The sequence below is a fragment of the Mauremys reevesii genome, unplaced genomic scaffold (assembly GCF_016161935.1).
Source record: "Mauremys reevesii isolate NIE-2019 unplaced genomic scaffold, ASM1616193v1 Contig17, whole genome shotgun sequence".
NCBI classification, from domain to species: Eukaryota; Metazoa; Chordata; order Testudines; family Geoemydidae; genus Mauremys; species Mauremys reevesii.
This window is the reverse complement of record NW_024100793.1, coordinates 765,676-836,514: the sequence shown is the minus strand read 5'-3', so window position 1 is coordinate 836,514 and position 70,839 is coordinate 765,676. Positions and strand designations below refer to the sequence as shown.

The 70,839-nt window shown below is 45.7% G+C and overlaps 1 protein-coding gene and 6 long non-coding RNA genes across 8 annotated transcripts; all 7 read right to left on the bottom strand.

The window, feature by feature from the left end:
- Positions 1 to 22,042: 22,042 nt before the first annotated feature.
- Positions 22,043 to 31,612, bottom strand: LOC120393229 (maestro heat-like repeat-containing protein family member 2B). Its single transcript, XM_039517798.1, has 6 exons — positions 31,555 to 31,612; positions 30,911 to 31,104; positions 27,727 to 27,864; positions 27,467 to 27,523; positions 24,209 to 24,329; positions 22,043 to 22,156 (listed from the first exon to the last, which is right to left on the bottom strand). Exons 2-6 carry the CDS (start codon positions 30,982 to 30,984, stop codon positions 22,043 to 22,045), a joined length of 504 nt encoding a protein of 167 aa, XP_039373732.1. The 5' UTR covers positions 30,985 to 31,104; positions 31,555 to 31,612.
- A 1,551-nt stretch (positions 31,613 to 33,163) lies between these two features.
- On the bottom strand, positions 33,164 to 36,073 carry LOC120393222. Its single transcript, XR_005591947.1, has 3 exons — positions 36,050 to 36,073; positions 35,095 to 35,247; positions 33,164 to 33,225 (listed from the first exon to the last, which is right to left on the bottom strand). It is a non-coding gene; the product is annotated as an uncharacterized LOC120393222 (long non-coding RNA).
- An 8,596-nt stretch (positions 36,074 to 44,669) lies between these two features.
- Positions 44,670 to 45,871, bottom strand: LOC120393244. Its single transcript, XR_005591964.1, has 3 exons — positions 45,841 to 45,871; positions 45,100 to 45,126; positions 44,670 to 44,775 (listed from the first exon to the last, which is right to left on the bottom strand). It is a non-coding gene; the product is annotated as an uncharacterized LOC120393244 (long non-coding RNA).
- A 62-nt stretch (positions 45,872 to 45,933) lies between these two features.
- On the bottom strand, positions 45,934 to 47,538 carry LOC120393224. The gene is made up of 3 exons (XR_005591948.1): positions 47,476 to 47,538; positions 47,118 to 47,240; positions 45,934 to 45,993 (listed from the first exon to the last, which is right to left on the bottom strand). It is a non-coding gene; the product is annotated as an uncharacterized LOC120393224 (long non-coding RNA).
- Positions 47,539 to 57,257: 9,719 nt separating this feature from the next.
- Positions 57,258 to 61,101, bottom strand: LOC120393250. The gene is made up of 3 exons (XR_005591967.1): positions 60,983 to 61,101; positions 60,308 to 60,451; positions 57,258 to 57,317 (listed from the first exon to the last, which is right to left on the bottom strand). It is a non-coding gene; the product is annotated as an uncharacterized LOC120393250 (long non-coding RNA).
- Positions 61,102 to 61,112: 11 nt separating this feature from the next.
- On the bottom strand, positions 61,113 to 64,148 carry LOC120393253. Of its 2 annotated transcripts, XR_005591970.1 has the most exons (4): positions 64,081 to 64,148; positions 63,038 to 63,200; positions 62,501 to 62,503; positions 61,113 to 61,133 (listed from the first exon to the last, which is right to left on the bottom strand). It is a non-coding gene; the product is annotated as an uncharacterized LOC120393253 (long non-coding RNA). The 2 variants fall into 2 exon arrangements; XR_005591969.1 differs by lacking the exon at positions 61,113 to 61,133 and having other exon boundaries at positions 62,485 to 62,503.
- A 17-nt stretch (positions 64,149 to 64,165) lies between these two features.
- LOC120393252 lies at positions 64,166 to 70,339 on the bottom strand. Its single transcript, XR_005591968.1, has 3 exons — positions 70,202 to 70,339; positions 69,340 to 69,482; positions 64,166 to 64,201 (listed from the first exon to the last, which is right to left on the bottom strand). It is a non-coding gene; the product is annotated as an uncharacterized LOC120393252 (long non-coding RNA).
- Positions 70,340 to 70,839: the final 500 nt, after the last annotated feature.

The following is a 70,839-nucleotide window of genomic DNA, read 5'->3' as shown; positions in this document are numbered from 1 at the left end:
CATGGGCAAACTGGGCCCAACTCACCATAAAAGGCAGCCCCAGGACACCCTTCTTCTACAACACCTTGAAAAGAGGGCTTGGTTTTTCCTGGTGACTTCTTATGGTGGTATCTGTCTGTTACAGCTGCCACCCTGCTGCATTCCTTTTTTGTTTTCCTCTCTGTGTGGCCGCCCCCCCCCGCCCCGGCCATGGGGCTAGCAAGAGTCATAGCCTGGCCCTGCTCAGTGGAATGGCCTTTGCAGACTAACCGGAGCCATTGCTCTGCTCAGGTGGGGGTGGGCCTCTGCCTAATTACTGGAGAAATAATAAAGTTTTTGATTTTGCTGCACCCAAACAAAAAGCAAGAACTGAGTTTTTCTTCGACAATTTGGGGGCTCGTCCGGGATGGCAACGCCCACGGACCCACAGACAACTACTACGGATCATTCCCCTTCGAACCCCATGGCGCCACATGAGAGGTATGAGACCTTTTGAAATCTCTATTGGGGTATCGGAGGAGGACTTTCCGTGAGGACGTCTGTCTCTGTTGGGCTCACGCCATCTGAACTTATTGACTGTGCAGCAGGATCAGATGCAAAGTGGTATTGGGGAGAGGCCCCAATAAGGTTAGTTTATAGCAGTACTGGGAACTGCTGAGTTGGCCAAGGTAATGCATAAGGTAATGCATAGGTAAATGCATTAGAATGCACCGGTGCTGAGGGGTTTTTACTGCCTCAAGAGGGGTTGTCATACCGCCTCATGGTATTGGTCCGGACCAGGTAAAGATGCATCGTGGTTAAAAAAAAAAAAAACAAGGTTAAAAAAGGTTAAAAAAGAGAAAAAGAAAGAAAAAGAGGCCTTGGTGTGTGTGTGTGTACACCAGTGTGAGTGGCTGTTACCGGGCTAGCCCGGTAACTAGTGGATCTTTAGGAGATCCGACCCACGGTGGGCTGACTCAGCCTGGCATAGTCCGGCGAGGAAGCTGCCTGTGTCTAGGGGTGTGTGAACCCATCTTCCCTCCCCTTTCCCTTCCGTGTGGGCTACTGACAGTCTGATCATCTCCTTAGTAGAAAATGGGTAAGGGACTGTCTAAATATTCCACCTCACCCCCTAAGGGGGTGAGCATATTACATGTACGTACATTATGGTCCTAAAACCTGCAGGTATTTAAATGATTGGAATCTGTACATGCGTGAAAAGCCATCTAAATAAAGCCCATTAGAAGGTACCTTCAATCTAGATAAGATCATATATCTCAGTGGAGTTTTAATCACAAAGAAAAACCTCTGACACAGTGTGAGCAATTTGTCTAAGAACGGGTTAATTTGAAATTCGGCTTCACCCAGAGATAGGAGAAGTTGTTTTGTGTTCAAGGTCGAGAATCAGTGCGGACTATGCTAAGTGCAAAGGAAAACTGCTTTCAGCCCCAGCTGCTTGTGGGAAATAGAGACAGGCAAACCAAAGGCAGTACAAGTTACAGAATTGGAATTATATTTGCAAAGCTTAACTTCCCAGTGAGACATGTGTGAGTATTAAAGTGGTTTAAGGCTTGGGGCATTCATGTTTTTCCTGTGTGAGGTGGGAGCATTCCCAATACTCTCCATTGTTGTTTTATTATTTTTAATGAAGCTTTAAAGTTTGATTATGTGCTCTGTCAGTCTGATCACCTGACATGAGGGATAAATTAGTAACAGGAATTTGTCACAGTTTGGTGAGCACTTAATAATGGGGGATCCCTGCAGAATTTACACCATCTATCTGTTTTACCCTTGTTATTTTGTGTTTGCTTTGTTTGGTATTGTTGGTGTTATATGATAAGGATTGTAGGATTAAAGGTGAGCCCTAATAGAATAAGGAAACACTATCTGGTTTTGGTGCACTATCTAGTTTTAGCTCTGTTCTGTTTAACCGGTTACTGTTGGTTTTTCTGCTCTGTTTATTTGGGCGTTGGGTGTGTGAGCGGAACTGAACTTCTCGTTCGTAATTCCTCAGGGTGGAAGCCATGTGTGCGATGAAGCTCTGAGGTTGTATTGAGATAATTCTGTCCCGCCCCCTGTGACGGACAATGTAATAGAAGTGGAAAAATCTGGCTTAGACTGTAATTTTCTCTGCTCTCTGTGTACTTTTCTTTTCTGTTTAAGTGTCAGCAGACAAATGGGTGGGTCTCTGGGTAGACCCCCAAAGGGGTTTGGATTATGTGTTAAGTAAATGGCCTTTACCCAATGGCCATGTATTTTTGCCAGGTGGCAAGCCTTACTAGGGAGGACTTGAGTAGTTTTGGGAGTAAAAATGTTTTAGGGAAAAGACCAGAAGGGTGGGGGCTAGTTGTGAAGCCCACCCTCCTAGCTAAACTGGTAGTGGCACAAGTTGTGCCTAGGATAGGGACGGCTCAGCGAGAAAAAGGATCGGGCCCAGACGGGCAGGCAACAGACAGAGAGATTGGAAAATACGTTGGAAACTTTTGAGGGTGTAGTGGAAAGACGGAGTAAGTGAATATGACCATGAGAATTTCAAATACTCAGAAGGATATTTGGAATGGTGATTTGAATTGGTAAAGTGGCTGTTGGAAGGGAGTTGCTGGAGGGAACAGCGGTTGAGCTTTGTAAAAATGCTAAAGAGAACAGTTTTTTGGTGTCTTTGACATGTTTGTGAATGAATTCAGGCAAATAAATTTATTAGATTGTAATAATTTGGCTGTGACCAATTTTGTTGAATTAGCTGAAAAATGGATATAGTGCTATGTAATTAAAATTGTATTAGGCTCTAACGGCACTGTAAGAGGTGATGTTTTCTGTCAGTGTTTAAAAGCAAGAGTTAACAGTAATAAAAGCAAGCTGGAGAGCATCTGGGTTAATGCAAATTAACTAACTGATAAGGTAGAGGCCGCTGAACCAGGGCTGTCTAAGAAGCACATACGAGAAAATATGGGGTAATTCCTCTGTTTTGCCTAGAATCAACAAGAGTATTTGTATATTTTAAGTATTTAACTGCCCCGAAGGGGTGGACCTCTGTTTTTGTCTTTCAGATAATCAAAGAACATTAATGCCAGCTGCACAGCATTCAACGTACTATGATTTACTGGCAGTCACAATTATGTTGTGTGTTCTATGTTCTGTTTTGTGGTGTTTGTCTCGTGGCCAAAATTGTTGTGTTTAATATTTTCATGAGATGGTCTGATTTGACATCAAGCGAAAATGTTGCATTGCAATGCAGAAACTTGTTTTGTTCAACTTAGAATACAAAGTGTTTGGTTACATCAGAAAAATGTGATATACTAAAGTCTAATACATTTTCTTCAGTAAGAGAAAGACACTACATTGGCCAAATCTTTTAATTGAGAATTGTTGTTAAAATCATACTGACAGTCTTTGGAAGCAAGGACATGAAAGGTTAACCCACTCCCCATATTGTACAAGGGATCCTTCTGGCTACCTCAGACTTTTAGCAAGAGGGCTGGGGATGGTGGAAAGCTATTGGACTAGAGGTTATATTAAGTGAACTTCTCAAAGTGGGTGTGCTTGTCCTGGCTTGTTGTTCCAAAGTTCTGTAATAAGGTTATTTTAGTGAAAGGGTATATGTGGCATACATTGAATAATAAGACTAATGTACTGTATAACAGTAATGTTTATGTGTTCATGGTATAAAAGAAGGTGTATGAGTAAAGGGTAAAAGTTTCCTTTGTATGTTAACGAAAAAAAAGAAAAAAAAACGCCAAGAAGGGAGAAAAAAGAGAATGGCTAACATGCGCTGGCCCCAGTCAAGGACACCACTTGGCTGCCTACCAAGGGAAGGGGGGGGGAATGGTTGCTGCAGTTACACGAGATTGGTGTGCAGCGGCCAGCCCACTCTCCTCCTTGGGGACCTTTTGTAAATATTCAGATTGATTTTATTTAAATGTCTAAATGTTGTGGTTATGAATATGTATTAGTTTTAGTTGATGTATTTACCACTTGGGTTGAAGCTTTTCCCTGCAGGACAGTAGATGTTTTTGCTTACAGATTTTGTACCACGTTTTGGCATCCCTGTGACTATCAACAGTGATCCTGGAACTCATTTTACTGGACAGATTGTAAAGGGGTTATGTCCAACTCACTGCCCTCACCACCCACAGTTGGGACAGTGGAACGCCAGAACGGGACTTACAAAAAATAAACTGGCCAAGATTTGTGCTGAGACACACTTGAAGTGGCCAGATGCCCTTCCTTTGGCACTGATGTGTATGAGAGCCATTCCCAATCGAAAGACTGGACTCAGCCCTCATGCAATTTTGACAGGACGCCCAATGTGACTACCAGCTGCACCCCCACTAACCCCAGCTCAGATGGACATTCATTTGACAGATAACATAATGCTTAAGTATTGTCAGGCACTAATGAAATGTGTTAAGTCTTTTTTATACACAGGTGATGGAAGCACTACCGAAGGATCCTGTGCAACCTTGCCACTCGTTGGGACCAGGAGCCTGGGTCTACATAAAGATCCATCAACGAAGGACTGCCTTGGCTCCACGCTGGAAAGGCCCTTTCCAAGTCCTGCTGACTACCAACACCGCTGTGAAGTGCCAAAGACTGACTGCCTGGACCCAGGATTCTTACTGCGAAAAGACCCCTCCACATCAGAAGAATTTTCCTACTGATGATTACCCTATTCTTTCTTCTAGTTCCACTGTGCTTCTGGACAGCAAAGAAAAAGGACAAGGTGCCATACTGGCAACCTCTCCCTTGTCCACTGACAGACCAACTGTGCCTTTAGACTTTTCAAGAAGAAGCAAAGCCATTACAGGGTGATATGTGCTGGCAACCTCTCCCCTGTAGGATGCTAAACCACAATTGTTTTGGGAAAGAAGAAGACACACTCACTCCACTGACATTGCCAAAGTCCAGGAATTCCTGACTGAAAAGGACATTGAGAACTGACCCTGGTGAAGAAACAAAGAATTACATACTGGCAGGAAGAAATTTGTGGGACCCATGCTTGGGACTGTGGTATTAATTGGATTTTGGGGTTTATTCTACAGGCTGCACCCTGTGTTCTGGATAAATCCTTCAGTATGTATTGCCCTCCCTAATTGGATTTTAAATGACATTGCCCTTATCAGGTTTTCAAATCACTTCTACATACCCAGATTGCTCACAAGGGGCTGCCATTAGATTAGCACAACAAAAGGCCTGGGTTATTTCCTCTGGACAAAAAGGGAATTGAGCAGATCCCTGTGGGCTAGGGCCAATATCTTAAAAGCAAAGAACATGATAAGAAATTGGGCCAACTAGAAAAGGCCACTAGCCTTATTTTTGAAGCTCAGCTATCTTCAGTACAGGCTGGAGTTGGTAAGTTACATGTCATTTCAGCCCTTAGTTCTATGACCCAGAAGTTACTGATAGAGATGGTATTGCAATATCACTGAGGCTGGGAAGGCATTGCAGTGGGATCTAGACTTGGCCCACTGCCCTTACAGACACGTCAGGAGTACCATCTGATCTGTGGTCATGCAGACATACTTGGACACTTTCTGGATGGAAGTGTGGACATTCACAGTACTCCTTCCAAGCATATGGACCGGTTAGGGTGGGTGTGGGCTCCACATACCGAATCCTGCTGGGTCCATGGGGAGGATGCATGTGGAACTGAATTATTTGCCGAGACATCTGGGAAATTAGACCACCTGGTATATCCAACTGATTTCTAGACAGTACCCCTAGAATAACACCTGACATTTTGGATAAGAATAGAGAGTCAATGGACATTTTGGCCGTTAGAACCACCACAGCTCAGTGTATCTATAAACTGAAGCTAGGGGAAGTTGTCACTGTTTATGACAATATTTGTTGAGAGGGTGGAGGTCAGGGAACTACCCTGATGGGACACCCACTTTTTCAAGCTAATGATAGCTGTGTGTACGTTAATGCCACCACTTTACAAGATATACATATTGATCTTACCACTGCTGCAGGCAATTATATCATTTACTGGCCTGCAGATAGAATGCAGATAGAATGTTGCAAGTAGCTCCTAGATTTTAGGTATATTTTGATTGGACTAGGGTAGTGCCTGATCGGTTTCAAAATTTGCTTTCATTGTTACCAAAGGTTCAAAGAATCTCTGAATTGCAAGGGCAAATTCACATGCTTTAGAATATATATTAAGCTGAAAAGAATGCCTTTCATACAGCTTATAGAGTGTTTACTTTATGTACTAGGTATGATGTTTTATGCTTTGTGATCAAAATTGTACAACAGCCCCATTATATTATTCCTATGGGAATGTTATTGTTTGTCGTGTTGTTAGTTAGTTTAGGATTATGTTATTGTTGTTGTTTTTGAAAAAAACATAATTATAGTAATAATACCTTTCATGATCATGCTAATCATGCATTGTCATTACATCCCTTGACAACCCCTCAGGTTGACATATCTGCTGTAGAATCTAAACTCCATGGTTTAATGCGAATTGAGATTTGAAATTGTTTGTTGTACTAGAAGTACAAAAGGGGGGAGTGTGGAAGCAAGGAAAGAATTAATAAGGATTTGAAGGGGATTTTAATGCATGTTAGTCAGTTAGCAAGAGTCAGGCCATACTGTGACCCTTATGACGTGAGATTTGTAGAAGCAAGATAATGTAAGACAGAGTGAACTGTGTGAAAGTATTACGACCTTGCAATGTGCAGTCTTGCTTTTTCTAGTAAGATAGCAGAAAAGCTTATGTATAAACAAAATGTATTTGTTGCTTTTTACTGTCTCCATGATTGTCTAAGCTTGTCTGTAACAAAGGTATAAAGGCTTGATGTAATTGTTTACCAGTTGAGAGACCTGTCCAGGACCCTGTGTCCTATGGCACTCTCTCCCTCCATTGTAATTACTGGAGAAATAATAAAGTATTTGATTTTGCTGCACCCAAACAAAAAGCGAGAACTGAGTTTTTCTTCGACAGGCCTGAATCTCCATGCACTGCTGCCCATGTAACTGCACCGGGAGAGAAAGAGGAGATCAGTCTGCGTGAGCACAGACTTTGGGATGTAGCCCAGTAAGACGTCCCTTTGAATTATGAACCAACAAGTTGCTGTGATGATTGAAGTGGGTAGTGACTGGTGTGTAAAAGTCAAAGGAAACACATACAACCATCTCTCCGCGGATTTCGGGGGCATCTTCTTGGAAGACCCCATCCAGTTTCTGCTTTTCCAGGATCAGGATTTTTCCAGGATTCTATCTCCTGACTGATCGTGCTGGGGGCTCTGCCTGTCTCCAGCACTCAGGACCCTGAGCTACCACCATCATCTGGGAACCCTGACCAGTTCAAGCCTCATGGAGTGGGTGAGATCCATCTCTCTCTCTGTTTTCTTTCCTACCTCAGGTATTAACCTTTAAAATGTAACTGTTATGTTTGTTTAGCCCTCCTGGTGTGGTTATCACTATGATTCAATAAATGACTTTTATGGTTCAGCTGGTTGCTTCTCTCTGAATTTTACTCTTTTTAGCTTCCCCCATTTACTCTGCAGCGACGCTTCTTGTACCTAAGCTAAAGATCCCTGTAGTGCCCCAAAATACTGTGGGGTTTGCTCATCAAGTGGGTTACTACCAGTACAATTGTAATGTGAATGTGTGATAGGGATGTGTTAAACTTGGGGAACATTGGTGGGGGGGGAGCAGCTGAAAGTGTGGCTCAATCCAGCCTATTGAGACCAGGAGCACATAAGGGTACCAGCTTGAAAGTGCTGCTTAACCCAGCCCATTGAGTACAGGAACACATGAGGGGATCAGCTGGAGAGTGCTGATTGACCTGGTCCTCTCAGACTTGCTCTGCTAGTGTGTGTGTGCACATGTTCATCTAGTTCTAGGGCTGGAGGAACCTAGGTCCTGCAGGAGAGCTCCATTGGGAGGGGACTTGCAGAAGGAAGGAGTAGAGCTCCATGTGAACACACAAGTGACTTTCACAACACGTTAATTGAATTACAGAAGCCCCTCCCCCAGAAGAGTAACCCTGATAAATGAGCCTACCCCCACAATAACGGGCACATCTGGGAACAGTGTGCAAAAAGCCCTTTTCCTTCCTCAGGAAAGTTGGATCCCAGATATGTTGGTTAATGCTGCTGGGAGATTGCTTTAGGTGAAAAACTGCCGTAATAATTGATTTTAGACTCTAAGAAGCATGTTATGATTTTCATTTTATATGTAACCAGTTCTGTTTCCATGATCTTGACTCACTACCTCTTAAATCTTAATCTTTGGTAATGAATTTAAGATTATTCCACTATACATATGTCTCAGTGCTGTGAGGTTATAAAGATCTGATCCTGAGCTGTACCAATCAAGCTGTTTAGATTCTGTTCCCTGGTAATTTCTGTGAGTGTCCTGTGACAGTAATCTGATGCTTCTGGGGGACACTTTCAGAGGGACTTCGTGGCCGCGGTGCAACTACTGTTACCATGCAAGGCAGAGCAAGGGCTGGCAGAGCCCTGTGGAGATTGGTAGGCTGGCTAACAGACCGGTGGTGTTATGCTTGACTAGATATCAGCTCCCTGAGAAAATCTTCCTCTCGCCGGATGAGTAACAAGGTGACTCAGAGCCTGGGCACCCCAAGAAAGCTGCACACATACCCCTGTAACCTGCTTTCTCTCCTCCAGGGGCCCCTTTATCTTAGCCAACCCTCAAATATGTTCAAACCATGTTCAAATATGTTAAGGACTGTTATAAAGAGGACCCCGCTCAACTGTTCTCCATGTGCACTGGACGTAGGAGAAGTAGGAATCAGCTTAGTCTGCAGCAAGGGAGACTTAGGTTAGATATTAGGAAAAACTTTCTCACTATAAAGATAGTTAAGTTCTGGAATAGGCTTCAAAGGGAGGTTGTGGAATCTCATTACTGGAGGTTTTTAAGAACCAATTGGACAAAGAGCTGTCAGGGACGGTCTAAGTAGAGTGCTGGATGGGATATTTCTAGGACCCTCCCAGCCCTACATTTCTAGGATTCTCTGAACTGTGGAGTTTAACTGGTGAGCCCCTCCGTGAACTGCCCCATCAGCCTTCACCCAGCTCTAGTCCAATGTGAATTATTAACAAAATGAGCTGGTCCCGATATGGAGACATCACAAGACCAGTGAGCGCAGAAGGACATACCCTGTCAGAGATACCCAATGACAGTCGTTCCCTTGTAGTGCAGTGGGGGAAGCTAGGGAATCCAATGGTTCCTCTCGGCTAAAGTCTTGCAGTTCACAAACAGGGACTTGGCTTAGAAAAGCAGAGATGCCTTCCCTCACACACCATTACACGCACCGAGCCTAAGGCTGTAAGTAAACAGACGCTGTTCACAGATAGCCTTCTGACCCACAAATAGGCTAGACAGGAGGGAGGATAACTCGCCAGAACACAGTCCATCCCACTTACAACCCAGAATTCATCAGCAACATTGAATTCCCAGAAAAACAAAGATGAGAATATGATTAAGAACCAGACCCCAGGCCACTAACTACAGGTAGTAGATCTAGCTTTGTGGGGACTGCGGAAGAGTGGTTAGAGACCCTAGAGAGGCGCTGAGCTGAGGTCTTCGTCCAGCTCCACAGAGAAAGGGCAAGGGAGGAAGCCCCCACATCATGGTTACAGAGGACATTGAGGAAACCCCAATTCTCTGAAAGACGAAATCAGGCCTCTGAGCAATTGAAACAGATACTTCAAACAGTTTAGTAAGAAATATGTACACAGTATATACAAAATCTGGAGCTGGGTTATTTACATATGATCTTGTTTGTGAGATACATGGCCAGCACCTGAAAAAGAAATGTGAAGAGTCATCAGTATTTGTCCAGTGCCCCGTAATACACATAAACAGAGTGGAGATTACTAGGGAATAACAATAGGAGAACATGGACTGGGAATAAGCTGCTGGATACGGTCTAGAAAACAATCACCAAAACAGGAAACACTACAAGATTAGGGGAACCCATATTACTTAATAGAGTCGCTTTTGAATTAGTGGAATGTGTCAATTCAACGTGGTCTCTATTGGTTTCCTTCCAATATTCAACTGTTACAGGAACCTTGTCTCCCCATTGAGAACTATAAGCAATAACACCCCAGACTCCCTCTGCCTTTCGCCCTCCTCTGCTAACTGCTGCCTGGTGAATCCTCGCAAGCCCTGCACCCAAGGGGACAGTAAACTGGAGAATGAGGTGGTGATGGAGACTAGAAACCTGACCATTCAGTGACCTTTTGATAGGAGGTGAAGGATCATAGTAGCTAACTTTGGAGGATGAGTTATATCTGCTGAGCCCCTTCTCTGAGGGGCAGAGCATCCTTCTCTCTCAATAACATCAGTGGGAGTTTGAGAACACTCAGCAACTCATAGGCTTGGGCAAGACAAATACAAAGGCCTTGGGTGGCTAAAGTTAAGCACTAAAATCTGCAGGTAGATGCCTAAATACCCATTATTTCCACCTGCAGAGGTGCTGATTAGGGCACTTAAATCTCTATCAGCTTTGTGGTGTTTCAAATAGATATTTGAAAAGCAAGGGGACTGATGTTTAAAGGCATATTTGGCCTTTGGTTGTCATTAGACAACTTTATGCCAGGTGAGTGGGTTTTCCAAACCCGGATACCTGAACTCAGACTCCTAACACCCACGGGTAGGTGCATCAATAGGGGTGGGGTTAGTTGTAAAGTCACCCTTTTGCTGCCCTATGTTGCAGTGGAGCAGGGCAAAGTAGCCATAAAGCTGCCCTAAGAGGCAGCTAGGAATTCCCCAGCATGTGCAAATCCTAACACCCAGAGAACCAGCATAGAGAGTGTACAGCCAGTGTAGCTGGCTGTATGTCACCAACTCCTAGCTTCCCACTCAAGTATATGGGGTGTGAGCTGGGAACAGAAGATGGCACACACAGTGTGCGTTGTCTACAGCTATCTCCAGTGCAGCAATGGCTGTTACAAGACAGCGTAATTTAGAACAGCCCAGAGTCTAGAGCTCAGGTGTATTTGAGGATCTGGGCCAGTACTTGGCTGTTACTATAGTAATGACCCTGAGCAAGCAGTATAATGTACATGCTTATCAATGAGCTTGTCCAGAGGCTGCATGTCCATCAGAATGACTAGATGTCCTGATGTGTAATAAAAACGCTTTGAGTAATAAAAATCAACCCAGGCTACTTTACAGGGCCTGATCCTTCTCTCACTTACAGCATCTGAGCAGTAGGACAACGCGAATACTGCCCAGGATTATAGTTGTCTCTGTCTTCTTCCAATTTTGGGTAGCGGGAGCGAGGAGTATAAGGGCCCTACTGTCAATCAAAACTTAACCCCACCTCTTGACCCAATAAGCCCTGCCCACTGGTCATCAGAAGCCTCACCGCATGGGGGTATTACTTCTGGGCGTCAAGGCGGACACATGACCGGAAGGAAGGTGTGTCATGTGACCCCTCTAAGAACTCCTTCCACTATACCAATCAGGATAGATTTTGCCCCGATAGGAACGCCCCGAGAGAAGATTTAACCAACCAGGGGGAGTTCCGGGGTTTGTGTGACCCCTCTAAGAACTTCTCCCACTGCCCTCAACCAATCAGGAGGGGCTTCAGCCACTAGAGAGCACCCTGAGAGGAGATTAGACCAATTGGGGGGAATTCTGGGGCTGGGTGACCATCCAGAAGTGGTTCGTGTGACCCCTCTAGGAACTCGTCCCACCACCCTCTACCAGTCGCGATGGGTTTCGGCTGCAGAGGACTGCCCTGAAAGGAGATTTGACCAAAACAGGGCAGGTTCTGGGATGGGGTGACCACCCGGAAGAGGGCTGTGTGACCCCTCTAAGAACTCCTCCCAATGCCCTCTGCCAATCAGAGTGCCGCACCATCACCGCACAAGTCCCAGAGCTGGACAGAGGAGGCGATCTCTTACCAAGACGACATGTTTCAGAAATTGTGGAAAGGCTGAGAGGAAACGTGGACTCCTTTACCACCCCCCTGAGAACTTCAGACTTTGTTTTAGCCCCGCGGACCTTTGGACTTGTGTGGAGAAAGTGCTACAGCAGCAACAGTTCCGAAGAGGATGAGGGAACAGCCAAGGGGATTCCTTTGGCCCAGCCATTGATGGATACGCCAGAACCTGAACCCAAAGCCCAACCATTCATGAGACACACCAATGAGCATGGTGGCCTCTCATTGTCCACCACCCTGGAGGAGGAAGGCGATCATTGCTTGGGGGAGTTACCGGCGGACAAGCTGAATGGAAAAGACATCGCTCAGGTAAATGAATGATTAAGAAGCGACAGTTGATGATGAGGTGTAATGAGGTTAGGAACCTGGGGTTGTGTAAATGTAAAAAACAAGCAGTGAGAACTTACACTTGTTTCTTGTCTGAGACAGCTCGATGATGCCTTTCTAGAGGACCCGGAGGCCCTGGACAACGTTGCATCAAGCAGCAAAGATGAACCGGGCCCGCCTTGTTTTTGCTGAACGCCGCTAAAAATTGTTGAAGAGGACTTCGAGGATGAAGGTTATAAGGAGTTTAAGAGAAGGTTTGGCATGGAACTCGCTGAGCCAGTGCCACATTGTGAGTGTAAAAATTTATGTGGACTATTGTATGCATTGCTATTTATGCTGTTCTTAATAACTGTCTTAGGGAAAAGCTTTTTGAAGATTATGAGGGCTATGTCATAGATGCCCCAGCCCAACGGCACCATGACTGTGTGATTTGGACTTCAACTTTATATGTAAATTTGTCAATTTAAATATGTAAATTTAAAAACCATCTATTGAAAAGGGCTTTGTGACTATCTGCATTTCTGTTAGAAGGTCTCTGGCCCTTAAGTGAGCTAAAAGTTTTAATGGAGCCTCTTGGTTTGTTTTCAAGGAGCTGTATGTCTTTTAAATAAAAAAAAATGGTTTGTGAGAATCTAACTTTTGTGTTTTTGTGTAAAAAAGACCCATTTACAGCAAAAAGCTGAAATGTATGTTGTGGGAGGAGAAAAATCCTAAAAATGTGTTTATAGTGTAACCATTCTGCCCATCAGAGTTGGCAGCAACAAGAGCTGCATTCAGTTGCTAGGAACTCCATTCCAATCACACAATGCAAAACTGGCTCAAGCCCTCAGCCAGTGGGGCACTGAGGCTCCCCTACTACAAGCTAAAATCACCACTTACTGTGTTAAGTAGTAGGGAGGACTCAGTGCTGGTTCACCATTAGCCCAAAGTGAATTCAGCTCTGCAGTCTGTAATCAGACTCTTCATGGAATCAAAATTAGCACTAACATTTCACAGTGGAGACAGGAAGAAGAGATAGAATTAGTGTCTGGGGCTCACCAGGTACAAATACCTCTCCCCAGCCTTTCTCAATTTGCTGAGTTTTGGAACCCACGTCCCCTGCCTAGCGAGTGCTACTTAGTTGATGGCGAGTCCCTCTGCCATAAAAGGCCAAGTACAGGTCCACTGTCCTTAATTCACATAATCAGGATAACAACACTTTATTCTTCCTGCCTCAGTAACAGAGAAACTGGGGATCCCACAGCAGCCAAAGTGACCATTTGGGCTACTGTGGGCTCATGCTAGGCGGGGTGGGTGTGCCTGTGCAAACGAGATCAACCCCTGACGTTCTTTTCCACAACTCACCACCAAATGTCAGGGTAGATCTCATCCTGACTCTGCTTACAACAGTAAAACAAACAGAGATGGTTCAGACATGTGTTTTGAGTACAATAGAGTTGACTCATCCTGTTGAACTGAATGGTTTTAACCACACCCCCACTGAATAGTGAAGGTAACTGTGACTACTTATCGTTGTTGCCATAGGGATAAATTTGATTGGTGTGCACCCATGGTAAGGGAGGTGGGTGGGTGAGTTTTGATTAAGATGAAATGAAATAAAACCTCAGGAATTTGCAGATGCTATTGGACAGTTTAAATATGACTCAGGAGTTGGTTGGATGCTATGGGTCAATTCAAAGCCATTAAAAGTTTAAATTAATATATTTACAACAAACAAACAACCCCCCCCACACACAAGGGTCTAAAACCAAAACTGAAATGTTTCAAGGGGTCACAAACCTTCAACATGCTTTAGAAGAAGCATTTGCTCTAAAGACAATCAAACATTTAAAAGCTCTGGAGGGCTTATTATGGTTGTGATACAACCATTTTATTTCAACCCCCACCCCAAATAATATGCATGAAAGAAATGTTTTAAAAAAACAAGCCCCAAAGAGATGTATTGATATCTGCAAAAGGTCCCCACTTGGGACTGAGGGGGGGACAGTTACATTAAGGATTGGGGATTTACTGTTTAATACTGTAAGAAGGCCCTGCAGAAAAATGGATTTTAACTAAAAGAAAAAAAGTAGCCAAAAGCAGCTCAGTTGTGCAGCCAGCTTAATTCCCCCACCCCAGCTCCCAAAAGGGAATGTTAGGAAGGGGCCTAAAGTCCTTAAGTCTCTAGTATTTCAGAGCTGTAGCCATCAAATCAACCTGCTCGCTACTATTTTGAAGTCCTTTTGAAACAAAGGGTTAGGATGGTATGAAAACCTCAGGTATTTTGGAGACGGTTTTTTTCAACAGAATCTCTTGAATGGCTGCTGGGCTGCAAGAGGAGGTATGCTCCCTATTTTAATCTCTGAAAATATATATTGTATAATATCACTCGTTGGCCGTGCTGTCTTAGTAAATAATGGTGCCTATGTTTATTGCAGTGTGATCTGTTTAGCACGGAATTAGTAACTTTAAATTGCATTTCATCACCAGGCCAAGGTAAAAACCATTTTAACTGTAGTTTTGCTTAATAACGTCAGGTACTACACAGGTTGTATAGGGATTTGGGACTAATACTAACTAACAGTTTTGCTTGTTCTTTAATCCAAAGGCCCAAACACACATTGAGGGGACAGAACAAGCATGTTCCTGCAACACTTTATCCTGTAGTAGAAGGTAACTTTCTGCAATTGGCTATTAAATGCGTGTGGGATTATTGAAAACTATTTTGTTGCAAACTGTATTTTAAACTCTCTCTCTCTCTGTAAAACATAGGTGGGATTTTTTTTAAGTATATGGCTGCAAACTGATGGTAATGGTGTGTTTCAAACTAAGAGGGTGTTGGTTTTTTAGTGTGCAAAATGTGTTTTAACCTGGATTTTAAAAGTTGATTTTAAAAGCCGTTTGGTTTTTATTTTGCAAAATGAGGTGTATTTAAAAAAAAGTTTGTGGGTTTGTTGTTTTAAAATGGTAGAAACAAACTCAAAACTCCTGTTCATTATACAGCCTGAAATGGATTATTTTGTTTTAAAGCTATGACTTTTTAAATAAAATATTCATTAGGGTATTTTTCTATTTTTAAGTTTACAAGACAGTTTCATGTGATTTATTATAATAATAATAATAATAATAATATCATCTGCTCCACAAACCTACCCAATACCAGCAGAGACCCTGACGAACTCTCTCAGTACCTGTTTTCCCCCAACTATAAGGTTCCATCCTGCAAGTTTATCGACGATGAAACAGCATGAGTGTCTTGAAAGGACCCAAAAGACCAGTACTCTGTCTCTGGAAATACCAGTGTTTTCATAGCCTGTTTCACCACTGCTTATGCCCGCATAGAACTATACAAACTGCTAGACAGATTTCAAAAGCAGTGCCTGTACCATGACACTGACTTGGTGATATGTGTGAAACGGGAGGGTGACTGGAATCCTCCTCTGCGGAATTATTTAGGCAAGACACCGCCAGATCAACACATCACCGAGTTTGTGTCAGCAGGACCGAAAACATACAGATAAAAGCTATCGGGAAGAAAGGCCTGCATGAAAGTCAAAAAGTATTACCCTGAACGTAGCAAATTGTGAAAAGATCAACTTGGACAGTTTGAAAGATCTAGTTCTGGACTATTGCATGGGCCTGTGAGAAAACACCTCCAAAAAGATAGAGGTTCAGCAGCCCTCTATCATAAGGAACAAAAATCAGTGGCAAATAAAGACAAAAACCCTTAAGAAAAACACAGAAAATTGTTTCCACCAAGAAGGTCCTAGGAGAAGGGTTTAAAACCCTGCCCTATGGCTTTAAAAATGGATCTGAGGTGGAAACACCCCTTTTCTGCAATTCTTGCGGGGCCTAGCAACTATGGGAAAATGTGTTGGATAAGGCCAAACAAACATTGTCTGTTATGCCTGAGAGTATTGGATAACATGGCTATAAAAATCATTGCCAGATACACATGTCTGGGCCTGCCGAAACATGTTTTAAGCAAGGCTAGATATGCCCAAGAATTTAAATTTAGTTTTTACAAAATTCATCACCATCCGGTCGTTTAGCACTAAGTCGTTAGAATACAATTTAAGATAAACCCTTGCTACGATGATGTAAGAAAAACATGCAGTGATAGCTGCAGGCGACAGAGTGGGGGTCTTGTAATTGTCTATTGTGAAACACATTATCTGTGGCATTTTTGTTTAAAAATTTCATAATGCTTTTAGGAAACAACACGCTCTTCGGGGCGGCGCCCGTATGAGTCAAAAAACTCTCCACGGTTACACTTCACCAGATACAAGGTGAGCCAATGTTCACCGGGTTGGTTATGTGGATGCGTGTTGACCACCAAACCTAAGGGTTTCTGAGACAGCTTGCTGCCAGGGAGCCAATCATAAGGGAATTCTTTTTTGTGTAAGGGGTCATTGATGAGACACGTGAGAGCTGCACGGTGTCCATGTTCACATATAGTCAAGCAGAACATTTCTCCTCTGATTTATCACTATGATGTTGTCAAAAACCCCATAGACGATCATATTGACGGTGATGGTTAGAGCCATCCCAAAATGTATTTCTGCTCTCAGGTTCCCGGTTTTAAACAGGGAACAGTGATTGGTGCATTCCTGGTTGGGAGACAGGTCAAAGGCAAACAAGGTGTAACCTCACGGTTGATTAACAGAGAACGATCTTTCACGTGTTTACCAGCTATCTGTACCAGATTCATGTATCCTCTCACACAGTGTTCTGCCTCGAAGTCTGGTTGCAGAGGCTTGGTTACGGAATATTCCACCTACGCCAGCCTCGTACATCCAGGAAGGGCATATCCCACCTGGGCTTTGTAATAGTTCCTGTAGGTGGTGGGGTCGCTGTAATTTTTTAGGATCGCCAAATGTTTTGCTTTTTAGAAACCTCGCTCTCTCCGGGGACACAGGTGCACCTTGATGATCACCTTGCCAAAGCAATACAAGACGTGTCTGTTCTGATCTGTCTTTATTTCAATGGTAATGGTATCGATGTGGTGTTTTCTGACAGGAACGTAATGAGGTTTATCGTAGGTGATGGTGACAAACTCGTTGTTCCTTCCTCGGACAGAGAGACAATGTAACAGGGGAACAGAAAAGTCCCCCACAAACTCACGTTCTACAATATCTGTGAACAGACGCAAGAAATTAAAAGCCGTGTGATATCTGCTGAGAAGGGGAATTTTTGGACTCTGTGTTTCAGGCCCAAACCTAGAATGTTAGCTAGCTCCCCGCTGATAGAAAACATACAAGTAAAATTGGCAGATTTAAAACTAACTTTTCTACCCCCAGGGTCGTAGTTCATGACCACCTCAGGCGGTGTGGGATGACGAACCACAGTATTGTTCATATGATCCAATAATTCAGGTATGGACGAGTAATAACCTCGTTGTAGGATAAACTCCATGCCACACCTGCAAAGGTGATTTCAAAAGGGGTGTCTTCATTGATAGTGTTCCGGCTGTGCGGGTATTGTATTTCCACTAACCCACCTCCCAGGCTCTCCAGAGATCCCAGGGCTTAATTAGCCATATTGTAAAGTTCAAGCTGGTGTTCTGAGGAAAAACTGCAGAGCTGGCATTGCTGGGCAACGTAATGTAGAACCCGCTGTCACTCATTTTTCTCTCTCTCTGTCTTTGCAGGAGGAATCTTTTTGTTTGTTTGTTTTGTTCACGTCTAAATGTCACAGAGTTGAGAACCTTCCACCCAGCTGTTAAACTTATCGCCTCCTCAAACCATTTCACCAGTAGCTGCTTTCTTCTCCCTTTTCCTTTATCCGCTAGAACTTTTTCAATCCTGTAAATCCTGTCTTGTTTGGGGTTTACTTTTTGTAATTCTTCAGGGCAAAAAGATCCAGTAACTGTCTCACCCTCGTAATCTTTTAATCAGTATACAGGTCTCTGGCTCCTGGTTAAGGCTTCATCCACTATAAATAGCTCATCAGTAAACGTCTGTTCATAACCTTTTTCAAAGGCTCCTTTGACTTTAGATAGTCTCACGTGGTCGCCTTTTCTAAAAGGGGCAACAACTGGTTTTATTTTAAAACCATCTCTATAAACTGTTTTCCATATCTTCAGAGAATGTGAAGGATTAACATCAGCAGGTCTGGTACGTATAGTTCTGTGAAAGCTCCGGTTGTCACTCTTTATAAAGTCAGATAACACGTCTTAAAGCCTCTGTTGTGTTTGGAGAACCGGTGCACATCTACCAGATCTGCCTGCCATTGCGCGTCCACATCTGAAACAATGGTCTTGTTTCTTTTAAAATGTATTTGAGCCAGTTTGTGTAAAGTGTAAGCATCTGATCTGAAAGCTAAGCTGTTACCTGTCTTCTATTTAAAAGTTTTACTGTGCTTTTGGCCACTCAAAAGAGGATTCCCCACCAAAGCTCCCAGCATCCCTGGGGATGTAATATATTTTCATTAACAGAGCTGTCTGTGGAGACAGGACTGTTCCTGGTACCGTCTTTTACTAGCAAGTATGGAGGGGATGCAGTCATAGGGACAAATTTAAATAAGTTTATTTAATGGCCTGGTTTAACACATCCTTTGACAGCCACCTGTAAAAATGGACGCCATGACCCCTTCAATGAAAGACTCTGAGCTGGTTCATTCTTCTATTTTGTCCTTTTCGGATTTTCCTCTTGAGATCCATCTCAGACAGGAGCAAAACAGCTGATGCACAACAGGGCTACCGATGTGTAAGTTCTCAAAGGCCTCTTGAAAGGCATCGTCGAGCTGTTGAGAGATTTTCAGACAAAAAACAGTGTAAGCAACCCTCTGCTTGTTCTTAGATTTATGCAATGCCAAGTTGATTCCTAACCCCATTATACCCCATGATCGACCATCGCTTCTTAATCATTCATTTACCTGAGCAACGTCTTTCCCGTTCACCTTGTCCACCAGTGACTCCCCCAAGCCATGATCATCTTCCCACTTTGGGGGGGAGTCATCACACTCATCGGGGTTCTTCATGAGGGTTCGGGGTCGGGTCCTGAGGTATCTATCAATGGTCGAGTCAAAGGGCCCTCCTCGGAACTGTAACTGCTATAGCACTTTATCCATACAAGCCCAAAGGTCCTCGGGCTAAAACAAAGTCTGAAGTTCTCAGGGAGTGGTAAAGGAGTCCATGTCTCCTCTCAGCCTTTCCACAACTCATAAAACACGTCTTCTTGGTAAGAGATGGCCTCCTCTGCCCAGCGCTGGGACTTATGAGGTGATGTGCTGCACTCTGACTGGCAGAGGGCATTGGAAGGAGTTCTTAGAGGGTCACACAACCCTCTTCTGGGAGATTCACCCCTTCCGAGAACCTACTTTGTTTGGTCATCTCTCCTCTTGGGGCAGTCCTCTGCAGCTGAAACCCATCGCAACTGGTAAAGGGTGGTGAGAGGAGTTCCTAGAAGGGTCACATGAAGCACTTCCGGATGGGTCACCCCACCCCAGAATTCCCCCCAGTTGGTCAAATCTCCTCTTGGAGTGATCCCCAGTGGCTGAAACCCACCCTGATCGGTAGATGGCAGTGGGAGGAGTTCTTAGAGGGTCACACAAAGGACAGGTCACCTGCCCCGAACTCCCCTGGATTGGTCAAGTCTTCCCTCGGGGCATTCCTATTGGGGCGAAACCCACCCTGATCGGTAGATGGCAGTGGGAGGAGTTCTTAGAGGGGTCACATGACACATCTTGCTGCCGGGGTCAAGGGGTGGGATTAACATTTGATTGATGGTAGGGCCCTTATACCACTGGAGCGCCTTGTTCTGTTTGTCTCCATTCTGCTTCATTCGCCAAGCGCTCGGCCAGGACAGATGTCACTTATGAGCTCAGTTGCCACCAGCTGGACAGTGGGACTTGGGTCTTTCTCTAGGACCCGGAGAGCTGAAATTACAGAGGACATCACGTTAGTGAACAGACTGTCAAATCACAGCTAAGCGTGATCACAGAACCTTGAAGTACCTGAGCAGAATGATCACATGGAAAAATGTGAAACTGGGCTCAGTCCTTCTATTGGGGTGGAAAATACATGAGAGATGAATAGGCCTCACTTTTCATATAGTCACCTGTGCCTGAAATAGCTGGAGACTTATTACTTCTGAATACCACACGACAGCAGCTCTCCAATACAAACAAAGCTTTAGGGTCCCTCATTGGGTCCCTTCCATGCTCCCAGCTGTGGGAGACCTGACTCTACCAGAAAGTCATCCACTCCGCTGCAAATGGAAGGAAGTCCATTGTTTCAATAGCTTCCACTTTTCAGTTATTTTCCAGCTCTATTCAGGAGCCACTGCCTGAGCTCAACTCAACGTGGAATTTAACACAGGCCAGGTCCAAGCTGGTTTGCATGATACAGCGCACCTACTGGAAGCAAAATTGCTGGTGGGAAATTTGGGGTAGCAGAAAGTGGCTACTTCTCACCTGGGAGTCCACAGAAAGCCAATAAAGCCCAAAGTGTGGAGAGCACTGGCTGGGAAGGGGCATTGCCAGGACACCCAGGAGATGCACTGACTCATATCACACCTTCTGCAGCTTCCTCCTTCAGGGGAAATTAAGGCTGACTTTCTACTGGGCAAGAGTGAATTTGTCCTTTGATGTGTGGCTGATGCACTTTGCACCAGTGGTATCGGTTACTGCTGCTTGTCAGCTAAATTCCTTTATAACTCATTAATGAGCAGGACTTCAGCTGTATTTATCACTTACACATCAGCAGATGTTCCAGGTCCAGCCATTTCATACGCTGAGTGTCTGTGTGTTCCAGGATGATGCCTAAATACACAATGTCAAATAAATAACAACAATAACAATAAAACCTTCCCTTGTTGAGTGCAAAGTGATATTAGCAGCCCCTAGACAGGTCTTTGGGGTCTCCTACTGTGGGCCTAAGGGTGAGCTGTGGGCAAGAGGATGCTAGAGCAGTTTAGAGTCCACACTGAAGAGAATGAGAGAGACATTGTTTAAAAAGAATGTTTACATAAAACCCATTTGCTTGATGAAACAGTCTGTGCTCCTCTTGCCACTGCAGTCAGTTATTGGAGACATACTAAGATAGTGTTTGGTCTAGTGGTCTGAGCAAAGGACTGGGGCCAGGAATAAGCGAGTTCTAAGCAGGGATCTCACAAGGTGACTGATAGGTGAGCCCCAATGCCTGCCTGTCTCACATGGGTGTGCTAGGGAGAAGAGGCCACAGGGCCAAACAGGAGGACCCTAATGCTTCCTTGACAAGGTGCTGTGGCCAGGAAGGTGAAACAGCAGGCGCTATGGGGAGGTGGGCTGCTTGCCTCCCAGTGATGAAGTCACAGTGAGGAGCACTGAACAGCACTGGGTAGGTCTGCACTTTGAGCTAGAGGTATCACACCCAGTTCAATGGGACAGGCCCACACTAGCTCTGACAGCGCTAGCATTAGAATGTAGCTAAGGCAGCACAAGCCATGGGAGGAGCAGCCACTGTGAGAATAGACTTTGGGGTTTGGATGGGATCATACTTGGGGTGGTTAAACCTCCTGCTGCTCCTGCCGTCGCAGCTACTCTCTATTTTTAGCACAAAGGGCTAGTGCGGGTGTGTCTCATCAAGATGGGAATTATACCCCCAGCTCAAAGTGTAACCATGCCCTACGTGACAGTGTCCCAGGCACTACTACGAAATGACTGCACCGTGCTTCCCCTGCAACAATCCCGAAGCACTTTATAGCAACTAATGAATTCCTCCGACCACCATCCTGGAGAGGTAGGGACATTAACATCTCCATCTATGGGTGGGAAGCTGAGGCACAGAGAGATTAATGGCAGCTCAGTGCTGCACAGTGGGATTTTTTCTGTCTCCCTCAATGGGAATATCAAAAGGGACACTGGGCATCATCTCTCACCAGCTAAGTTGGCGGCACCTGCCCGGATCCCTTCCCAGCTGCTACTGAAGGACGCGATGGTGGTGCTGTACAAGTTCTCCAGCAGTTCTGCATTTTCTTTGGCCTAGAGGAAATCAGGGACACATGAGCTCTCTCTGGCTAGAAGTGCCCTTTGACTGCCAGCACATGCTTTTATGAACCACAGGTAAATAAGAGCAAGAACAGGTGGCTGGGTAGAAGTGGAAAAAATGGGAATCTGGGGCAGATTTACATTTCCCATCACCCTCCAGTCAATAATCTCCTACAGTTCAACAGCTCACTCACAAGGTGTCTGCAAATGTCCACCTGGAGCTCTTCAGGCTTCAGCTCGGCTCTGCCACCAAGGTGCTTATTGATCGCATGTTGGAGTCTCTTCAGTCCCAAAAACGGGAAACAGAGGTGAAATGTAGCTCTGCATTCCTGAAAAAGAGCATCACACCATTGACTTGTTCCCTACCGAGTGCTATGTTCAGTCAAAGGGAACTCATCTGCGTGACTGCTCATCTATTCCAGGACAAAAAAGGATTCATCTGGATGTGACTGGCAGAAACATGCAGGAATGACTAATAGAGGGGAGAGCTTCCACTGAAACCTGGAGGTAGCATCAATGTCTTTTGGGAACAGATATACCGATGAAAGCTGCTTCACCAGGCACAGCTGTGGTCTCTCCTCTGTTCTGGGGAGGCAGGGGCCTGGGGTGAAGAGTCAGACAGGAACAGAGACCTGTAGGGGTCAGACCCATGACCTATCCTGGATTCTGGTGAGGCAGCCATGGACCAACCTGGCTGGAAGTGACTCAGCAGGAGGGCAATGAACTGAGGGGAGAATTTGGGCCTCCACAACAAGCAGGAATAGCAGTGCTCCCCTGGCACTGGGAGGAAGATTCCTTTGGCTTAGTAAATAAGTCACTGTTGGTCTTACCATTGAAACCTCGGGGCTTGGGTCTTGCAGGTGCAGCAGAAGTATGACCCAGCTCTTTCGAACCTGCTCAGTGAAATAGGCCTTCCATTTTTTCTTTGTCAACTGAGCCAGGATGCCAAATAGGACAAAGGCCACTGAGCGAAGACCATCATTCTCCTACAGCCAAGAAAGCCCCACAACTTGGTAAGTAAGGGACAATCCCATCACGCACCTCACACAGCCGTCTCTTCTACGCTAAAGTAAAGTGATTGCAACTACAGCTAGTCAGATAAACTTTAATTAACCAATTTTTTATTCGAATTTTCTGATTCATGAAAATATTTTAGAGACAGTTCAATTTTGATGAAATTCCTCCAGAAGCCAGGCAGGGTCCTTAGAAACCTGCCTGGTGTCTTTCCATTACACCCATCCAGCTCCTTGGCAGCCAATCTAGCAGGCTGACTGGGATCATAGGCTTCAGGCTCCCAGCTTTGGGGAAGGATAGCTCAGTGGTTTGAGCATTGGCCTGCTAAACCCAGGGTTGTGAGTTCAGTCCCTGGGGGCCATTTTGGGAACTGGGATAAAAGCTGAGGATTGGTCCTGCTTTGAGCAGAGGGTTGACTAGATGACCTCCTGAGGTCCCTTCCAATTCTATGACCCTGGGGTCCTAGCTCTCAAATTTGCAACTCCTGGCACCTCTAGCTCCCAGAGTTTCCTGGGTTCCCAGCACCAGGATAGTCTGAGAGCAGACTGCCCCAGGCCAAGGCTTCCAACAGAGCTAGGTTGAGAATAGTAATTCTGTTTCACAAGGAGTTCTGAAGTTTGGGGGAGGGGTTCCCACAAATAGGAACAAAACCAAAATTTGAAATCTCAAAAATTCTCTGCAAAACAGAATTATCATTCCAACCCTCTCACATAAAAACGGTATAGAGCAGGCCCAACACTTTCTATTGCACTCTGTAACCCCTTTTCATGGTTATCTAGCTACCTAATCTAGTATTCAGACTTTCTTTGAGGTTCTCAGTGGCAATCACGAACAGAAGGGTGAGACTGTGGGAGCAGGGATGTCATCCCCATCCTCCTAATGTTCTCCTCCTCCGTAAAATACTTCCCTTCCCTGGGGCCTAAAATCTCTGCACTCTGACATGAGCAATGCCCAGGGAGTCCACATCACACATCGTAAATCGAGTCTAATCAAGATCGGTTGAACTGGGGTTGGAGAGTTCTGTTCACATACATCGTCAAAGTAGGCCCGGATCTGTTCGGTGAGGTCTTTGAAGGAAGAACCGATGTCCTTCTCTTTCAGCTCCTTCAGGACTTTGGCCAGTGCTTTCATGCTCTCACCAATCACTTCAGAACTGAAAACGTCATGTAAGGCCCCGATCAGTATGTCCAGAAGAAACTTCTTGTACTTTTTCACCTGTACAAACATACGACATTAAAGAAAACTTATCACTGATCACACTTCTAAGAACTTTTCTTTAGCAGTTATGAAGCTGTGGGAATTTCATCAACCCTCTCTCCCTCCTGAGATCTATAGCTATATTTCAGACCAGGTGCTAGCTACAATGAGCCAAACTCGGTAACATAATACACGTGCATAATCCTATTATTAGATTTCTAGTTACTTAGATTCCAAGGCCAAAAGGGTTCATTGTGATTATCAGTCTGACCTCCTGCATAACATAGAACTTCTCCGAAATAGTCTCTGAACTAGAGTACATCTTTTAGAAAAACATCCAATCTTGATTTTAAAATTGCTAGTGACCGAAAATCCACCACAACAACTTTTGGTAAATTGTTCCAATGATTAATTAAAATTACTATTAAAAATGTACGCCTTATTACCAGTCTGAATTAATCTAGCTTCCTTTTTCTCCATTGAATCTTGTTATACCATTGTTTGCTAATGTGAAGAACCCATTATCAAAATTTGTTCCCCATGTGAGTAGTTATAGACTGTCCTCAAGTCACTCCTTAACCTTCTCTTTGTAAAGCTAAATAGATTGAGCTCCTTGAGTCTATCACTAAAGGTATATTTTCCAATCCTTTGATAGTTCTTGTGACTCTTCTCTGAATCCTCTAATTTATCAGCATCCTTCTTGAATTGTGGACATCTGATCTGGACACAGCATTCCAGCAACACTCACATGAGTGCCATATTCAGAGGGAAAATAACTTCTTTACTCTTCTTCAAGATTCCTCTATTTATGCCTCCAAGGATCATTTCAATCCTTTTGGCCACAACTTCGCATTGGGAGCTTATGTTCAACTGATTATCTGCCATGGCTCAAGTTTTTTCTCAGCATCATTGTTCCCTGGGATAGAGTCTCCGTCCTGTAAGTATGGCCTGCATTTTTGTTCCTAGATGTATACATTTACATATGGTTACATTAAAGTGCACATTGTTTGCTTATGCCCAGTTTACCAAAGGATCCAGCTTGCTCTGTATTGACTGCAAAAGGTGACTAGGGTATGGGAGAGAGCAGAATTTGGCCTAGTGCATTGTGTGCAGCCTCTGTAAACTCTGAGCAATTATTTCCCTTGGATTCTCTACTTATGTTGCATCCTATTCAGTATTCTCTCATACCTTCACAGGCGCCCCATTGACTATATTTCCCAGGCCTCTTACAGCCATCTGACGGACAATGCTGTTCCTATCCTGTGACCTTTCTTCCAAGATCATAAGACACTCTTAAGCAACTTCTTCTCCTGAGCATGGGATCAGTCATTAGCTGAAATAAAATCAACATGTCCATTAGCACCAATATGATCCTTAAGATTGGGAATAGAATTTGAGCCGGCATAGAATACACTAAAAACAACAAGGAGTCCTCCTATAGCCACAGTCTTGTGGATACAGACTAATATGGCTACCCCTCTGATACGTGGCACATAACACACTAACTTTATCATTCCACACAAATGAGAAATGTCTTAAAACATGCAGCTTTCCTTTTGGGCACTATAATAGGGATCCACTCACCTCTTGAGAGCCCCTTAGTGGCCAGGTCTGGTACCACAGTCCTTTTCTCACCCCTGGTGCACCCTGCCAGCTGACCTCAGTGAGTCTTCTGTGGCTCAGGCCTCTGGCTAAGTCCCAAAGTCCAAATGAACCCCTTCTGGGCTAGTCAAGAACAGTCCCATTGCCCTCACTAGGGTCTCAGCCCCAACTCTGGGTCCTTGAAATTCTGCTCTTTGTTCAAGCTCTCCGTAAGCATTGTCCCCTTCCTGGGGCTTATGCCACTGTAAGTGGTAGGGGATCCAAGGCCTGCCCATAACTCTGGGTTCCAAACCATGGACCCTGTAAACAGTAGTTAGGCACCGCTTGATTTCAGTTCATTGTTGCTTTTTCCTACCAGCCACTTTTAGCTTCACCCTCACCTCAAGGTTCAAGTTCTTAAGGACTCTCTTCCTGCAAACCCAACTTAAGCAAATGCTGCCAGAATCAAACTCTGGCAATCCCTGGAATTTCTGTGGCCAGAGAGCAGCATCGTTTCTTGCCCCTCCAGTTCCTGGCAGGAACTGACCTGCTAAGGCCCTGCAGCTCCTTTTAGCTGAGCCTGATGGGCTCCGATTGGCTGCTCTCATGAGGCCTCTCTAGACAGACCCAGATTTGTGGCTCTTTTCCTGGGGCAGGGTGCAGTAGGACCATGGGGCCTCTTGTAAGGAGCCTCAAAGCCCAGGAACAGCCCATCCCAGGCACAGATCGATTGTTTTCCTTAGAACCAGATGAGCCCCTAAGATAGTTACTTAGCATAAGTGGAAATATGATGCAGATGTTAGAGGAGGGCTGTAGAAAGGGAGGATGGTCAGCAGTTAACACACTTGTCTAGGACTTAGGAGACCCAGGTTCAAATTCCTGCTCCTCAAAGACTTCCTGGGTGACCTTGGCAAATCACTTAGCCCTTCTGTGCATCAGCTCCCTGCCTGTAAAATAGGAATAATAGTGCTTCCCTACCTCCCAGGAGTGTTGTGGGGATACATACATACATTACAGAGTTTTGAGGTACTCAGATACAATCGTCATGAGAACCTAAGACAGATGTGAATGTATTTGTATGTTGCTTGTTTTATAGTATTAGGACACTAGGTTCATTCCGAAGATCTGCTGAGTGAAACCAAAACCAGGAGCTGTTGGTTAGTATCAGCACTGGGACTTGGCAGAAGAGGTCCAGTACTTCAAACTCTGTCTGTATCTCTCTCAGCCAGCACCTGTGGTTGTGTAGCTAGTATAGGCAATGACAGCAATACAAATATCAGCGAGAGAATGACTCCGAAAGGTAGAATGAAGTTCCTTGTCAGGTTTCCATATAAAGGGGAACCAGTCTACTATCTAAAATGACAGTTACTCCTATGAACTGAACTGTACAACTCCTTAAAAGAAAGGCAAACAGACAATGGTCTAATGGTGAAACTGCTCTTGGAGCCCTGTGTCTTACCTGGGCAAGGAAAGCTGTGCCGGTGACTCGGAAGTTTTCCATTGGGAATTCACCCAGGGAGGAGGCTCTGGATGATCTCAAGTGTTATTAGTCCAAATCTTAGCAGACCACTGGAAGGCAAAAACCGCTTATGGGGTCGATTGCACACTTCAAAAACTCAGCTGCTCTGAGCAGACAGCTCTGATATCTATGGGTGGGAGCTGTGTGTTTCCACCCAGGGCACCCCCACAAAGCTATAAACTGGAGGTTCCTCTCAGCCACTCTATTTGCTACTGATTCCCAAGGATAAAATCATGCCTCTTAGATCTCTTACCTCACCAGCAGACACACTCCCTCATGGTGAGTCTGGGGGTTTTCAAGCAGAATCCATGTTTTCTGCGTCCTGAGCACTCTCACCAGTCTCTCATTCCCAGCTTTAGAAAGCACAGATTCTAACGCTTGGACAGAAAACCTGGGGAAAGAGAGGCACAGAACTGCAGCAATCAGTAGGAAGGTGCAGCCTGAACAGAGTCAGGAAGCCCAGGTTACTTGTCAGGTCTGCTGTTCATCGACAGTTCATCCACTGGCAATATCCTGGACACCAGTGTCCCTGGAAGGACTTGATGCCAGGAGGTATGTTTCTGTCTCATACATCTCATATAACTAGTTTTGCTAGGGACAAAATTTTGCAGTTATTTTCACTTTCTGCAAGGAGTATGGATACTAGCAGAGTACAAGGATATAAAAAAGATACACGATCAGGACCCAAAAACTGGGGGGCATAGAATGTGGTGATCACTAGTGGATATTTTGGGGTTGTATCTCCAGATATGATGTGACAGAGTGCTGAGGGTATGCACTTGAGTCAGCACTCTGGTCACTATTAGTACTAATTCAGTTCCTTACAGAAAGCCTGATTGGACAGAGGTGTAGCTGATTACGAGGTCAGATTGGGGCTAGTGAGTCATGGAACCAATCATTCCATTAACAGGAAACTGTATAAAAGGACATGGGCAGGAGCCCTTTGAGGAACAGACAGAGAAAGAAACTTGGGTGACCAGATATCCCGATATTTGGGGCTTTTTCTTATACAGGTGCCTATTACCACCCACCCCTGTCCTGATTTTCACACTTGCTGTCTGGTCACCCAAAGAGAAACAGTAAGACAAAAAGCTGGGAGAGCCTGACAAAGTGAGCTCTCTGAGTGGAAACACCTTCCCCCCATTTTGGAGAAGAGTTTAGAAAGTTGAGATACAAGATAAAGGTGCTATGTATTGGTAGGGGGATTAAATAGACTTCACGTTGGTGTTTACAAGCAAGAAAGTCTCAACGTGGTCTGTGTTTGTAGAAGATGTGGGGGTGCAACACCCTCTCTGTCACAGCTGGGGCTCATCAGGGATTTCCCTGTTATCTATACAAATGGAGAGCCTGCTGGAGAAGCCGGGTAGAGGTCTGGCAGTCCGGGTGATGGAGGAACACACTGAAATGGGTGGTGAAGCATCAAGGAGAAGTCTAGAACAGGGTTCTCAACCTTTCTGTTTCTGAGCCTCCTCTCACCTCAACAAGCTATAAATACTCCATGGCCTCCCAGGCCTCTGCCCTGCCAGGCATCAGAGTTTGGGGCTCCTGGCTCTAGATTTTAACTCCACAGGGTGCAGGGGCTGGGGCTTTAGTGCAGGTGCTGGGCCTCAGGGATCCAGCCTGGCTGGGCTCAGAGATTCAGCTTTCTGCCTAAGCCCCAGCTAGTCTACTGCCAGCCCTGCTTGGCGGACCCCTAAAACCGCCCAGTTGAGAACTGCTGGTGTAGAAGACCCCGCAGACCTTCTAACAATCCCACCAGGCAGAAAAACAGCCTTTGCTTGCCTGGTAGGTTTAACAGCAAAAGAGCCTTCAGGAATTTATACAGGAACAAGCCCAGGTCTGGCAACAACTCCTCCAAAGTCTGGCAAGTCCCGTGACAGGAAATGGAAACCAGGCACAGGAGATCAGACTCTGTAAAATGGGACCTGCGAACAACCCTGATCTGGTTTTGGTTACTCTTAAAGGAGCAGCGGTGAGACCTCACAAGGACAGAACAATGTGGGCCTTTCGACTGACACCCCATTTAACCGGGAAGCACATATATGGCTCTTAGTGATTAGCGGGCAAGAGATTAGGGCGTGATTAAGGCAGCCATGCTGGACGAGGTGGGGCCTGTCCACAGAAAAGTACTGCCAGAAATGGAGAGTTGAAAGATGGATTGAGGATTAGGCCTCTGTGCATTTGCATAGAAATTGAAAGATTGGACCACTCACTGGTAAGGCCACATACTCAAACTGTGGGGGAGATCATGGACTGCATGATTCTGGAAGTTTCTTCAGAGTCACCCTGAGCATATCTGAGTATAGGTTACGTGGCACCAGCCAGTTAATCTGGACCCCGCAGTTAAAATTACAGAGGAATTTGCAGAGGCGGACATTCCCAGAGTGAGTCAGTGGTTTAAGGGGCTAAAAGATCACTAAAAGATTGCCATATGAGTCTCAAATAAAAGCTCATGTCACCAATATCATTGTGAAACACATCTACAGATGCTGTGTAAAGAGCCATGTCTATGCATTGAAAATTACATTCTTATGATCTGTGTCTAGGGACTAGTCACCAGGAAAGGTGAAAAAATGGTTTTCTTTAAGGCAAGAAATGTTTCTCCATCTGTTTGTTTACATGTAAATTAAGCATGTAGGGTTCACATTCAGTTCAGGACTGTGAGAACTTCAAAGAAAGAAAAGTAACAGGAAGGAGACAGGGAGTGGGGACCCAATTTTGGGGTACACCTCAAAGGTTTGCTCTAGTATATTTGGGGACAAAGAAGACACCTGGCATCTTTCACTTAGGAAGCAGATGGACAGCGAGACGGACAGCGGGGTCACTATCAGGCTTGGTTGAGAACGTTGGGCGAGAAACATCTTTAGACAGGAGGTTAACCTGTTGGGTAAGTTTAGTCTCTAGGACCATGTTATGATTTCATTTGACATGTAACCATTTTTTGCTTGCATTCTTTCTCACTGTCACTGGAAATTCTGTTCTTTGACCATCTCTGTTCTTGTTTGCCCTATAAATATATCTAAGTGCTGTGTGTTTTGCACTATAGAGTATAAGTAATAAAGTATAAAGTATAGAGTCTAAAGTATAAGAAGTAAACTGGTGTGTACTGTTCCATAGGGAACAGCACGCCCGGTAATTCTGTGGGTGTTCAGTGGATAAAGGTCTGGACACTATACGGAACGGTCAGAAGACTCGGGGGTTGGTGTGTGCCTATCACTAACCTGTACAAAGAGACTGGGGTCTGAGGAGGCCTGGATGGCAGTGCTTGTTTTGCCAGAGCCTGGTCATTTTAGGGAACTGACCCACAGCAGACACAGACAAGACTTCCTCACTCTAAGGGCAGGCAATGGTAAGGTGCCTCATAACCCTGGAAATTCCTGGGGAGTGTCACACAACTCTATTGGAATTCTTTGTTTCTCTCCCTTCCTTCTAATTACCGGCAAGGGTTGCCCTCAGTATGTTGTTGGTCTGTTTGGAATAGGCTCCAGCTGCTTATCCTTGGCAAAGGCATCTTTTGTCCTGAGGTTCGGCTGACCTGCTGCAGGAGAACAGGAAACAACTCTGGGAGCAGCTCCTGCACAGCTTTGCTCGACTGCTGTGCTGACACCACCTCAAAGATGGCACATGTTGCCTGAAAGGAGAGCATGGTAAAAAATGAGATCTCCTCCCAACACCATCACATCCTCTTCTCCCCTTCTGATATCAGCTGTACTGAATTTTCACTTCTGCCGGTAACTTGAATGACTGCAAGCAACTCCCTTAACTCGTGGCTCAGTTTCCCACATCTGTAAAAATGTGTATGACCTACCAAGGCATGTTGTGAGTCCTAAGGAATATTTGCAAAGCACTGTGAGCAACCTGGTTCAAAGACTCTCTAATTGCCAGATGTTATTAAGTAAATCAGCCACATACTCTAAAACTGCGTATTTGTTCCACAGACAGCAGAGCTGGACTCAGGGAAACAGTACATCAGAGGAGAAGTGCCCACACAGCAATATTCTACCACACTTCTAGCTTTCCAGCAGCAGGATTGTCACAGGGCAGAGGAAAGCCTGAAAGGCGTGTCTGTCATCTAACTTACTGAGAGAGGTTCAGCAGCTGCCAAATGCCTGTCAGTTTCAGTCTCTGAGGTGATGCTTTCTTCTTGGCTTGTTGACGTCTTTATTTTTTCTATTAGGACCTGTAGGACCTGAGTGGCAAGCAAGGGGTCTCCCCCCAGAGATCTCCACAGCTCACTGGTGTAACTGCAATTTAACAGAAGTTACATGTGACCCCTGGACACTTTTGTGGCTCAGACTGAATGTGTCCTATTTAAGTAAAGACCAACTTTTCTCCTTGCCTATGAGGAGAAAGTTAGGAGCACTGTCCTCCTTTAACGCTCCTCCTGTTTAAATATTGAGTTTCCAGTTACAGAACTAGGTTAAGTGACCTAGTCTTACTGCAGCCTAACCATTAATACTAGACTTCCGAAGGACAGGACACAGAGCGCCAATCTCAGTTCCTGTTTTACCACTTCCCAGTAAATATGGAATCCTAAGCATGTGGCTCCCAAAGATCCAGGGTTTGGAAGGCAAGTGGATGAAAGAAAAGCCACATTTCTACTAACTGGACATACAATTATGAGAACGAATATTCATGGCCATCCTAGTTTCCCTTCACAAAGGGTGTCCCTACCCTCTGTTTGCCAGAAGCTGGGACTGGGCAACAGGGGATGGATCATTTGACAGTTACCTGTTCTGTTCATTCCCTCTAGGACATGTGGCACTGGCCACTGTCGGAAGACAGGACACTGGGCTAGATGGACCTTTGGTCTGACCCAGTATGGCCGTTCTTATGGTCTTAGATTCCAGCACTGATAACTGATAACCCAGTTGGGGACCTTTAAATGAAATGATGGATCTGCTTCCAGTCCAGTTTTAAATCCCAAGGACAGCAACTCTATTCTAGCAGCCACACCCTGACCGATACCAAGCGGCGGTCTGATGACAATATTGGACCTATTCTTTATCATCAGCCAGGGATTGGACTTGAAGCTGTCATGCTACCAGGAAATCAACAGCAATTGCTAATTTCCAAAGTGAGGTCAATTCAGGTGTCTAGAGAGCCAGGCCGGTTCCAGGCACCAGCCCAGCAAGCAGCTGCTTGGGGCAGGCAATGGTGAGGGGCAGCACATCTGGGTCTTCGGTGGCAATTCGGCGGCTGGTCCCTCACTCCTTCTCAGAGCAAAGGAGTAGAGCTGCACATCGCGATCGCAGGGGTTTTTATTCCCGCCCTTTTTGCTGCTTGGGGCAGCAAAAGCCCTGGAGCCAGCCCTGCTAGAGAAGTAGATGTTTCTAACAATACACTCCAGTTATACCAGTAAAGTTAGGTCTTTAGGATGTCAAAGCAGTTATGAATTAATGGAAACAGAATGACACTTAATTTCTCTCCACACCCCACCTTACCATGCTCTTGGACCTTCCTGGAGAAAGACCCAGGCTATTAACCATCAGGAATTATCCCAAAATGTCTGCTGCTTAAATAAAGCCCTACATCTCCCAGCAAAGCTGTGGGATCCATGTTTTACCAAGATGAATGCAATAGGTAGCGGTATATACCTGTCCATTGGCAGATGGTTGCTGAGTAGGCTGGAGATCACTGCCTCTAGGTGATGGTGAGCTAAAATAGACACTGCCTCCAGCAGGAATTGCCTCAAGCTGCCCTCCTGGATAGTAGCCATGTGGCTATATATTATATCCACAATAGCTGGCACCTGGAAGGAACAAAACCAGAAAGAAATGTCCCTTTTTCTTTCTCTCCATTCATTCTACAGAATCAAAACCTTTATTTAGACATTTGCTGATTTTTAGAAATTCCTCAAGAAACAAACGTTCAAATATGTCTGTGTAACTTTAACCCACAACAATTGCCCACACTTGGCTGTAAAATTAACACTGACACACACACATACAGCGAAACCCGCTATAACACGATGATCAGGGTCCAAAAAATTGGATCGCGCTAAATGTGGGGTCGCGGTATAGCAGGGTTACCATTTCAAGCTGGTCAGTTTCAAGCGGTCGATTTCTCTTGGGCAGAAAACTACTTGCATTTGCGAACTGCCCACCGCAGTAACTGAAAGGGTGGAGCTCCAGCAGCGGGAGCTCTCAGCCATGCGGTGAGAGAGAAACACTTGGGGAGAGCAGGGAGATGTGCAACGGGCAGAGGAAGAGAGGAGCAGCTGGGAGAGAGTGGCTCTTCTCACCAAAGGGTAGCGGGGGCAGGTGGGAAGAGGCAGTGGGAAGGCACATTCCATTTTTGCTTTTTCCCCTTTGGGGCACTCCAGCCCCTCTCCCTTCACAAAGCCTCTCTCTCTCTCTCTCTCTCTTTCTCTCTCTCTTTTGCGCTTCCATAGCGCTCCAGCTGCTTTTTTTTTTTGGCCTGGGGCGGCGGGCCGCGCACTGTCGTGTTATAGCGGTCGCATTATTACGGGCGCATTATAGCAGGGTCAGGGCGGCTCTAGCCATTTCGCCATCCCAAGCACGGTGGCACCCGTGGCTCCGGTGGACCTCCGCGGGCGACCGGCAGAGCACCCCGGCGTGCCGCCCAAGCAGCGCTTTGCGTGCTGGGGCCTGGAGCCGCCCTGAGCGGGGTTTCCCTGTACATACCAGGTAATTTAATGTGGTGGTGCCCAGCTATGCATTAAATAAACCAGCTGGCATGCACAAAAGAAGGCTTTGCTTGCCCAGATTTTGCAGGTGTGATTTAAGCAGCCAAATGCAACCATTTGCCTCGAAGGATGCACAGTTCATAAACAACCACAAGCACAAAATATGCAAGTGCTTTAAACACAGTGTGCAAATGCCTGGGACTATGAACAGGTGACGACCTCTCATTCATTCCTAGCCCTTCACATCTTGAAACACTGTGCAAGCGTGGCAGTTCTGCTGCGAGGTTCCCTGTCCTGAGGCCTTTCACCAGCCTTGATAGAAGATTTGTGGAGTGCTCCTTTCATCTAGCCCTAACGCACTGGGCTCCAGAATAAGGCATATAAATAGTGGATCCCAAAGACACTATAGTTTTCTCCCTCCCTCCTTCTATTCTTAAAGGGTACGTCTACACACTAAAAAAATCCCACAGCAGTGAGTTTCAGAGCTCAGGTCAACCTGGGCCTGAGGGGCTTGCACTATGTGGCTAAAAGTGTAGCTGTTCCTGCTCGGGCTGCAGCCCAGGCTCTGAAACCTGGCAAGAGCTCAGGCTCCAGACTCACTGGGAATGACTACAGGACTATTTTTATCCAGGTAGCCCTTAGCCATAGGCCTCCTAAGAACTGGATGCCTCCAAGTGCCAGTCATTCTGTCTTCTTGTCTTTTCCCCAGAGTCTGTTTTTTCAAGCCTTTCTTGGCTGAATACTGTGGCAACAAGCCAGACAAATAAATAACCAACCATCTTCCTTTTCCCTTGGATTCTCTCTGTCTATTGCTATTGATTCTGCCGTTGCCTAGTTTAGGGTGAGAACAGAGATGGAATCGACTCTACGTCCGAGGGGGAGAAACAGCAAGATTTTTGTTCATTACACATGAGGGCAAAGATCTAAAAGCCTCGAGTTTAGGCAGAAAACCTCTCCAGTTTCCCGTTTTACCTTATCGAGCATGGCATCTCCACACTCCTTCAGTATAACCTTCATCCACAGTCCAGCTGCCGTGGCACAGGTGGGGCTGGCAGACAGCATACTTTCCACTGTGGCCTCAATAAAGGCTGTGGCCTGTTCTGGGGGAAAGTACTCACTAACAACCTGGGAATAAATCAAAAACAGGAGAGACTGCAATGATGTTTGGCTCCAGCACTTGTAAAAATGGAGGCCTAATTTCTCTATGGAAAAAGATCTATGCATCAGCAAATTGCATCTGACAGTGGGTATTCACCCACAGCTCATGCTCCAATACGTCTGTTAGTCTATAAGGTGCCATAGGACTCTTTGCTGCTTTTACAGATCCAGACTAACACAGCTACCCCTCTGATTAATTAACAATTTGTTAATTAGCCTCATGTCCAGCTAGCCATTTGGGATTAAAATTCTCTCCATAGTCTATATACTACATTTTTGTATTCTACACTAATGAGATCAGGTTCGAGGCAAAGCTTCTGTTGCACAGTTAGCACAACATTGTACCGGCTATGCAGGAGGTAAGTTTCCAGTTTGTATTCCCTTAGATACACTGCATCTTTTTACAACATATACAATGAAGTCAAGAGGCATGCTCACAAATATAGGCAAACCCACAAGGTGACAGAATGAAGACTGGATGGGTTCTCAGCTTGATGTTCCACTAATACAGTTTTTCTCATGGATAGCTGGATAGGTACATGTGTGTGCATCTGCGTGTGCATTTTCATGGGCGTGCAACATTCTGTGGAATCTGGATTTTACATGGCATTCATGGCACACATCTATGAAAAGCATCTTGCTGGTTACTAGCAACGAATGCCCGCACCCACAGCTCGCTCCAAGTACAGAAAGGCATCATGAAAGTGTAAATGTAAAATGAAGGGTGCCTGGTCACTAGAACATCCGCACAAGTTTTTGAGTCAGTTACCCTGGCCATTTTGGAAGATGCCTGAAACAGAGCCTCGGGGTCCGGGCTGCTGTTAGTTCGTCACGGAGACATCTCAGCTCCTCCTCCGCTGACCCCAGGTTCATGGGCTGGCCTGGAGTGGAGAAAAGGAAAAAAGTACTGTAACGACTAATGAAACTGAACCTCTACTGCATGGATATTCATACAGGAGGATCCATGTGCTAGGCTGTTATCAGCATAGTGTAAAATCTTGGCCCCATCAAAGTCAATGGCAAAACTCCTGTTGACTATAATGGAGTCAGGATTACACCTAAATGTCTGAAAGTTAACAGTAGTGGTATGTTATTGTGACTGATACAGGATTGAACAAGCATCGTATTCAGCTTGGAGCAGCTTTCTGGGGGTGTCTGGTTTCAGTAGTGTCTCTGCTCTCACTATTTACATCTAATCTCACATTCAAGTACAACTCATGCAGGTAGATGTGAGGTTCCAATGTAGAGGTGAATCCCTCCACCAAACTCTCAAGATGGGGCTGGACAAAACCTTGGCAGGAAACCCATGCTCATCCGTCACTTCTAAACAATGCTGGGATTTCTATGTTGTACACTCAAAGACTGGAATCCCTTATTCTGTTTGTGAATCACCAACACTGTTTTTAGGACTGATTAATAATAATTAGAAATAGGGTCACCAGATGTCCCAATTTTATAGGGACAGTCCCAATTTTGGGGTCTTTTTCTTATATAGACTCATATTATCCCCACCCCGTCCTGCATGAGTTTCACATTTGCTGTCTGGTCACCCTAATTGGAAATGGCCTTAAATAATAACCAAGATCTATCCCATTAGGTGAAAAGAACATCCTACTCAGGGGTCGCAACCTTTCAGAAGTGCTGTGCCGAGTCTTCATTTATTCACTCAAATTTAAGGTTTCGCGTGCCAGTAAGACATTTTAACGTTTTGAGAAGGTCTCTTTCTATAAGTCTATAATATATAACTAAATTGTGGTTGTATGTAAAGTAAATAAGGCTTTTAAAATGTTTCAGAAGCTTCATTTAAAATTAAATTAAAATCACGGAGCCCCGGACTGGTGGCCAGAACCTGGGCAGTGTGAGTGCCACTGAAAATCAGCTTGAGTGCCTTCGGCACCCGTGCCATAGATTGCCTACCCCTGTCCCACTCTTTCACAAAGGGAAAATGGCCTACACTTACTCCAATAGCTTTGAATGCTCATGACAGAGGGCTGCTGCAAGAACTTTTTGTTTAAAGAATTATTCCAGGAAACCCCTCCAATACAGCCAGTGGCAGGGTAAAGAGAATGAAAATGTTTAGTACCAAGGGCTTGTTTACATGGAGAAGTCAAGAAAGCTAATCAAATTCATTTTCAAACTGCATTAGTTAAACTTCATTAAACACCTCTGGGGACACACTTATTTAGAATTAAAGGGGCCTTTTTTCAGGTTAGTTTAATTCATGTAATTCACTTAAATTAAGAAGGGCCATTTTCATTCAGAATCAGAGCATCCACACGTGTTTAATGACACTTTAAAATTTACACCTTTAGTTCATTTGGATTAACTCTCCTTAGTGTCCCTGTGTAGAGAAGCCCTAAGGAACTGAGCAGTTATCTACCTGGTGCAGACCATTTATTATTTGTACAGTTCCCAGAAGTGTGCCACACTCTTTACACATCATAATCGTCTCTTCTAATGAGCTATTTACAAGATGCCCACCACTCTGTTATCTAAGTGCCAACAGACAGGACAGAAAGAACTAGACAGGCAGAAAAATGGACATTACAACAGTGAAAGAAGCTGAAGAATTACTTATACCTGCTAATGGTCTCCTCACCTTGTATACAGAGAAGGCAGCTGATACAGTCAACCACCCACTGACGAGATGTGGCCAGTGAATCACAGCTGTATGGTGCTATTGCTCCAATCAGAGATCCAAACTGATGAAAAGTTTCCTGAGTCTAATTAAAAAAGAATGAAGAATGAACGTTCTCCAGCTGTACTAGACTTCACTTGCCATCTTTATTGTTGATACCAGTCAGCTCTGTGTTTTTGGGGAACCAGGGCACAGTATCTAGCTTGTGTGACTCCTGAAGGACACCCCAATTCCCATCTCTGTTTGAACCAAAACCGATCAGAGAAAAGGCTTGCAGAGAACAATGAAGGATTTGGGGAGACACACCTAGATGCCTCCTGACAAGGGTGACAAGATTAAGACATCTCCATTTGCATACAGAATGAAGAACAGAGACAACTCTCTAGCCTCAACTGCATGAAAGATGGAATAGGGATTAGCATAAAGAATGAAGAACAGAGAACCGCACTGAACTCTGGGACCAGAAAAGCAGGGACGCATTGAATCATGGGAATCCCTGCTCCAGATGCTAATGAACCTACGCCTGCACACACTCAGCTCAGCAATTATCAGACCAATTCTAGTAATAAATCTTTGACTCATATCCCAAAATACTGAAGCAGCCTAGTTGCCTTGTGAGCTCCCCGGAAGAAAACAACACCCATAGCCAAGAATGATCAGCTCCTATTGACTAGCCTAAAGAAAACCCTTGAGCCATCAGTTTACCCATAAACAAATCTAGTGTTCTCCCTTGAACCATTGTATTTTCTCAACAAAACCCCTACCTATGCCCAGGTAAGGGTTCTGATGTATAGGCCCAAACTCTGCATCAGTTCCACTGGGATTCCATCTCCTGACTGATCGTGATGGGGGCTCTGCCTGTCTCCAGCACTCAGGACCCTGAGCGACCACCATCACCTGGGAACCCCGACCAGTTCAAGCCTCATGGAGTGGGTGGGATCCATCTCTCTCTCTCTCTCTGTTTTCTTTCCTACCTCAGGTATTAACCTTTAAAATGTAGCTGTTATGTTTGTTTAGCCCTCCTGGTGTGGTTATCACTATGATTCAATCAATAACTGTTATGGGTCAGCTGGTTGCTTCTCTCTCTCTCTGAATTTTACTCTTTTGTGTTTTTAGCTTCCCCCATTTACTCTGCAGCGACGCTTCTTGTACCTAAGCTAAAGATCCCTGTAGTACCCCAAAATACAGTGGGGTTTGTTCATCAAGTGGGTTACTACCAGTACAATTGTAATGTGAAAGTGTGATAGGAATGTGTTAAACTTGGGGCACATAAGTGGGTGGGGGGAGCAGTGGAAAGTGCTGCTGAACCCAGCCTGTTGAGACCAGGGACACATGAGGGTACCAGCTTGAAAGTGCTGCTCAGCCCAGCCCACTGAATGCAGGGACATATGAGGGGATCAGCTGGGGAGTGCTGATTGACTTGCTCTGCTAGTGTGTGTACGCATGTTCGTCTAGTTCTACTTATTAGCCCTGGGAACCTAGTCCTGCAGGAGAGCTCCATTGGGAGGGGACTTGTAGAAGGAAGGAGTAGAACACACAAGTGACATAAGCAACACAGTAATAGAATTACAGAACCGCCCCACCCCTCCCTTCCCCCACAGAAGAGTAACCCTAATTAATGAGCCTCCCCAAAGTAATGGGCACATCTGGTAACATTGTGCCTCTGATTCCTGTACTGAACTGGGTAACGCACATTGGAAAATATAATCCCAATTGTACATACAAACGGATGGGGTCTAAATTAGCTGTTATCACTCAAAGAAGAGACCTCAGAGTCATTGTGTACAGTTCTCTGAAAGCATCTGCTCCACATGCAGTCAAAAACGCTAACAACATGTTAGGAACCATTAGGAAGCGGATTGATAATAAGGCAGTAAATATCATTATGCCGCTATAGAAATCTACAGTACCCCCACACCTTGAATACTGCGTGCAGTTTTGCTCATCTCACCTCAAAAAAGATATGTTAGAACTGGAAGAAATACAGAGAAGAGTAACAAAAATTATTGGGCGTATGGGACAACTTCTCATATAAGGAGAGATTAAAAAGACAGGGACTTTTCAGCTAGGAAAAGAGACGACTAAGAGGGACTATGATAGAGATCTATAGACTCATGACTGGTGTAGAGAAAGTCAATAAGGAAGTGTTATTTAGCCCTTCACATATCACAGGAACAAGGGTCACCCAATGAAATTAATAGGCAGCAGGTTTAAAACAAAAAAGGAAGCATTTCTTCACACAATGCAGTCAACCTGTGGAACTCATCGCCAGGGAGATGTTGTGAAGGCCAAAAGTATAACTGGGTTCAAAAAAGAATGAGATGAGTTCATGGAGGATAGGTCCATCTCTGGCTATTAGCTAACACGGTCAGGGATGCAACCCTATGATCTGGATGTATCTAAACCTCTGACTGCCAGACGCTGGGGCTGGGACTGTCCAACAGGGGATGGTTCACTTGACAATTGCCTTGTTCTGTTCATTCCCTCTGATGCATCTGGCACCCACCACTGTCAGAAGACAGGATACTGGGTAGATGAACCATTCTTCTGGGGGATCCAGGATAGCCACTCTTATGTTTTATGTTCTTAGCGGATTACATAGAAATTCAGCTTTAGCATCCTGGGAGCATAAGAACCAAGAATGCATTTGTGACACTGGCAGACCAGTCAACCTGTGTATGACCCATAATAACTTAACAAGAGACACTTCTACTGTATCAAGACAGTTCACGTGCATGTGAATTTCAAAGAGGCGCATTAGACTAGCAATCATCAACTCATTCAAAAATGAACAATAGATGCTAAGTGTATTTGTCTGTGGTTATCTATACCGGGTTAGAAGTTTCACAATGTAAATAAATTAGCTTGTAGATGCTAATTCCCTTTCATGGCTTAATTGCCTTAATTATGTGTGCAAGGTGTTCAGTTAGCCTTAAAATCAAAGATGTAAGACACTTCAGAAACCAATCATTTCTACATTATCTTCAGCTTAACTATCTGTGTTATAATGGAAGAACGGCTAATTACCTTATGTGAATGAATGTAACTAGTTTACTGTGTATGCACAGGAAATAGAAGATTATCTTCAAAGCAAAGTACAACAGGCCATCTGCATTGGGGGAAGGTCCTTCTGTGACAATTTCTGTGAGGTAGGCTTGTCAGCCTGGTAGAATAGCTATAAAAGAGAAGGCTTGGGCCTGATCCTATCATCTCTAGACCGTTTAAATGTTGAACAGGGACAGTGTAAGCCATAGGACAGAGATCTTCCAAATAATCATTTGGAAGAACCTGGAAAATGCCTGGAAAAACTAACAGACATTACATCTAAGCTGCCTTTGGATTCTGATCTGTTGGGATGATTCCAGAGAGACTTTTACAAACCAGCAGTTTATTCCATCACTGTTGTGATCCTGAACTATGAACATGGAAAGTCACTTGTCTGGATATTGATCTTTTAACCATTTGTAACTCTTCTTTCTTTTAACAATAAATCTTAGATTTAGTTAAGGATTGGCTGACAGCGTGATATTTGGGGAAGCCCTGAGATTCACATTGACCTGGGGATAAGCATCTGGGACTTTATGATCAGTGAACCCCACATATGGTGAATCAGGTTTCCAGTAACCCCTCACTATATTAGACATAGAATATCAGGGTTGGAAAGGACCTCAGGAGGTCATCTAGTCCAACCCCTGGCTCAAAGCAGGACCAATCCCCAGACAGATTTTTACCCCAGTTCCCTAAATGGTACCCTCAAGTATTGAACTCACAACCTGGGGTTTAGCAGACCAGTGCTCAAACCACTGAGCTATCCCTCCCCTCTCTTCCAAGACAGGGATGTTTAGATGGGAGCCAAAGTCTGGAATGCCAAAAGGGGACCGCGTTTGGCATCTTGTTAACTAGGGTGGAAGCTCTTTTGTTGTTGACTTGGTGAATCTAATGATAGAATAAGCCATCAGTTTGGCGGTTGTCTCCCTCTACTTCTTGCAGTCTGCCTGCAGTGTGGTCACTGCATTGTTGTGTAAACCTCTCTCTCACGGAAGCAGAGGGATGTTAGTCACCTTGAGATCCCAACTGCTGTCCTGGAAGAGTTTTCATGCATTTGCGTTGAGTGTCAGATCTGATGTAAGCAGGAAGTCAGCTCAAGGAAGAGTAAGGCTATACTCACTGTGCTATGAACTGTCTCTCGATAGGCAGTCAGCAGCTGGGTGCTGGCCTGCAAGGCCTCTCTCTCTCCACTCCTTCCCTGAACTGAACCATGTCCTTAGGAGCTGTTGGTAGAGCAGGGGGATGGACAGAGTTAGTACCAGAAAGTCCCTCCCAAAAGTTCCTCTTAAACAGGTTTAATTGTCACTAAAATCCCTCTCCAAAGCATCTGACCTCCATGTAGCAAAGGAATTACATGTCTAATGGAAGAGCCCCTTAGATATACAAGTCCCAGGGACCAGATTCACCTCTGGTGATTGAAGCCAAAGGAGTTACATGAGAGATGAATCTGGGCCCGTGTATGTGATGTCTGCTGTAGACTGTCTGATGGGAGCTGTCTAGCACATTGCATGCTGTTTGATGTCTGCTGCTGTGTTCTATTTCCTGGGCAACTTCTCCCACATTGATTGGCAAAATGACAGAGAGAAGCATTTCTTTTTATTAATTTGAATAAGAGCAGAGAAGTCCCCCCAGCCCAGCTCCTTTTATAACTTCATTTTTATACTGAACGTGCATCAAACTCCCCACCCCTCAGCCCTTCACAATATTCTGTTCATGTCTGAGGAACAGGAAGTTTCCTCTGAATGAGTTTCCATACACAGGGCTTAACTCAATATTCATGAATTCCTCTTAGAAGAAGTGATCAGTTTCAACTGGTTCTCTTGGATTTGGCTACTGCAGTGGTGATTTTCTTGCCGCTCCAAGTAGTGTCAATGACACTGTAAGAACTTGGTCCCAATCCAGCCCTGGCATAAAATGGCATAGCTTCTGTGGATTTCAGTGGGGCACATGCCCGCTTATCCCAGGAAGAATTGGGTGCTTTCTCCCTAAAATTCACTCCATTGTGGAAAATTCCTCCACAACTGAAGCTTGACCCCCTAAATCTCTGACTCTTCCCTGCTGTAACACAAGAAACAATCTCCACCACGGTTCAATGGACTACTGTCATCAAACATTTCCTGGAACCAGTCTGCGGTTGGTTCTTCCTCCAGCAAAGTCTCCACTAGCTTGCCAAGGGCTTCCAAGGATCTCACATAGAGTGACTGAAACCAGAAAAGAAGGAGTGAGGCTCAGCACAGATCATTTGTGTGTGTGGGCTGGGAAAGCTAACTATAACCTTGCAGGGGGGCCATGTGGGACTGCCATCACCCAGTGCCTGCTGGGCAGAAATACAGTGGATGGTGCCGGAGGAGAATTGTTGTCACGTACTTGTATATGCTGAGCATCCTTTGCTGTCCCGTCTTCCTCTTTCATCTTCTCCAAGGGAGGAAGGGGAAATAAACTTTTGAAGCACTGACCAAGGAGCTCACGGTTTTCCTCCAGGGTCAGAGATGGTTTGAGCTTGCTGGCAGAAGAAAGATAGAGAGAAAAGTCATGCATTAGACTCAGTACCACCTCCAAGTAAAAGAAATGGGTCCAATGACTAGAGATTGTCCCAATCTAGAACCCCAAGTGCAAACAACCCTTCACTTTGCACCTCTCTTAAGTATTGGCTCCTCTAGAAGTAAAGCTAAAACTTCAAATCTCCTTTTAGAGAAACCCACAAGCTTCCTCCCCCCTGCCAGCTAGCCAGACACCTCCCTCCCCATCTGAACTCTGCTCCATTGTACTGCATGCCCCACAACCTCCAATCTTGTGTCTTTCGAGCACAAACCCCCAAATGGACACATTCAAATCCTTAAGAACTAAAGTCCTGCTGGTGAGCAGCATGTGAGCCACAGGGCCACCCAGAGGATTCAGGGGGTCTGGGGTCTTTGGTGATGGGAATTGCCGCGAAGGCCCAGCACTTTGGCGGTGGGTCCCGGGCGGAAGTTCCCCAGCGGCGGTGCTGCTGAAGACCTGGGCCCCGTGAGAGTTTTCCAGGGCCCCGGGTGAAGGACCCCACTCCAGGGGCCCTGAAAATTGCCCATTTGCTCCCCAGGGTGCCTGGTGAGCCAAACCCTGCAGGCTTTAGACTGCTCCCAACCTGACACTCATGAATTAACAAATAAGAAGGCATCACAGTGCCAAGAAATATGGCAGAAAATAGCCTACCTCAGATGTCCAATGGCAAGAACTGCCTGGTAGCGAACTGGAGATGCCAGGGAATCCAGTGGTTCCTGTTTAATGAAGTCCTGAAATGCATGAATGGGGACATCAAAAATGGGAAATGGATTTGAAAGGCAGAGAGGCCTTCCTCTCACACCCTGAAACAGGGCTATATGCCAGACCTGGAATAAACAGACACCGTGCCCAGCAGGCTCTCTGCCTCAGAAATGGGTTGTAGGGCCATCTGCAGGCTATACAGAGGACAGAAAGAGAACTCACAAGACACAAGCCATTCCTTCCAGTTACAGCCCACAATATATGTTAGCATCCCTGCCAAGCTCAGAGTGGACCCAGCATTCTGGGTGCCATGCAGGTAGCTCATGAGACTGCAGTAGTACAGTCACAGCCAATGGATAAAATATCATCTCCCCAGAAAACCAGTCTCATTACATTACAACAAACTCTCTTGTACTTCAGTCCTCAAAGCTCCTAATCACTCACCAACATGTAGCCAAGGGCTCCAGTTTGTATGAGAATTCGAACTCTTGGGAGTCTCTGGTCTCCAAGATGGCACAGCTAATCTCCATGACATTCTGGATGAGGGTTAATTTTAGGTTCATGTCCTACATAATCGAGAAGGAGAAACAAGAGGATGTGGATGAGAAACTGAGAGAAGAACCAGAGTCAGAAGATAAAGATCAGGAATTAAATCTAGCCTCGGGAGAGGAGAGAGGTGTCCCCAGACCCCAGAAGGTAGAGGACCCTGGCTCTGCACCCACCTCAGAAGAAGAGAAAACCCAGGTTCATCAAATAAATCCAGGCCTACTTACACCAGAGCAGCCAGGACTCCTGCTTGATGTAGCAAGGAAACCAAACTCTGTGCAATTTAAACAAGCAACTTGTGTACAGAAAATGCAAGAGCTGAGGGCAGATTATTTAGAATGTACCTTGTTCGCAACAGTGATGCCCAGCACCTGAAAAACGAAATGCAAAACAGCTATTAGCAATGTTGATAGTCCCACATAACACACATCCTCAAAATGTCCTGGCTGGTGAATATGGAGCAGAGAGAAATCACTATTGTTAAATCTTCCAAAAGGCAGGAAAGGTATCCAGAGGGTGTTTGCAGAGGTCATTATCAGGGCCATCCTCTGTAGTATTTGCATTTGTGAACTACTGGAAGATCTCAGTTTGGTTCAACTGTTTTTGGCAATGCCTAAGTGAGAGTCTCAGTTAGACAAGGCAGAACTGAATGGCAAAGTGATGTGGAGAGGTTGCACTGAGATGAGAGTCAGGACCAGCAGTCAGGCACCTGGGGAACAGAAATAACGGAGCACACAGACAAACAAGATGACAGATAAGAGGTAAGGGAAGTAGTGAGTCCAAGAAACAGTGTGACAGCAAATCAACTACATACAGGCTAGCACTATCTTTTGCTACCCAAGAGAGACTAGAGCTAGATACACATCCATATGAGGGGAGTTAGAGTGTTATTCTGAATAGCCTGAGTGTCACTGCATCTGAATTACTGTGTAGCTGGGGTCTACAGAATTTCAGAAGACTATAGAAAAACCTAGCGAAAATACAAAGAAGAGCAACAAAAATGATACAACATGTGACAGCTCACACTCCGTCCATTACAGTTTTAAATTTGAGTTATGTGACACTTATCACGCAAAAGCTCTTACCTGACCACTGGCTCTGTAATGGAGAAGGATGTTCCCTGTGATGTCTGCCTCTACTCGGGAGAGAAGCTGGTCTTTTGGAGCATGGACAGCCACGCTGCTGTAGGCCAGCATCAGGGTGCTGCGAGTCTTGCCTCTTCTCCCATGGTGGTAGTCCTAGACAATCAGAAAGTTCTTCTGATTCCTTTTGCTTTGGAATTCTGATCTGCTGCTGACCGAGGAATTCCTCACAGCAGCAATAGCAGCTTGCACTTGCAAAGCTCTTTTCAGCCAAAGATCTCAAACCACTTGCAAAAAGTATTTAAGCAATATAATAACTGTGAGGCGTGGAGATATTAGTATCTCCATCATTCCCACTAGGTAACTCTGACACAGAGAGCCTAAAATGCTGAACCTACAGCAGTGAAGTACACGGGAGCTTAGTCATTGACACTGGTGGGTACAAGATCAGGCGCTAAATGTCTTGCCTAAGGCTGCACAGTGAGTAAATGGCAGAGCCAGCAGTGGAAGCCCAGAGGCCTAGTCTCCTGCTCTAGCCTTTAGATCAGTGGTTTTCAACCAGAGCTACTTGTGTACCCCTAAGGGTCTGCAGAGGTCTTCCAGGGGGTTTATCAACTCATCTAGCTATTTGCCTAGTTTTACAGCAGACTACTAAGAATGCAAGTACAATATTTATATTCCAGTTGATTTATTTTATAATTATATGGTAAAAATGAGAAAATAAGCATTTTTCAGTAATAATGTGCTATGACACTTTTTAATAAGTTTATGCCTGATTTTGTAAGCAAGTAGTTTTTAAGGGAGGTGAAATTTGGGGTACACAAGACAAATCAGACTCCTGAAAGGGGTACACTAATCTGGACAAGTTGAGAACCACTGCTCTAAATCACAGGTTCCATAATTGTCATCCGTAGCCCACTGGTGGTCTACCTAAAGCAGGCTGGTTGGCCACATGTTGCTTGCCACACCTCCTCATTTCCAGCCACTAACTGGGATTAAAAAAATGCTAAAAATCCCTAAAGCTTTTCCATGCAAGCGACTGAGGTAGTTCCCACACATTGTGCATGGGAGGGGCGCTCAAGCCATGAGACATCAGATGATAAAAATCATTTGAGAGAACCCCAGCTCCAGAGTGTGCTCCTCTCTGCTTAACTGCAGGCGTCACGTAGAACGCACACACTGGGGGACAATGCGAGCTGAGCAGAGCAGACACTACCCCGGGGCTGCTGCCCCTGGTTTAGAGGGAGAGGAAGTTGGAGAGAAGCCCCTGGCTCCTTTACCTTCAGGCGGCTGATGAACCCAGGAATCGTAACCTTGCTCATTGCAGCCCCAAACTCCTGAAGTGCGTTGAGTGTGAGGTCCAAGTGGCTCTCAGCAGAGAGTGCAAGGATGGAAATGACTCCCTGTCACCCAAGAAAAATACTGGTTAGGATCTAACCCACGAGTCCCTTCCTTTCAGCTGAAGTGGTGTAAAGCGCGAGTCAGGCGTCAGACACATGGGCAGCGGGGGCTGAGTGAAACAGCAATGAAGAGGATATGAAGCGAAATGGCATCTGTCCCAGGCCAGCTCAGAGCTGAGCCCCACAGGAAGCATTCAGGGGTTACTTGGTAAAGTGGGGAGAGGGACAGAGTCCTCACCTGTCTCTCAGGGGCTTCCATATAATCTGTTGCTTTCAAAAATTGATGAAGCTGGGATTTAACGTGGCCCAGGTCCTGACAAACTGCTAAGGACGTTCCTAGCGCCTTATACAGGAAACTCTGAAAGAAAGGGCCGGCACTGAGATACCAGTAACAGAACGTGCCAGTCAGTACAGAGCCAGCTCAGCAACACTCAGGAAAGAACAAGATAGCCAAGTCCAAGCACCCATACTGCAGAAACATCCCATCATCTAGCCCAGCCAGAGAACCAACAATGCAGCACAGACAAGCAGCCTGTCCAAGCAAATATTGGAAGAGCAGGGGGGCAAGAGAGCAGGGAACAAATAAAAACAAATTTTATATGCAGAATAAAATATAAAGTAATGAAGCCTTGAGAGAAGCCTTATGCAGCCCCAATCAAATTTCAAGGGAAATTAAGTAGAAACTAAGCCTTAACAGAGAACAAACCTTCTCACGGGAGGGGCTGGTATAGCTGGCCATCTGCTGGTTCAACTCAAGGCTTATCTGGCTGCTCCAGGCACTGTCGTCTATCATCCCCAGAGATGTTCTTAGGAACTGAGTGTAAAAGAAGAGAGTTAAAGCAGATGGTTAATTGCAAGAATTTGGGGGTTGTTGTGGGGGTTTGTTTGTTTATTTGTTTGTTTTTTTTTCTTCCTTGTTCTCGCTTGTAAACTTTCCAATATTCAGGTGTCATGGGAAGGTTATTTCCCTATTGAGAACTATAAACATCGACAACCCAGATTTCCTCTGCTGTCGTTCTTTAACCTTTGTGTGATGATTCCTCTCAGTCCCCAAACCCAGATGGACAGTGAATTGGAGAATGAGATGGAGCCAAGAAATCTGACCATTGAGGAGTGATTTTATAGTGGATGGAGGATGGGTCTAGTAAACTTTGAGCAAAGGGCCCTGGACTACGAAGGACCAGGCACCTTCTCTGAAGTGCTATGAACCCATTCTGCCACCTCCTGAGGGTCCCCAGGGTTGTGAGGTACCTCACTACCCCTGCCCTTAGCATGAGAAAACCTTCTCTGTGCCTGCCAGGTGTCAGCTCCTGACTCAGCCAGCCACAGGAAACACAAGCACGCCCTTCTCACCCCATCCAGGTTCCACTCTCCTTCTACAGATAAGCAATCGGTACAGTCCAACCGCCGAGCCCTCTCTGCAGCCCCACAATGTCCAGCCCCTGTTCCACTGGACACTCACAGAATTCATAGGTTTGCTACACATCACCTTACCAGTTTCACCTCAGCATCACCGCTCCATGGACTTAGATACATTTATAGTGAAAACAAGCAGAGTTCAATTGACAAAGATCAGAGAGTTGGGAAGCAGCAAGTAAAATTAATGTAAACAAATGGTTACGTAAAAATAAAATCCTAACACACTTCTAGAGCTTGAACTTAGATAACCAAATATTCCCCTGTCTCACAAAGGATAGCTCCCCCAAATCTCTCTCCCAGCATGAAACACCCAGACCAAAGATCATCCTCCATTCATAAGACAAGGAGCTGTCAGTTCGTCCAATAGATGAAGGATACCTGGGGCCAGATACCTCTGGACCTCCAGATATAGTTCCACGCATCCATTGTCTTCATTTGAAAACAGGGTACCCCCTATTGTTTGCTTGTTTTTCTTGTATCAAATCTCCTCTGGAGACTTCACAATCACTTGATTAGAATTTTCCTCTGTTGATTAGCATCCACTGTGAATAATTACTCACAGGCAGATAAGCGTCTCCTGCCTGAAAGAAACTTGTTTATCACTTTCTGGTGAGCAGCCCCAACTCACAGACCTTAAAAGCATCAATTTCAGTATAGAACCATAGCACCTTATATATTATCCATCCAATCACTGTGCAATGCTTATGATGAGCCGTGTGACACAGGTATCCAGTAAAGGCTTTACATGACACCCTTTGATTATATAGAGATCAGATCCAGGGAATCCTGGGAATAATTGGAGATGTACCAATCTCCTAGAACTGGAAGGGACCTGGAAAGGTCATTGAGTCCAGCCCCCTGCCTTCACTAGCAGGACCAATTTTTGCCCCAGACCTCTAAGTGGCCCCCTCAAGGATTGAACTCACAACCCTGTGTTTAGCAGGCCATGCTCAAACCACTGAGCTATCCTTCCCCAATCCTGTAGCCTAAGTCAGTGGACACCCAAAGGACCAGGAGTCACACCCTCATCTCCCATTGAAGTCAGCCAGAGGTTAGTAACTTTCAGCACTTTGCTGTTTCAGGCCCTAATTTTGAACAGCAGCCAGGAAATCTCAGAAACCTCACAAGAAAACCTAATCTTAGTTGATTTTTTAGCCCAAAGAATTTCAAAGGAGGCTGGATCTGGAATGGGGAACTCCAGAGTGTAATCCAACCCCAAATGGAACTGCAAACCTTCTGGGGCGTATTTGTCACTAGGTCCCTTCCTTTCATTTTCAGCACTCGCCATCAAAGTGTTCCTTGTCTGGATTTACATGAGGCTGCAAAGAGCTCTTTCTGAGCAGAAAGGCTTCTCCCTGAGATACAGTCACCAAACCCTGTCTTGTCTCTTTTCCTTTTGGGGTTTCTCACAGCAAATTTTCTTTTGAGTGGCAAAGAGAAAAAAAGAATCCTTTCAATGTCCCCCAGTGGTGCATTAGCACCATGAGCATGCTGGTTTTCTGGTTATGTTGTGTGTTGTTCCCAGTGGTAGCATGAGTTATTTATAACTAGCGCTGGTTGAACAATGGTAAGTCCATTTCACAAAGCAAGTGGGAGTTTTTTGTTTTCTTGATTTTTCAACACACACATGAAAAGTGAAAGAAACAAAAATATTTTGCTTTTCAAAATAAAAAATGACCATTATTCAGTTCTTTGTTTTCCCCCTTTCCTTCCCTTTATCCCTCGTCCCCAGGCCTTTCCTCCCCTCTTCCACTTTGTGACTGAAAAAGCCGGGGTGGGAGGTGAGGCAGGGGGAAGGAGACAACCAGGAAAGCAAATGAAAAAAAACCCCAAAAAATCAACTTCAGTTAAAAAAAAAACTGAACATTTTCCAGTTGGGTTGGGTTTTGTTTTGTTTTGTGTTAAAAAAAAAAATTTGAAAGTGTCCCATGAAAATAAAAAAGGCCAGTTTTCACTGAACAAAAGTTGCAAATGAAATGGTTTGACCAGCTCTGCTTAGAACGAATAGTTTATCATTAATATTTTCCCCAGCTGATACATTTGGAGGGGGGAGGGAGGGCTGTGACAATACAGCTGAAAGCCATCTTGTACCTGAAGCAGCATGTGCTCCCACTGCACGTGGTCCAGGGAATTCTCTGTGTTTCCTATGAAGCAGGAGGCAAAACAATAATGTCAGCTAGGTTAGCAAGAAGAGTCGTCCCAGGAATCTCCTTTGCAATCAGTCCTTGAAAACCCCTGCTCTGCCAAGCTGTAACATGCCTGCGCTTTCAAGGCTAAATGGGACCTACGCCAACGTTCTTTGTTGGACCCACAGAAAGTATCATGTTATGTACCCTGCTGGCATTTCTATTCAGGGTCAGTCAACCCACCAGGAGTGAGATGCTGAGCACTCCCAATTCCTTTTGACTTTAATGGGATCTGAGGTACTTAGCATCTCAGAAAACTGTTCAGCACATCAGAAGACTGGGTTTAATGTGAATACAAACTTTTCCTGCATAATAAAAGATTCTGGACTTGATCCTAACTTGATGTAAATCGGTGTAGCTTCATTGAAGTCAATGGAATTATACTGATTTACATCAGCTGAAATCTGGCCCCGTTTCTGAATGTCCAGCTCTAACCTACCCTTCTTTAATGTCGGCACAAGGCAGTACTGGGGACTCTGTACAGCAACAACTAGGAAGATACAGCTCATTTTTAAAATCTTTTTGACTATCAAACCCACTTGAACATTGTGGGGTCTGACCTTCATCAGAAACATATCGGGTTTGGGCTCCACGTAGGGTCTGTCATACTCCACAGAGACTACACTGGCACAACCACGTCATTGGAGTTCTGCTGGCATAACCCCATAGTGTAGATGCAGCTACACTGACTGAGGAGGTCAATAGATTCATACCACTGTAAAATTGCTGAAAGACATTATTAGGCCCATAATACCTAGAGTCTACATGGGCACCCACTTGGCCAACCTAGCTTTTATGGCTCAGGCTTCCTTACAGAAAGAAAAACTCTGGGTTTTTAATTGAATCACCCTTGAAAGTAAACATGGGGTTTAATTTTCAGAAACATTCAGTTTGCAAAATCAGACTATATATGGAACCCCAAAATATTTCACTAACCTCCAACTTCATGTGTAATTCACCTTCCCAAACATTAACCTAGCAAAGGTGTGGGGAACTGCTGTAAAATTTCCATTCAGCTGAAACCTTCCTGGCCTGATTCTGCCCGGATTGAATTGGCTTCAGTGGTTTAACTCTAGATTTAGCCCAGTGGTTCACAGTTATCCAGATGAAGGAAAAGTGAGGGCCTAGAAGCCCAATTTCAATTCCCCACTGTTCCCACATACTGCAACAGGAATGGCACACACGTGTCGTCTGAAGCTGCATTTTCTGGCTTCCCTTCTATGCTCCATGGACCGCACTCCTCCTAACTAGCACTTTACCTTCAATGTACTGCAGCAGAGATGGGATCTTTACTCCCACATCTCACCCACTGCTACATGGATATTTTGGTGCAGGGCCTGTAGTAACTGCAAGGCAGCACATCCGTGTCCTTCTCCTGCATAAGGGGCGAGGCTACTACCTGTCAGCGAGAGAGAAGAACAGGCTAAGTTTGGTCAGCACAATACCAGTGTGGTCCTGAAGGAGGAATAGTTCAGACTCTCTCATTGTGGAGACCATACAACAGAGTTGTTGATTCTACTGCAGTGCCTTCCTGAAGAAGAAAGCATTCTAGCTAGTACGCGAGGATGCAGAACAGTGCGTCTCAGGAGAGGGCAGAGACAGAGAGATCCAAATCATACACATTCCTCAGCCTGTCTACAAGCATCTAGCTAGAAAACCCATTTTTATAGTTAACTGTCCCACTTCACATTCCACAGAAAACCTATTCTCATGGTCTACTCACCAGGAGTCGTGCCAGCAGCCCCTGGGGTGTAGGGAGTTTCACTAGGGAAAGAAAGAGAATATCATGAATTCTGCCAGACTTTCAGAGAGTCCTGCTGATGTTATTCACCTAGCCATTTCCAACGTGCCCACCAATGTTGAATGCAGCTGATCATAATTTGCATTTCCATAGTGCTTTCAGTCTGAGCTTCTCAAAATGCTTTACAGCCATGAATGAATTCCATCTCACAGCACCTCTAGGAGATTGCCATTAATTACTCCTTCATTTCACAAGTGGGAAGCAGAGAGTGTAAGATCAGGTTATTTCCCCAAGGTCACATCAGAATTTTGGTGGCAAGCTAGGAACAGAACCCACATTTCCTAGCTCCATCCCATGGCCATGTTGTAATCACAAGACCATCCCTCATTTTAGCCTTCTCATTGCAGATGAGAGAACTGGAGCAGACTGAACCTGTTCATTGCGTAGTGTGCCTGGAGAGAATAAATGAAAGAGTTTCTGTTATAAACCTGGTCCACCGTAGTCAAGGCAAGCAGCTTCTTCTCCTTCCTGCTGCTTTTTCTCAGCCAGCTCCCTAAGGCATCTGCAGAGAGTCTTCAAAGTACCAGTGTACTGAACTGGCACCACATATTCGAGAAGCCTTGGCCATAACACCTGCAGAGAAGAGCGAGACTGTTCAGTGCGCAGCTATTTCCATCCCCCCACCTCCAATATCCTGCTGTCGGAATCCCTCCCTCTCATGTAGCTTGTAGCTTAGCCCCCTGGGGGACCTAAGGGGCAGTTGCACTCAGACAGTGGAAAGAATGAAGAGAAGATCTCTGCAACATGATTCCTTCCAGTTCAGTTGCTTTCTATCTTTTCTCTAATGTGAACCACTTACTCCATGATGAAGGGTCACATCCTGACATGAATCTGACATGCTGTTCCTCCATTATGCTGACTGTGCAAAAAGCTTCCTTGTGGGGAGGTACAAGGAAGATAAGGAAGAACGTCCCTATTTCAGAAGCAGTAGCAACAGGTCACTTACTTGGGTCATTCCAGTGACCGAGGTGTCCAGACATTGCAGGATGTCAGTGCACAGGGTTTGGATCGTGTTTTCTTCCGGAATAGCCTGGGTGAGAAGTGTTGTACCCTGCTGTGAGACAGCTCTATAGAACTTATTAGCTAGTAGCAAGACACTGGCTAGAGAATCAGTGTCCTTCTCTTACAAAGCCATCATGAACATTGACCTATGCCTGCTTTTATATTGCACTGGAAGTGCACAAACATCTGAAGGGAAGAGAATAATGGAAACTCTTAACTGGTGGGTCAGATCCCAGGCTTAGGAAAACCCTAAAGTGAAGGGAATGATTCTCTGAACACAAGAGTTTCCCCAACAGGGTTAATTTTCTTTAAATTTGAAAAACTGTTTCATCTTTTTATCTCTGAGGAAAAACATTCAGACTCTGCCCAGTGGAAATCAATATGCAGAACCAGGGGGATCCACTCTGTTTGTTCTGATGCCCCAACCAGCTTGGTCATTCTGGGTGTAGTGAGTGTGATTCTATCAACGGGCCTAATTCTGCTCTTACTTACACTGGACTAAATATTGATTGACTCTACTGATTTCAGTGTAAAGGAGAGCAAAACTGGCTCGAGGAGAAAAAGCAGCCTTCCTTAAGATGGGGGTGTGTGTGCGTGTGTGTGTGGAAAAAAGGCCCTTGGAGAGTATTGCCACAAGCTCCAACTTTGAAGAAAAGGGGCCAGGCAGAGCTAAGATCTTCAACAACTTACTGTAAAGTTGAACTGTTTATGTTAATACAGATCATGGATCCAATCATGGAGCACAAAGTGTCTGGAGCCCCTGGCTGTGTCCATGGATAGAAATACGGATTGAAGACATTTTTAAACTAGTACATGTAGATTAGAGCATGTAGTGAGGGAAATATGCAGCAAGCTTTTCCAGGCTCTTGACAGTCTGGGATGCAACCTGCATAACCTCGGTATTTTGCTGATAGTTTATGTTTGCTTCAACAGCCACCGAATTGGGCACCATTATGTTCTCTGGAGAGTCTATTGAAAACAAAGAGATGTGCTTTCTTGTACAAGAACATTTCACTGAAAAATGGTGTTTTCAGAATTTTCAATGACTCATCAGAGGGTTGAGGAACCTAGATGACTCTGTTAGATGTAAATACCCAGTGTGAGAGTCTGATCTGTTACACTAGTATAAATCCAGAGTAGCGCCACTAAAGTCAGTGGAGTTACCTTGACTTTACACCAATATAACTGATCAGATTCTGGCTCTAATCCTTCAGTCCAGTTGTCCTTGAGTCAAAACTCCCACTGAAGGCAAGGGGAGCAGTCAGCATGCAAGAATGGTAGGACCGAGTCTTAAGTGTTAAGAAGTCTCCTTACTAGTTTGCTGGTGGACACGCTGAACTCCGTGAAAACATGTGCTACCATATCCCAAGCTGCACAGTTCTCCACACTTTGTAAGCTGAGCAGCCTCTGGATGAAATGAAGAACTGCCTTCCTCACCTGCAAGGGCAGAGATGACACACATGAGTTATTGTTATCCCTTCTGACTGAAATAGGAGATAGGATATGAGAGTCCTTATGCTTTTGATTTGATCTCCTTGGCTTATAAACATGGATCCATTTAACACAGTCAGGATAATGACATGCCTTCTCTAGTCTGCAGTCTCTCCTCTGGATCTGAATGAAAGCTCCACCCAGATGTCCATTCATCCCATATCATTGAAAAAAAAATTGAAATATTTCACTGCTCCACACACAATCTTACCGTAGCATTCTGATCACTGAAAGTGGATTTCACTGCCTTCACAATCAGACACTTTTTCGGTCTTGTCTCGGGCACTGAAAGATAAGGAGAGGTGTACAGTACTTCTTTGTTCCACACACTCACTTTCCACATTGGAATGAATCCCGGATTTCAAAAGGCCCTATTTAAGAGTAATACCAAGCTTCTCTCATACACAGAATCAATGGGGAAAACATAGGACCAGACTCTGGTCTGAGTTACACTAGTGTAAATCGAAAGTAATTCCAGTTCTATAAATAGTGCCATCATGCTGCCATGATGGAAATAGTATAAAAGAATTAGATAGACTGAGGTCAATCTGTGTTTAACACAGTCTAACAGAACTCAGAATCTAGTCTACAGTGTCTAATACTGACGATTATCGAGTCAGGGGTATTATTTTATTTTTGATTATCGTTAATGTGCATTAGCCCCAAGTCAACTTCTGTATCTGAAGTTGAAAAATACCTTGGGCTACATTCAGCTCTTAGTTGAACCTGTTGATTTCTGTGTGGCCATAGGGGGGTAACTTAGGGCAGCATTTTGCCTTAGTGGATATCCAGACCACTGGTGACTGTGTGTTATAGAGATTCTGTGCCCCATTTGCAGAGGTGATGAGTCTGTTACAGCCCTGCCGGGCCTACAGAGCCTTGGTTCTTTAGCTCAATCTATAGTAGCTCATGCTTTTAGCTCTGGATCAGGGCTGGCTTTAGGCCGATTCCCCTGATTCTCCTGAATTGGGCCCCGTGCCTGACAGGGCCCTGCACATAACTGGACCCCACGCCCAGTGACCTTTTAAATTTTTACTCACCCGGCAGCGCTATGGGTCTTCGGCGGCACTTCAGTGGCGGGTCCTTCAGTCGCTCCGGGTCTTGGCGCACGTGAAGGACCCGCTGCTGAAGTTCCACCGAACTCAGAGCAGTGAAGGACCCGCCGCGAAGTGCAGCCGAAGTCTCAGGGCACCGCCCGGTGAGTACAAGCCCCACAAATCAGGCCCGCACTTCCTAAAGCCGGCCCTGCCTGGGCGTCCCCAACTCAACCCTCAGCATGTCGGCCAAGAGGGCAACTGGCACAGTTGCTCCTGTGTTACCACAGTCAGCACCAACAATAGCTCTGAGCAGATTCAGAGATGCCACACGAACAGCCTCATTCTCAATCTCCAGCTGCGAGTGCAGAAAGGCTATCAGATCATCAGGAGAAGAGCGGGCTGCAAGGCAAGAAATCACGTCCTCGCTGATGACAGAACTCTTATTGTTACCATACCTTACAAAGGTAAGGAAGTTACAAGGAAACTACTATGTAACTCAGAGTTTCTTCCCCTTACCTAGTTGAACTACACAATGGACCAGCTCTGTGTGATTTTCCATGCTGGCTTAGCTTGAGAACAGATCTGTGGGAAGAAGGGAAATGGTCAAAGAAAAACTAATCAGAAGCAATTGAAAGAAAATGTTCAATTAATTTCTAAGCTTCCACTTCCTACTTGTCCAACTAGAGGTCTGAACCCCAGGTGGATGGTACTGAATGCACAGCAAGAATCAAACACAATGTCAATACATTAGATGAGAGAAGCTAGAATGTTTTGAGCGGCAGAGCTCATCGAATCAAGACACAGCCACAGTGTTTACTGTACAACTCTGACTCCCCTGATAAGCGACTTATGGTAAAATTGCTTTACAAAGTGAGCTGGATATTAGCCAAGAAAGTGAGACCACTACCTGCTTACTCTTGAGCCTGCAGAAATCAGTAAGGCATGAGGCAGTCCCCAGGCTCTGCACTATCATTTCATAGATTTGGATTGTTAATATGCTTCAGATCTGCTGTGCCTAAGCTCAAGGGATCCAAGCAAAACCACCCCTCACCTGGTTGTGCAGAGCACTGCAGATGGCTTGAAACTTCCCGTCAGGGAGAGGGATCTTATATTCACCAGAGACCTCCAAGAGCTGGCTCAGACTCTGCAACAGAGGGTGAAAGTCAGATGGTGGCACACACAGGAGCAATATGTAGTGACTGAAGCAGATTCAGGGATTCATGGATTCCAAGGCCGAAGCGGATTATTGCCATCATCTAGTCTGACCTCCGGTATAACACAGGCCACAGACCTTGCCCAGAATAATTCCCAGAGCAGAGCTTTTAGAAAAACATCCCAATCTCTATTTAAAAACTGTCAGTGAGGGAGAATCTGCCTCGGCCCTTGGTAAATGGTTGTAATGGTTAATTATCTCACCATTAAAAATGGACACCACATTTCCAGTCTGAATGTGTCTTGCTTCAGTTTCTAGCCACTGGATCAAGTTACCCCTTTCTCTGCTAGACTGAAGAGCCCGTTATAAAACATGACTCCCTCATGTAAGATATTATAGACTGTCATGAAGTCACCTGTCACAGGATAGGTCCACCCCGTCAGGGTGGTACCAGGTTGTGGAGGAAATGAAGTAGATCTCGGGCGGCCCAGCTGGCCTAGTCTCCTTAGCCACCGCAGTCCTGACTCCTATGGCAGCATAGCCTAATGGTTGGGATCAGCGCAGCAGCCCTTCAGTGAGGTTCCACGGCCAAACAGCCTGAGTCTGTAGGGCTCCCCTTCTAGGTATAGCAGTGCGGCCTAGTGGCCAAAGTCAATGGAACCACCCTTGGCAGCAGAGCAATGCGGCCTAGTGGCCAGAGTCATTAGAACCACCTTTTGCAGGAGGAAGTGTTGCCTAGTGGCCAGCCCTTCTCCACTGGGTCCTCGTATTCCACAGGTCCCAGGCCAGGGCCCTGTCTTGCCGCAGGGGTATCTGCCACCAAATCAGCGGGGATCCTTCCAAAACACACCAAGTCAAAGCCCAGTGCCTCAACTGGATCAATGCTTAGTCTACCTAGGATACTTTCCACTCAGGAATTCTGTGGTCTCTCCTCCATCTCTGGCATTGGGCGGCTGGGGGTCGGTTGCAGCCACAGTCTGGCTGATCTCTGAATCCTGGAGCACTGGCAGTCTCTCTGCAGGAGCCTCCAATGCACCCAGGGCCGGCGCTTCCATTTAGGCGAGCTAGGCAGTCGCCTAGGGCGCCAGGATTTGGGGGGGGGGGCGGCATTTTGCCTGGAGGGCGGCAGGTGGTTCCGGTGGACCTCCTGCAGATGTGCCTGTGGAGGGTCCGCTGGTCCAGCGGCTCTCGTGGAGCATCCGCAGGCATGCCTGCGGCAGGTCCACCGGAGCCGTGGGACGGACCCTCCGCAGGAACGCCTGCGGGAGGTCCACGGAGCTCGGGACCGGCGGCAAAATGGGTAGAGCCGGCCCTGCGCCTAGGGTGCCAAAAACCCTGGCACTGCTCCTGAATGCACCTCTGCTCTCTTCGGCAGCCATCCCAGACTGAGCTGAGTGGCTCTCTTTAATATCCTGGTTCCAGCTGAAGCATGCCCAGCAGAGATGAGGGGCCATGGCCTCCTTAACCCATAAAGTATGATTATCCCGTGTTGAACCAATGTTGGGTAGCTAAACCCAATCACACACCCTTTTACTTTCTGTTTGTTAAACTAAATAGATTGAGTTCCTTGATTCTACCACTGTAAGGCATGTTTTCTAATCCATTAATCACTGTGGCTCTTCTCTCAATCTCCTCTCCAATTTATCAACACCCTTTTTGAGTTGTGGGCACTAGAACTGGACACCGTATTCCAACAGTAGTCACACAAGTGCCAGATTTAGAGGTAAAATAACCACTGTACTCCTCCTAGAGATTCCCCTTTTTATGCTTTTCAGCTTTTTTGGCCACAGCATGAGCTCATGTTCAGCTGATTGTGGTGATCATGATGAACAATCTTTTCAAGTCACTGCTTCCCAGGACAGCATCCCCCATCATGTATGTATGGCCTAAATTCTTTGTGCCTAGATGCTCACATTTACATTCAGCCATATTTAAATGCACCTTTGTTTGCACCCAGTTTACCAAGTGATCTAGATCTCTGTGAATCTGTCCTCGCCATTTTTTACCACTTCCCAATTTTTATCTCATCTCCCAACTTTATCAGAGATGTTTTTATGTCCTCTGCCAGGTTATTGATAAAAAGGTGACAATCGAATTCTCCTTTGCTGCTTCAAGCTTCCAGAATGTCTCTGATGCCATCTACAGATTTTACTATATTGAAGCAGTTCTGTAGTGCTCTGATGCTATCAAACAAGTCCATCATGCGTTGGTTCCCTCCAAATCATGGGTATTTCAACCCCAAAAGTGACCACATACTGTACCAGAAAGCTTCAACCAACAGAGATGGTGAGTAAATATCACTACCAAGAAGTTATAGCTGTCTCGTGAGTTCATTTACAACAGTGTAGCCGCACTGAAGACAGAATATGGCCCGTTAATTCTTGCTCATGTGGTACTCAGGGTAGATGAAATAGAGAGAGAAGGGGAGTGAGACAATATCTTTAATTAGATTATCTCACCCACCTTGGCGCTGTTGGGACCAACATGGCTACAACAACACTGCATAGAACGGGAGGTGAAATAGACAGGCAATGCTTTTAGATCCATCTAGTTACATAATCCAAAGCAATCACCCTCAAGCCTCCTTAGTATTAATTTTCAGCCATTGACCATTGGCTTGGTACTGACCAGAGACAACATATGGCAGACCATGCTCTGAGGAGCTTATGAACTAAAGAGAGACGCAGAGTTGACAGGATGTACTGGGAAATCATGAGGAGGATCTTGTTGGGGAGGGGGGCAGGTGTTTTGTTTTTTATTTCCTTATCATCCTCCCAGGAAACAGAGGATGCTTTTCATAAGAGGCATTTACCTACAAATCTTCTTGCCTGGCTCACCATGTGTATAAACCCAGAACTCGTGTGGATATTTATTTTCTAACAAGTCACTGTCTCAACCAGGAAACCCCACTGGCAGCAAATTCCTTGTGCAGTTCATACATGCACACACATAGACAGTTACCTTAAGGAGTGGTACCTCACCTTGGTGACGTGAAAAACATCAGTGTTTTCATTATATTGCTCAAGGAGCCATGAGAGGTGTTCAAATATCTGATCTTGATACTCCTCTTTGTGTAGCAGGAGGCTCATCATGGGACCAAGGGCTTTGATGATAGCCTGCTTGAGCTGCATAGATGAGACACAGAATTTATGTTCCTACTAATTCATTCAGTATCATCCAATGGGCACACCTTTTCTACTTCCAATGCCTGCAACTTCCCTTGTTCCACTCTAGGAATGGGCCTATCTCAATATTTCCTGGTAAAGAACCGGGACTCGTAGGGTTGGTTTCAGGATTATATCCTAATGCACCTCACAACTATACCAGGTAAAATATTCCCCAGATTAGTATGCATTCTAGGCCAACTCATCCCTGCTGGAACTCCACTGGGGCTGAATGGAGGAATTAATTTAAGCCACTATCCCATGTTTATCTGCACGTTAGGTGCATAAAACTAGAATCCATGTACACTGCGTACTGACAGAATTTCCATGATGTGGTGACATTATAAATGTTTGGGTTTTAGATGTTTTACATGACACTCTGTTCCATCCAAAAGGACCTACCACTAAATGCCATCATCACAATGAGTGTCAGACACATAGAATTTAACGTTACAATTTCTGCTAAAGGTTTAGAGAACCAGCAATTCTCACCTCCGGCTCCTCACAGGTCAGCCAGTTGCTGGTCACATGAGTGTAGACGGGAAGAAAATGATTGCAGAGTCGCAATTGGCCCACTTTGGGGAATGAGCACTTTTCCCAGTTAGCCAAAAGAGACGTACTGCCCTTGACCATTGTTCCAGAACTGCATGGACGGAGAGAAGACAGGCAATGTGAAAAGGACACATTAGTAACGAGGAGAAGTTGCTTTATCCATGAAGACACCCAGGCCAAAAGTTTACTACAATTCCATGGCAGCTACTGCTCTGTTCAGGACTAGACGCTGAAATCCAACATCAATTTTGAGCTATTTCTCTTCCCCCCATTCCGTGTCTTGTTTCTCAAAAGGCTTTTTAATTTGCAGATCTCTCAATCTTTTTTCAATTACCAGCATCTGAAGACAATTTTTTCTCCCTTCCTTGTTACCTCTTAATTAGAGCTGCTTGAAAAAAACAGTTTAAATTAAATTAAAAATATTTACTGATGGTGATTTTTTCTTTAAAAATTGAAAATATTAAAAATAATTTATATTTTTAAAAAATAAAAAATCCATCCACCTGTTTAGATACTCAGAAACACTGGATGCACACTTCCTTATCATAATTGTCACTGTCATTTTTTCACATTTGTTTTTCATCAAATTTTGGGGAAAAATTATGGAAAATATAATTAAAAATCAAAATATTTCAGCAAGCTCTCCTCTGAACGACTCGTGTCCTCTGCAGTTATTGTTTATTTAACTCTAACACTGGATGATTTTATCTCGAGTTACAGTTTGTCTGAAAGATGTTCAGTGCCCCTAACTGCCATTGGCTTTACTGGGATTTGAAGGTAGTGGGAGCACTTTGCCTAAAGGTAGGTGTATCTAGTGTCCTTGCTAAGAAGAATTAGGGCCCAATCCTGTTGTCTATGAAGTCGATGGCAAAATTCCCATTTACCTCAAAGGCACAGGATTAACCCCTTACTGAGCATCACCTGAAAAGCAAAGGAAGAGAGAAGTGGAGAGGAAGAGAAGACAGAGAAAGAGGGTGAAAGGAGATGATGATAAAGAAACTAAGAGGAGAGAATGGGTGAAGGAGTGGGAAATGGGATTTTTAAATGTACAGTATTGAAATCTGTTCCCTTCACCTCCTCCCCCAGGAGACTGCCGGCAGATGGGCAGCTTCAGCCTTTGTGTCTGTTTATTTTAAATTATATCCATGAGTCATAAAGGGCTTGAACTTACAAATGCTCAGTGCCTCCTGCAAAGTACAGAGCACTCTCAACTTCACTGAGTGCTGCGGGAGCCAAGGAACGCACCACCTGGTGCAATCCAGGGCAGGAGCACAGTTCAGGGCATGTTTGCAAACTTGGTCAGTCACTCCAATCTGTACCAAGACTCCCTAAATATCCATTTGGGGCACCTGCTGGCACTTACCACCGCAAAATGCTTGTCTCAGCCTGCCGTCCTTGACGAACTCCAGCATGGAGAACATGGTGTTCAGGGTCACTCTCACAAAGGGATACACTTACGTGCTGCAGAAGAGAAGGAAGATAGATAATCGGCTGCTCTCTGCCTTCTTAGAACACACTTAGAAACACTGAGGGCAGGATACTATGGGCTCCTGGGTCATTTTGCGCTGCGTAAGCAGAGCAGACTGGCTTTAAAGGAGCCATTGAAAGCCAGTGGGGATTCACCTGAAGAGAGGAATCCTGCACCAGTGCACAGCTGTGCCCGATGCTCAACTCACTCCCAGCATAAGGAGAGAGCACTGGGGCCGGATGGGAAGTGGGGTGGAGAAGAGCTCCACTAGACCTGATCTTCCACTCATTCCCATCCTTAAGGAACTTCAGTTGGGGGCAGAAGTTAGAGCTTCCACTGCCGTCTGGACAGCTCATGATCTGGAAGCCAGAACTAGCAAGAGCAGTGAATCCTTTGTCTCTCCACACACGCACGCACACACTCAAGCAGAGCTCTGTTTAGCTGCAACATTTTTAGGTAGAGAGAGTAATCCCCTGTCCTTAAATGAAAGACGATAACTTTGAAACAAAAGATGGAAGTTACCATACCATAGGCTGATGACAGGTTGGCCAGCGTAACTAAAATAAACTCTTCAGGCAGCTTCGGTGGTTTCAGATGACAGTGTAGCTCATACATGACATGATCAAAATAGCAGCTTGCCAGAGTCACTAACGTGTTGCTAGCTGCCACTTTTACTTCAGTTGTTGCTTCCTACAAAAAAAACAAAACAAAACCAAAAAAAAGAGAAAGACTGAAGTAACTGAAGCCGGTTGCACTAGCCAGAGTTGTTTATATGAGTCAAGATCTTATTTCTGTGCATAAGTTCCGAATGAACTCACCCAACTTTCTGCGGATACAGTCATTAGTCATAAATATTCATTGAGTCGTTTGGCTAAACAATTTTCAGCCTTCGAGTTGCTTGCAAGCTGCTTAGTTAGACTATTCATTATTAGCTCCTTGTGGGTGGATGACTGGTCACCTTAGTCACGTGATATTTTGCCCTGCCCTGCCCTGAGGAGGTAGTGAGACACAGACAGCTTCAAGATATTCAGAGAGCTTTCCTGGAATAAACTGTCCCCCAAAAGGAGGCTGACTTCCTTTGGAAGAAGAGAGAGATTTTTCCATGGGTTTTCCTGCTGCCAAACTAGATTCTAAATCCAATGCTGCTGCTTTTGGAGATAGCTCAGATTCTGTCTGTCTGTCTTAGAGCTTTATACTGCCACTTATCCCTATAGTATCAGAGCGCCTCCCACATAACATCAGTATCAAAAATGAAATCCCTAGTAGACTTTGGGAAAGACGTGCTCATTAAGAAACCACAGGCCTGTCTCTGTGTCTGAGATCATGTGTCTCGGGTCCTGATCCTACAAAGTACTTAAGCACATGTGTAACTTTCACATGTGAGTTTTCCCATCTTATGCATGTGCACAAGTGCTGTCTAGGACCTGGGCTTTGGTCTGGAGGAAGGTGTGGGCCTCTAACAGAAGAATACATTTTCATTTCAGTATATAGTTTACCCACCCCCAAAAGAGAGTTTTAATTAGTTAAAGCTTTGGATCCTTTGATTAGTAGCTCAGTAGAACTAACTTACCTGAGTCTCTCTCATCTGGTCTGAGGCTAGGCTTACAATGTTTTTCACTAGCCTTATCTCTAGGCCCCGGTGTCCTGCTGTAACACCCCTCCAGGATATAGTAAATGGCTACTCTGTTTTGCTGGGGACTAACCAGAAATGAGAAAATAAAAATCGGAAAAGTTTTTCTTGATGACCACACAGTAATTTGACAAATAAGCCCCTGCCCTAAAGAGCTTCCAATCCAAACATGAAATGATTAGCCCAAGTCTTATCATAACAGAGCAGGTCTGTGGCCAGGAAGAGAATCCATATCTCCTGAGTCATTATCCAGAGTCCTATCCCCTAGGCCACACTGACTCCTCAGCCAGCATGCTCACACAACTACTCCATTGACTTAATTGGTGTAAAACATGCCATGCCCTCCATAATCACCATATTAGCAGCACTTCAGAAGCAGCCGAACAATTGACATATTTTAATCTTCCTGCAGAGAAAAAAGCCAGAAGAAGCCTCCTTCACTGCCCCCTTCTCGAGTTTCATTTATTGAAAACAAACAATAAAAAGGAGCCCCTTGCCCTTGCTCTAGCCACTCCAGACAGAATTGGTAAATGTGTAATTACAAAATACCCAACTCCCGCAGTAAGTCCTCAACAGCTCCTAGCGGAAATTAGCTCAGCAGTTAGATCTACATGGACAGTCGCACAGTTAAAGGTGTCTTTTATGAGGCCCTTCAGTGTAGAAATTCACAGATGATACTAAATATGGGGGAGTTTAGTATCAGCTGGGACAGAAAAAAAATAAAGAGGGACACAGAGAAATTAAAAACCTGAGCAGAGAACAAGATTCCTTTCAGAAAACTGCAAACTAGCACATCTGGAAAGGATGTAACTGACATAATGGGAGGGAGAAAAGTGGGAAGCAACAAGTGCCCTGGGGGTGACAGTGAAAAACCAAGTCAACATGTATATGCAAGGGGTGACGGCTACCACAAAGAGCCATGTGGGTTCGGTCTTTTCACACAGGGATCATGGCACAAAGCAGGAAGATGACAGTTCCTCTCTGTTCATCTAAGGTGTGACTGCATCTGGATTATTGCATTTTCTAGCACCACATTCCCAGAGAGATCAACAAACTGGAAGTAATTCATGGGAGAGCAAAAAAAGAATGCAGGGGGGTGGCAGAACTGACTTCTGAATAGAGCCCTGCAACCTGACCCAAATCCTATGGGACCTGACTACAGGCATCAGGGTCAGGTTGGATGAAAAAACAACTGGCTCTTGGGCTCAGGTCAGGTCGGCTCTCCTCCTTTAGCTCATGGGATCAGCACAACAGGGGGCAGTGTCAGAGGATGAAGCCATCGATGCACATCGTTGCCGCTGCGCCAGCTCCATGAGCAGGATGCAGTGGCAATATCTGGTTTGGGGGGAAGGGTTGGGACCAGGATGGAAAATGATTCAACCCTCTCAAGGTGAGGTGAGTGGGCTTGGGGCCAGTTCAGGTTGGGCTTCAAAACTGGGCCTGAGCAGACCTCTACTTCTGAAGACAGAATGAAAGAACTGCCAAAGGCAGATGCGGCAAAAGGAGAACTATGAGGGAGACATGATAATACCATACAACTATATGTAGCCTGTGAACATCAAGGAGGAAGAGGAATTTTTTAGGCAGTGATGAGCTCCATCTGGTTCGCACCGGTTCCCGAGAACCGGTTGTAAAATTTAGAAGCCTTTTTAGAACCGGTTGTTCCAGGACAAACGGTTCTAAAAAGCTTTTAAATTTAACAAAGGCTAGGGCAGCTGTCCACCCGGCCCGGCCCCAACTCACCTCACCCTCTCCCCTGAATGCTCCACCCTCCTTCTCCTCCCCTTCCCCTGCTTCCCATGAATCAAATGTTCGCGGGAAGCCTGAAAAATGCAGCAGGCACGTAAGCTGGGCGCGGGGGGGGACGGTGTGTGCATGGCCCAGTCCGGCTCCCCCTGGCCCTGGCCGAGCGCCCCAGCCAAGCACCACCGGTTGGGGCTGGTCCTGGCAGAGCGGCTTGGACCCGGCCCAGCTGGGGACCCGCAGCTCCGGCCCGGGAAGTCGGGCCCCGCGGCCCTGGCCTCCCCAGCTCCGGCCGGAGCGGCCCCGGCTGCCCCGGTACCGGCCGAGCAGCCCCGGCCCGGGGAGTCGGGCCCCGCGGCTCCGGCCCCGGCGCCGGCCGAGCGGCTCCGGCCCGGCCCGGCCCGGGGAGTCGGGCCCCAGGGCTCCGGCCCCGGTGCTGGCCGAGCGGCTCCGGCCCGGCCCAGGCTGGGGAGTCGGGCCCTGCGGTGCTGGCCAAGTGGCGCCGGCCGAGCAGCCCCAGCGCCCGGCCTAGCTGTCCCAGCCCGCGGCCCCGGTGCCAGCCGAGCGGCCCGGCCGGGAGTGGCCCGCGGCCCGGCCCGGGAGTGGGGCCCAGCGGCCCGCCCGGCGGCCGCGGCCCGGCCCGGCCGAGTGGGGCCCCGCGGCCCGGCCCGGAGTGGGGCCCGCGGCCCGGCCGGGAGTGGGGCCCAGCAGCCGGCCCGGCCGGTGGGGCCCGGCCCGGCCCGGCCCGGGAGTCTGGCCCAGCGGCGCCCGGCCCGGCCGAGTCGGGCCCGGCCCGGCCGGTGCCAGCGGCTCGGCCCGGCCCGGCGGCCGGCCCGCGGCCCAGCGGCGCGGCTCCGGCCCGCCAGCGGCTGGGCCGGCTGCGGCCCGGCAGCGGCTCAGGCCCGGCAAGTCTGGCCCGGCTCCGGCCCAGTGCCCGCCCGGCCGGGGAGGCCTGCCGGCCGGCAGGCCCGGCCGGCGGCTCGGCCCGGTGCGGCGGGCGGCTCGGCCTGGCCGGGCCGGGGCTCCGGCTCGGCGGTGCCGGCCGAGCGGCTCCGGCCCGGGGAGTCGGGCCCTACGGCACTGGTCGAGGTCCCGGCAGAGCGGACCCGGACCCAGGCAGTGTGGTAAGGGGGCAGGCAGGCAGTGTTCGGTGTGTTGTGGGGGGGTCAGGATGGTCAGAGGGCAGAGAACAGGGGGATTGAATGGGGACAAGGGTCCCGGGGGGCAGTCAGGAAGGAGCAGGGGTTGGATGAGGTGGCAGGGGCAGTCAGGGACAGAGAGAAGGGGTAGTTGAATGGGGCATGGGTCCCAGGCGGCCATCAAGAATAAGAGAAGAGATTGGATGGGGCTGCAAGGGGCAGTCAGAGGACAGGGATGGGTCAGGGGTCCCAGGGGGGTGTCAAGGAACATGGGGGGTTGGATGGGGCATGACCCCAGGGGGGGGCACGACCCCCTCATGAGGTGAGGAGGAGGGAACCGGTTGTTAATATTTTGGCAGCTCATCACTGCATTTAGGTAAAAGTAGGAGTAATGGGATTAAACTAAAAAAAGACATACAATTTAGACTTTAATAACAGGAAAAATGCCTCACCTGTGAGACGGGTCTATAAGGTTATGACATAGTCTTCCTAGGAAAATAGCAGAAGTTCAGTCATTAGGGGCTTTTAAAATTAGTTTGGCCAAACCAGTGGGAAATGGCCATTTGGAATGGTTCTGCATTCGCAGGGACATGGACTGGATGATCCAATAGATCTTTACCATCTCTGTCTCCTGGGAGTCTCTATATCTAGGTGACCTGCATGCCAAGGTCATAAAGCCCTTTGGAATGTTCAGAGCCAATCAGATCTCTCGATTGGCTAAACATTCCATTGGTGCTGCTTGAAAAGGAGGCTTCTGCAAACTGCAATCAGAACACACAGCTCCACTGGGGAGAAGCTCCTTCCATTCATTTTTAAATGTCAGGAGGATTTGTTTAATTGAAAATTGTCACTGATAATTTATGAATACATAAGCACTATGTAATACAAGTAGCTCTGGATTAGGCAATAATTTTATTCTTTAAAACCAAAAGAGATTCATCATTAATCAAGTAATTCAAATAATTAAAGTACTAGGAGGCCAAGACAAGCAGTTCGGTTCTGCTCATAAGGGCTAGTGGGGGAGGACAGACTGGGGCAGGGGCTGAATGGGAGTGGAGACCCAGTGTTACAGGGGAGGGCGGTTCAGAACCACATAGTGATGGGGGAGGAGGTGCAGAGCTACACAGGGACAGGGAATGGTTGGGTGGGGCATAGAGCCACATTGGGATGGGGGGAGTGGGTATCTGAGTGGGGGTGGAGGAACACATGTGGACAAGGGGTGCAAGGACCCATGAGGGTGCAGGAACACATGGAGGCAGGGGCAGATGCCTTACTGAATGGGGAGGTTAGGAGTCAGCCAGGGTCTGCATGGGGAGAGCTCCCTAACAATTCCTCCCCGCCCCTCCCAAAAAAACTGTTCCATACCTTTCCCATCCATACCCAGCAACCCTCCAAGTTCACACCCAGGCTCCTTCCCAGCAATTCACCTCCCTCTCCCTCAGCTCCTCCATTACCCCTGACTCCACCAAGCCATGAGGGGTGCAAGAAATATGGCTCTGTAGTGAGTTGAAGTGAATTGTTACTCAGAGTTCTGTATTAATATGCATAGTAAGGAATCTATTTGTCAAAAAAGATTTCCTCAATCCTTTTTGTTGTCTATTAATACAGACATACTTGCTGACAGGGATTTTGAAATAAATAATTTGAACTGGTGCAATTATATTGTATATTTGCAGAAATGTTAAAATACTGTGCGCATCATTTTTATTTTTTTGTTGCAGAATCCACCTCCCCGGAAAATATATAGATAAGGTCCCTTCAGTGCTATAATCTCAATAATCTTTCTTATGATGACATGAGTGTTGGTTAGGAATAAGAGCAGGGAGTCAGTTCACTTGGGTTTTATTCACATTCTTTTACTAACTTGCTAAGTGGTGTTGAGCAAGTAACTGAATTCCCTGTGACACAAATCATCTGTAAATGGGGATCATGCTTACCATTCTCACAAGGGTGCTGTGAGTCTTAATTCACTAGTGTTAGGTAAGTGCTTTGAGATTTTTGGATGAAGATGCTAAAGAAGGGCAAAGTATTATTGGAAGAGATTACTGCAGGTCCTATAGTGTACTTTTACTATATACAACCCATGTACTCCACTGTGTGAAAACGGACAATGCTCTTTTTATAGAGCATTATATCAGCCTGATCTGTAATAACAGCATTTTGCATGATGGAGGATAGAAGGGTGAATACAGATTATGCTGCTGGTGCACCAGGCCAAGTTCTATACTGAATTACCCCCATGCATTCCCCCAGGAAGTCAGGCAGAATTTGGTGTGGACACATGGAAAGCAGATTTAATTTCATGAAACTGCCCTACCTTATCCTGTTGCAGTTTCTCCAGCAGAACTCTCACAACACTAGCCAGCTTGGTCTTAGCTATAGAGGCAATCCTGAGGGCAATTCTGTCCTTATCTTGGTCATCCATGTGTGCCAGGAGGGAAACAACCTCATTATAAACACCTGAAATTTAATAAAAGGATTTGGCTGGTTACCACTGATAGTAGAATTGGTGCTGGCTTCTTTAATTCCCTATCCAGTAAAGATTCTGCAGGTGCCCAAACACTGTGAGGAGAAGACGACCTGGGAATCATGTAAATCCTCTTCCTTCCGCCTGATGACCAGGTTTGTGTGCTGAAGGACCCAGTGTGTTTGGGAGGAAATCATAATGAAGAAAATTTGCTCCTTTCAAGTAGATCCCCATGTAAAATAATCTTCCTTTCCCTCTTTACTATCAATGGATGAGGTTTGATAGCATACAGAATAATAATTTATGGCCCAAATTTTCAAAACTGGGTGCCTAAACTTAAGCACCTAAATCCATATTAAGGCACCTACACCCTGATTCAGCATCCTAATCACATGCTTAACTCTAAGCCAACAAAGAGACCTAAAGTTAAGCACATGCTTTAAGAGTTTTGCTTAGTCAGACCTCCCCCATAACATTCAATAGAAACTCAGATTCTCAGGAAAGTTTCCAGGTCCAGAGGCTGTAGGCCAAGTCCTCAACCGGTGTAAATCAACACAGCTACAAGGAAGACAACAGAGCAACACTGGTTTACAGCAGCTGAGGTTCTGGTCATACAAATGGAGAACATTACAACTAATCTATCTGTATGCCTAGGCTTTCTGAATGTGTGTGTGAATAGACTGGATCTAGAAAATACAATGCTGACCCTTACCTCTCTCAGTTACCTCCTGTTCACTCACAAGATTATTCATGTTTTAGTCTTTTTTCACCACTTCCTCCAGTCCTTTCTCCAAAGAGCTCCTGTCCTGGTAGGCAGTTGGCCTCTCAGTCTGTCATGGCCAGGATAGCCAGTTCAGATTATGCAAGCACTATTATGACATCAGTGTGACTGTAGCATACCTCACAATCTGCTGCTGACCAGGTATGTGCTGTAATTACATGGACAAGATCCTCAAAGGTATTTAGGCTCCTAACTCACACTGAAATCAGTAGCTTTTAGGAACCTAAATACATTTCAATATCTGGACCCATACATGTAAGCAGTTCAATAGATGGCTACATTTGCTCCAGTGTAGAATTTCTCATTCTCTCAACATCACTTTGAATTTTGGTTTGGTCCCTCTCTCAGTTTACCACACTTTCCAGTATTGGTTTTACCTGAAAATCTGCTCCTGGTTGAATTTATATAAATAAAAGCACCAAACAAAGAAAGAGAAGAAACTGCCTTGGAGAATGCACAGTGACCCTTGAGTGTGGTTGGTTGGTTTCCCTCTGCTTTTTAATTTGGTTGATCAAAAAGCCTGATGAAACCTTATTGAACTGTATTACAAATATTGATTTTATATTCTT

Coding starts and splice junctions, on each gene's coding strand:
- LOC120393229 (XM_039517798.1), bottom strand. CDS start 30,984: ATGCCTTTGCCAAGGATAAGCAGCTGGAGCCTATTCCAAACAGACCAA. Junction 27,524..27,726: donor GGAGTGTGTCTGCTGGTGAG/GTAAGAGATCTA, acceptor TTTGCCTTCCAG/TGGTCTGCTAAGATTTGGAC. Junction 24,330..27,466: donor ATCCAGAGCCTCCTCCCTGG/GTGAATTCCCAA, acceptor TGACGTTTTCAG/TTCTGAAGTGATTGGTGAGA.